At 35.0% G+C, this 60,948-nt stretch overlaps 1 long non-coding RNA gene and 2 pseudogenes across 2 annotated transcripts; 2 read left to right on the plus strand and 1 right to left on the minus strand.

The window, feature by feature from the left end:
• Positions 1–7,925: 7,925 nt before the first annotated feature.
• LOC146937769 (putative bark agglutinin LECRPA3 pseudogene) lies at positions 7,926–9,031 on the plus strand (annotated as a pseudogene). Its single transcript, XR_015031036.1, has one exon. The product of XR_015031036.1 is annotated as a putative bark agglutinin LECRPA3 pseudogene (transcript).
• A 22,926-nt stretch (positions 9,032–31,957) lies between these two features.
• On the minus strand, positions 31,958–32,923 carry LOC146937770 (uncharacterized). The gene is made up of 3 exons (XR_015033319.1): positions 32,343–32,923; positions 32,169–32,256; positions 31,958–32,086 (listed from the first exon to the last, which is right to left on the minus strand). It is a non-coding gene; the product is annotated as an uncharacterized LOC146937770 (long non-coding RNA).
• Positions 32,924–57,934: 25,011 nt separating this feature from the next.
• Positions 57,935–59,537, plus strand: LOC146937771 (uncharacterized; annotated as a pseudogene).
• The last annotated feature ends 1,411 nt before the right edge of the window (positions 59,538–60,948 follow it).

Below are 60,948 nucleotides of genomic sequence, written 5' to 3' on the forward strand. Positions count from 1 at the left end.
CTTCTAAAAATTTTGTGAACACTCTCACAATTATTTTTGACACTTGAAACTTGTTTCTTATGATATTTTGGCATGTTGAAAATTGACAAAAAAATATATGTGGAATTTTCTTGTGATTTTGTGTTACTTTTTGTTAATTTTTTTGTGAAATTTTTGCATGTTCTTGATCCTAAAATCTTGCTATGATATATTGATCCTTGATACGTGAATTTACAATGTGTATGCCTCTGGTTTGGTGCTATTCTCTACTGTTTTGAGATTGGATTTGTTAGTTTCTTGTTTTACAAGTTATGTGAGTATTTCTATGTGAAAATAAAGTGTGAAATGTGCTTAAAATGTGTCATAATTTTTGGCTTGATATTGCTTTATAATTTTCATGTCATAGCTGAAATAAAACTCTTTGAAAAACTGTCATGGCATGGAAATTATAGGCTTTATGTTTGTGTGAATTTCATGACAAAGTTTAGGCACATTTTACCACTTTTTGTGCTAAGTTTTTTGTTACTTTTTTGTCAAGTTTCATTACTTTACTATGCTATTTTACTTGCTTCTATTTCAATCCCTATTATTCCTTATGCCACTAACCATTTTATTTCATGCTTCATACATTCCATAAGCATCTCATCCTCCATCTTATATTCTTAGCTTTTTGCACTTTAAATTTTGCCAAGACTTAGCATGTAAAGACAGGGATTTTGTAATTTTCTCTATGCTTTTAATTTCTTGCAAGATCATAGCATGTAAACTAGGGCCTATGTAACGGACAATGGACTCTAATGATGTACACCGACACAAGCACCGACACATGCACACACATCACATGGATGCTTTAGATGTATGTTTAGGGAATGTATGCTTTAGATGTATGCTTAGGAGTCACGATACTTAGAAAAATTCTCTTTCCCAAAAAATATGAACAACTTCACTCAAATAATTTTCCAAAGAAACCTTGGGATCAAAATCCCATTGAATTTTCCCTTTTATTTTCTTAATAAATGATAAAACAATTGCTAAATACTTAGACCTTTTGCAAAATAACTAATCACACCTCACATTTTCCAAAATCCTATGCCCTTGAGGCCTCTCTCTCTTATTCTTTAAAAATCCCATTTTCAAAATTAAAATCAACCAACAAAAACAAAAACATTTTTTGGAAGAGAACTACATGGAGTTTGATCCCTTAAAAGGGTATGTAGGCAGAAGTCAAAACTTCTCCAAGTCCAATAAAACAAAAATCCAAACACATTCTTCTCCCCCCAATTCTTAACCTAGCGAACCCTTAGGTGTAAATAACATTTTCAAATAGCATTTAAAAATAAAGCGCGTGCGTAGGAAGTAAAGACGGTTCCAATAGAATACTATAGTCGTTATGGGTGCCTAACACCTTCCCATGACGAAAACAACTCCCGGACCTCGATTCTCAAGGGTTTTTCTTATTTTTCCCTTCCCAAGAAAAAATGAGATATCAAAGGTTGAAAAGGGTCAAACTTAATCAATGTTTGACACCCGAAAAACCAAGATAAAACATATGGGTCCTTTGAGGTTAGTACTGGAAGTTTTACTCTTCACTTCTTGTACCTTGTGCTGTATGTTTGACAGCTTCTGTGTAAACAACACCATGGGTTTACCACCTTTTAGTTTTGATTCACCAGAAGCAATAACTGTCTTGTTTTTCTGAAACTTAGACTTTAAGATACTAGACTCTGATTTCAACAGACACTGAGGAACAAGTTCTGATCTCATCAGAATCTTGATCTTTAAAGTCTTAGAATTAGAGTTTGTTATTGCCTTAGGCTTAGTGTACTTTGACTTTGCAATATTCTTAGTCTTAGAGCAAGAAACTTCAGGTTCTGACTGAACTATAGTTTCACACTTAGCACCTTCAGGTACAAAGAAGGTTTTCAATCCTTCCTTTATGCATTCACAACATGCTTTAAGATTGATTTCATTAGGTTTCCCTTCTGAAAATCTTTACCATTGTTTCTGTAAATGCTATAAATCATTGAAGCAACTTTGCTTCTGTCAATACCAGATATAATAAAATCCTCAAGAGCAATTTCATGTTTACTTAAAGATTTTCCATTACACTTTTCTTGTAGCTTCTGACAAAGAAACTTGAGCTTCTCTTCATAAGTTTTACAAATGAAGTCAAAGCCTCTAAGTCCTTCTTTAGAAGCTTAAATCAACATATCTTTCTTTCAAACCTTTCAACTCATTGGTTCTAAGTTCAAAGTGTGTAAAGAGTTCTTTAAGAGACTCAATAAGTACTTCTCTGGGAATTTTAGAGTATACCTCATTTTCATCATCAGATTCTGAGTCAGGTTCAGCTTCTGATGTCACTGTAGCCACTAACCCTCTAGCTACATTTGCTTCATCTTCTGCTTCTTCCTTTTCAGACCAATATTCACTATCTAAATCTTCACAGGTTGCCATTAAACTCTTCTTAATTTTCTTCCTGAATTTTCTTGAGTTGAAGCTTGATTTCTTTGACTTGTCCTTTGATTTCTCCTTCTGAAGATCAGGGCAATCAACAATGAAATGTCCAGGCTTCTTACAGTTGAAGCATCCCTTCTGATCTTCTTTCTTGGAGCTCTTGTAACCACCTCTCTTACTCAGAAACTTCCTATTCTTCCTTGCCAGATACTCAAGCTTGTTGGAAAGCATAGCCATCTTCTCAGTAGGATCTTCATCAGAATCTCCATCAGGTGATTATTTTTCAGATTCAACAACTTTAAGAGCTTTTGATGACTTCCCTTTAGATGGAAGAGCAATAGATTTACTCTTCTTAGCAGGCTCATGTTCATTTAGACTTATCTAATGAACTTTGAGAGAGCTGACAAGATCTTTAACACTTAAAGTGTTTAAATCATTAGCTTCCTCAATAGCAGTAACCTTAGGTCTCCATCTAGCAGGCAAGCTTCTTAGTATCTTGCTCACATGATCAGAAGGAACATAGCTTTTCTTCAGTATTTGTAGTCCAGAGACTAGGTTTGAAATCTTTAGTACATTTCCTCAATACTTTCATCATCCTTCATCTTGAACAACTCATACTGATGAACAAGTATGAGAGCCTTTGCTTCTCTTACTTTCTTGCTACCTTCATATCAATAGCAGCTCCTTCTTCATCAAGGACTAAGTCACCAACACCATCTTCTAGAATGTCCCATAGTTCTTCATCTAAACCCATGACATAGCTGTAGAAGTTGGTTTTCCACCAAGAGAATTCTTCAGGATCTCCATTAAACTTAGGAACTTTACTAGAATCAGATTTTTTGTTGTTACCATAATCATATGGAACAACATTGTTGTTGTTCTGACTGGAACCAGGTTCATCACCAGACATATTATTCTCAGATCTTTTCCTGTTACACTGTTAAGTGTTAAGACAACAGACCAAGGTTATAAATACCAATTGAAGGTGAGAAAAACAGAAGAAGGGGGGTTGAATTGTGTTGGTTTTTTCTTCGTTTTCTCCTAAGCTGAACTTACTGATCAAAAGCAAATAGAGTTCCACTTCTGAAGTAATGTTCAGAATCTAATTGCAGCGGATAAAACACAGAGAGAGAGAGAGAGAGAGAGAGAGAGAAGAAAGACACAAAGCAATTATATAGGTTTCTTCCACAAACCGGAAGTAGTCCTGTCCCCCTTGCACTTCCAAGGAGAGTTCACTAAAATGTAATATCTGATTACAACTTCTCACTGCTAAAACTAGCAAGAGACTTCAAACTACTCAAGCACAACTGCAAGAGATTTACTATACTCCTGAACACAATCAAGAGACTTCCTATGCTCAAGCACAACTGCAAGAGACTTCTATTCAAACAGAATTACAAAGAAAATGGTTTGAGGTTGAACACTTGATATACAATCAGTGGTGTTCACAATACAAATCAGATACAGACGCTTAAAACTCTAGAATTACTAAGATATGAACTTTGAAAAATAAATTCTAAGTGAACTTGTAAATTGTTGTATGAGTCTTGTCATTCTCTAAGTCTTCACTCCTTTCTATAGAGGTGTGAAAGAGACGTTTTGAATTGCCAGCACATAAAAAAAAAGAGTCGATTGAAGCTTTGATTAATCATCAATGATCTTTTGCTTGATATGGTTATTGTCCTATGAAGGATTAATTTCAAATCCATTCCAAGTATGAAGGAACATCGTTGCAGGCATAGTTGTTATTCTTGTAATGTAACAGAGAGAATAACAAAGTAGTGGAGGTAGTGGTTGTACACTTCGTACAATTGTACTTTGTCAACGCTCTTCAAAGAACAAGCATCCAATGCCTTCAAATTCATTTGAATTAGCTGTTGCTTCACTCTTCTGGTCTTCTGCAATGTTAGGCGTGATTAAATCCTTTGAGCAACCTTTGAGGCTTTAAGTCTCTCATCTTATGATGAACTTCAGCTTCTGGTGATTTGCTTCTGATGAGGTGCTTCTGATGACGTCATCACTTCAGGAGCACTTTGACTTCAGGAGCACCTTTCTTCAGATGCTTCAAGATTCATTTTTGTTGATTCCATTGCTCTCTTTTGTTCTTTCAGAACCTAATAAAGATACCAAATTTTTTGTCTATGGTCATGTGCACTTGAACAAATATTAGCATATCCAATTGACAATTTTTAATACCTTGTTATCATCAAAACTCTAAAGGGTAATGTTAAACACATTTTGTTCCAACAAACTCAATCTTTCACCATATTTTTTCCTGAAATTAAATAACAAACATATTGAAGTACCAAAGTTCTAAAAAGTAATTAAAAACAAATAAAATCTAAATAAAACAAACATTTAAAACCAACTAATTATTGACTTATCATATAACCCACATCCATTAAACCTACGCCCAAGATTCTCAGTTGTTCATGCAGTAGTAAGAGGTGAATCAAGATCACAGAAGCATTGAACATCATTTTTTCGTGATGCACAACTGTTACTGGACACAGTATATTGTGACATTCGATAGAAGAAGAAAGATTGGAATAAATTGAAGAAGAAAACGAGGAGTAAGAAGACAGAATTTAGCGAAAACAAGGAGGAAGACAAAATTGAGGAAGAAGATGATTTCTGAATGGATTGAAAACCAATTTGGGAATTAGGGTTTATGGCTTTTTTTCAAATTAAATTTCCTCTTTCTTTTAATTTTTATTTTGTTTTAATATTTGAAATGTTTAAATTGTATTTTGAAATTCAAAATAACTGTTTTATTGACATGTAAATGACATTTCCCATATTGGCAATGCCACATAGGCGTTCATTTGCCATCTATGCGTTTTTGGAGGTGAAAATAGGGGGTAAGACTAAAAACTGCAAAACACATTATAGTTTAGGGACGGTTTTGTTCAATTTGAAAGAGGCAGGACCGTTTTCGTAAGCTGGTCAAAATGCGAGGACCAAAAATGCAATTAAGCCTAAAAGAAACACAAAACAAAAGTAGTTATTTACACCCAAACATAAAAGAGAGTTAAGCCACCGCGTATGATAGGTAAAAAGCAAAATTTAGGTGATTTGCATGTAACCACCAGAAAGATTGAAGCGTTATTTTCTCATGAAAATGCTGAAGAGATTCCCCCTTTTGTTTGAAAACTCTTGAATTTTTAGTGTCAAATGGTCTAAATACAAGAAAGTCAAATTAAATGAAGAGCAGGGCAAATTTTCATTGAGAAGCTACCTATTGAGCCAAATTGAAGTAAATGATTGAAAACCAGTGCCGGATGAACCTTAGTTAAATCTAATCAATTATAGATACCAAACTAAACTTTGCCGAATAAGTCCCAAGACAAAAAGAGATGGTCGAGGTCCTCTTCCTTGCCACAGTTTCCAGTGCAGGATGTACATCTAATTAAATTATGGAAAATGTTATTTCTCTAGAAAAAGCATCAAGAATTTTTCAAGACATAGTTGGCAAGTTTTAATTGCATGATTTATTTGTTCACTTCCTATTTTTTCAGCCACACCTCCTTAAATTGTGGCAAATAGTGCATTGTGATTGACTGCTCTTTATTCTTGAAGAATTCTTGATATTATTTTTTTAGAGATATAGCATTGCTCATTATGGAAAATGTTATTATGCTAAGCATTTTTTAGGGGAATTAGTCACTTTAGTCCCTGAATGGGGAACGATTCGTCAATTTAGTCCCTGAATGCAGATAAATTGCAAAATAGTCCCTGAATGTAGACTTTGTTAGTCAATTTAGTCCCTGAATGCAGACTCCGTTAGTCAATTTAGTCCCTGAATGTAGACTTCGTTAGTCACTTTAGTCCCTGAAATTGACCATGCAGGGACTGTTTTGCATATTATCTGCATTCAGGGACTAAATTGACGAATCATTCCCCATTCAGGGACTAAAGTGACTAATTCCCCCATTTTTTACTAAGCTCAGTTACAAATATAAAAAACACTTAACCATGGGATGAATAAGACAACCACGTGAGTCCTGCTAAATTTGAAGTTTATCCTAACATTTTTTACTATGGTCAGTTACAAATATAAAAATCACTTAACCATAGCACAGATCTAATTAAATAAGAATTATTATCATAAATAATATTTTTTGAAAGAATCCTAAACATTTTTTTACTACCATGGCACGGATCTAATGTTAAGCATTATCCTTCTCGAGTCTTGCTAACCAATGTCTTCAGACCAATTATTAAAAAAACTATAAATAAAAACTTTGTCTTAAAAATAAAAGTTTTGATTTTTGATTAAGTAACAATTACAACATTTTTTTATAAAAAATTATTTATTTTAGTTACTTGAGCAATGCTCGAAGGCAATGTTTAGCATTATCCTTCTCTCTATTATACATAGTATAGATATAAATTATAGATTGTACCAAGAAAAATCTAAATTTATAGATTTTTTTTCTTCTCCAGCAGTTCTGCCATATAATAGGATCAAAATCATGGACACGAGGGACCACGTGGGGATCTCCGGTTGCACCGCTGTGTGCGTTTAAGGAATCTTGCTTAATTATTTTGGACGTCAATGTTTTTCACGTTTTTGTTTTACGTATAATAATAATTTAATTAGATCCATGCCATGCCCATTCTTTTCAAAGTTAATTGATTTTCATATTTGTAACTGGACTTGGTAAAAAATGTTTAGGATAAACTTGAACTTTAGTAGGGACTCACGTGCTCCTTTTTCCCCCAACGTCCCCACCCAAAGTTTAGTCTCTAGGGGAAATCTTCAATCTTTGCTTTGGGTAAATGAAAATAGGCATCCAAGGTAAACCCGGTTTAAGAAGTAAACTTTTTTTTTTCCGTTAAAAGACAATTTTATTAATGAAAGTCTGACAATAAATCAAATGCCAAGACTTCAGAAATACAAGACGGAGTTTCTTCGACGCATATGCAATCTAAATTTTAAGAGCATATTTAGCTAAATAATGAGCAGTTTGGTTGGCTTCATGTCTGACATGCAAAAAATTTAAACTACGAAAACTACCCTCAAAACTACTACAATCTTGAATAATAGAGTCAACATAGTTGGTAGATTTTTGGTGAACATTCAACGCTAAAACCACATTAGAAGCATCTGATTCTGCTATAACATTCAGAAAACACATGTCTTTTGCAAAAAGAAATCAAGTTGGAATCATAAGTTAAAGCAATCATTAATTATTTTTATTTATTTATTGATTGAACTTCTAATTATCAAATACTCTCTCAAAAGAAACTATACTTTATTTATCAAATCTTCTCATGAAACCCGGTGATTAAATAAACAATGCATTCCCTCAAAAAAAAAAAAAAAAAACAATTCATTATTTTCTTGATTATAACTTGTATCAAATACTCTCTCAAAAGAAAACTTCTATCTATTAAAAAATTTCGTGTTACATAAATGAGGCAAGTTGTCAAAAAATCTTACTCCACTATAATATAATTTGACACCTACCACCAAACCTAGCTAGCCCTAGCATGCGTGTATAAATACACGTGAAAAACTTACAATTCTCATTCACAACTAAGTAATCTAGTGTCAAAAGTAACTTCAATAGCATGGCTTTCTTTCCAACTAACCAGTTTCTGTTAGTCATCTTCACAACTTCCTTTCTCTTGCTAGTAACTGAGTTTGTGAACTCAGACGAAACAGTTTCCTTCGACTTAGCTGATTACATCTCTGGGGAAAAAACTTTAACCCTTCAAGGGAATGCTGTCATTCAGGAAACTCACTTGGAGCTTACTGGTGACATTAACCCTTATACGATTATAGGTCGTGCCTTATATTCAACACCCGTTCCCATTTGGGATAGTGCAACTGGCAATGTCGCTAGTTTTGTGACTACCTTCTCTTTTTCTCTTGTGCCGTTCGGTAGTTATCCACGAGCTGATGGTCTTATCTTCTTTCTTGCACCACCAAATAGTGTAATTCCAAATCTTAACAACACAGATGGTGGAGATCTGGGAGTAGTCGATGAAACAACTGCTTTCAATCGATTTGTTGGTGTAGAATTTGATAATTATCACAATGATTGGGATCCTAACAATGCACATATTGGGATCGATGTCAACTCTTTAATTTCATCCAAGACATCCCCATGGAATTCACAAAACGGGGTGTTGTACAATGTTAATATCATCTATGATTCTTCTTCTAAGACTTTGAGTGTTTCTCTCATTGACGAGAATGGTCAACTTTCTACCGTTGCTCAAGTCGTTGATTTGAAAGCTGTGCTCCCAGAAACAGTTAGCATTGGTCTATCTGGTTCCACGTCAGTTGAAAAACGTCAAATATATGTCATTGAAACATGGTCTTTCAAGTCAATTTTGAAGACAACTATAAGCAGCAGCACCTCAGAGAACATAAATCATACTGCAATCTAGCTATCCGTATGATTTGATATGATCAGCTGTATGCATGCATGGAGCTTAATAATAACAACTACTTTCGAATAAAAGACTATGCTTGTACCAAACTAAGACCGTGCTTTGTTCATCATCTTTGTGTAATGTTGTTAATCTTTTACGTTTTGTTACGACGTTTGTTCTGTTAAGATTTTGTCAAATCAGTTTCGATCAAGTTCATATTTAATATTTTTTTTGACAAGAAGTTCATATCTAATTAATGACTTTGTTCAAGATTATAATTCAATATAATACAGAAAATAGATTAATTAAGAGGGTTTGTCTAACATGTGCAACATTGCACGTGTTAAAAAACTAATAGTAGTAACTTTTTTATTGGAAGACAACAATTATTTATTCAAAAGTTTTATATTTAATATCCAAGTAAAAGATAAATTTACTATCAATATTACTCACACATGAATAGGAGTCAATCGGGCAACAGGCTGCGCCGCTAGACCCTTTTGGATGACAAAATCAATCATAATACAAGTTTCAATACAAAATTTCTATTTTAAACTTATATTTTTTGTCTTCCATCCACGTGCACTTCAACTTTCATGGCACATGTGATTCTCTCTTCAATTCATCCATTATTAAAAACAAATATTTCGACAAGTACCATGAATTACGTACACTCATGATATATATCTTCACATACTTGAGCAGTGATAGTGGTTACTTTGCTTTTTTAGTTACCGTTGCAAAATGATGGAGGTCCCATTTCTTTTAACATTTTTTATAGAAAAGGTAATTTGTATTCACGAAAAATTAGTAAGTACTATATTCTTTATACCAGCATTGCTATATCTCTAGAAAAATAACATCAATAATTCTTCAAAAATAAAGAGCAGCCAATTACAATGCACTATTTGCCCCAATTCTAGGAGGTGTTGTTGAAAAATAGGAAGTGAACAAATAAATCATGCAATTAAAACTTGTCAGCTGTGTCTTGAAAAATTCTTGATGCTATTTATTTAGATAAATTTCCTTCTTTACAGATAACGCCGCTCAATAAAAATATGACATGACATTAAATGATTTGATGATAGATATATACCCAACCAGATTTCATGGACACCTGTATTCATCTAATAAAATTTTGAAATTTAAATGGATGGACGTAGGTAGGGTACCATGAAATAAAGGGTTTCAAATAAATTTTTGGTTTCTAGCTGTGTGCGTTCAAGGAATGTATTATTTATTTTTTTAGGGGATAGGAAATGTTGGTTGAATTTTGCTCTCTATCCAGCACTTTTCGCTCGCGCCCTGCAACCATTCTGAAAATACCCCTGCGCTAGTTAACTAGCGCAAGTGTAAAAAAGTGTAAAAAAAGAGGGACTTAAATTTTACACTTGCGTGACTTAAGTCACACTGCATGAGTTAACTCACGCAGAAATTAACACTTACGTGAGTTAACTCACACAGCAATTAACACTTACGTGAGTTAACTCACGTAGGTATTGTTTTTCTTGCCTTCTTCTCTATTCCTCTTCTCTGTTCTCATCTTCTTCTCAAGTGAGTTAACTCATGTAGATCCAATGTTGCCATTTTTTCACTGTATAACTTGAGACATCTCTCAATGATACCTTTGTTGAAAACCTCCACAAGAAAACCTGATGATGGAATTTCTCCTTTGTTCAAGGCTTCAAGTATCTACATTTAAAATGTCAAAATCATATTAGTTTACCGGAGATGCACAAAACAATGTCAATGCAAAGTACTAACTAATTTTAATTGAATATTGTTAGCCTCAATTTGACTTTATAACCGTTGATGAAGAGTGAAACATTAACAGAGAAATATAGAAAAGTATTACGAATAAGTAAATTCTACTCTTATCCATAATTATAATTGCAGAAGGAATCAACAATCTGAAAAGATTTGTTGTTGTTTTTATGGTGTGTTGCACTTGAGAAGAAGATGAGGAACAGAGAAGAGGAATAGAGAAGAAGGCAAGAAAAACAATACCTACGTGAGTTAACTCACGTAAGTGTTAATTGCTGCGTGAGTTAACTCACGTAAGTGTTAATTTCCGCGTGAGTTAACTCATGCAGCGTGACTTAAGTCACGCAAGTGTAAAATTTAATTCCCTTTTTTTTTTTACACTTTTTACATTTGCGCTAGTTAACTAGCGCATGGGTATTTTCGGAATGGTTGCAGGGCGCGAGCGAAAAGTGCTGGGTGGAGAGCAAAATTCATGTTGGTTTACTCGCTTTTTACGTTTCTTTATTACCTCTATAATAATAATTTATTTCGATCCATGCCATGGTTAACTGTTTTTTATATTTGTCATTGAGCTTAGTAAAAAATGTTTAGGGTAATAACAATACTGTTCTTCTCAAAAAAAAAAACAATACTGTTATTAGATCCATGCCATGGTGATGTGTTTTTTATATCTGTAATTGAGCTTAGTACAAAATTTTAGGATAATAATAATACTTTAATTAGATCCGTGCCATGGTTAAGTAAAAAATGTTTAGGATAAACTTGGAATTTAGTAGGGACTCACGTGCTTGTCTTATTCATGCCATGGTTAAGTGTTTTTTTATATCTGTGTTTTTTTATATCTGTGATTGAGCTTATTAATACTTTAATTAGATCCATGTCATGGTTAAGTGCAATGGAATCACATATTATTGTAAACTAGAAGTTTACATATTATATTCAATTTATTGTTGAGAAGACTGGTTGGGTTATCCCAGATCTATTATGATGTAGAAACTAGTTGAAAAAAAAATTTATGGATATATATTGAATATTGAAGAGCCAGAAGATTCTTCAATCTAGTAACTTTTGTGTTATCAGTTCCTAAGGGAAGTTAACAATTTAAAGGAATTTGTGTCTCACTTATATAAGGTGATATTTGTAATTCAATACACCGATCATGTGAATCACCTGAATATTATATGACTTGAATCGATGCATCGACTAAAAATTATCACATGTATGGTTATTGTCAACTCAGAACTAGAAGTTTGTGAGATTATTTTGTCAACAAATTTGACTAAAAGTTTATTTTTTGAAATTTTCAGAAATCATTTGAGAAGTATCATTTGTCAATTGAAATTGATATTGAACAACTTGTAGCATATGCTCATAAAAATGGACTTGAAGATCCATTCTTTAGACGTCTAAAATTAATTGTATGATTGATACTTATCAGACCAATACATTATAAACTCTATTTTGGTTATGAGATCATGCCTAATAAACTTAATTCCCAGTAATCAATAATCTAGTATATTGAGATATTGATATGCATCAAATCAACACATTACTATATGTAAGTCCTCCCCTTAATTTATCATTGGTTTTAGGTTTATAACCTAACATTTCTCATCTAAATGAACTTTTGGATGTGTTGTGTATGTCACAGTTGCTCCAATATAATACACTAAGATAAATCTTGAAAGAATATTGGGAAAATATATTTGACATAGAATCTCCATCTATCATATTATATTGAGCCAATTTGTTTATGACCTAGTAGGCTAATTATCCTTTGATGGATTAGTTTTTCCAATATTAGGGGGAGATAATAAGCAGCTGAAAATGTGAATCTGAAGTTCAAATAAATTATTTAAAGGAAATATTATTGTATCGTCTTGATCCTCAAAATATAACTCATTTGCAAAGTTAAACAAATCAAATGTAGCTGCTAATGCTCCAAATGAAATGGATGTCCTTGTCGGATAATTTAATACTGCAAATAAGTCTCAACTGTGCCTGAAATATGGTAGATCAATCGGTTCCAAATATAAAAAGTCTCGAATAAGAAAAGGAGCTTAAATGACTGATAACCTAAATAAGGATATAGAAACTCTAAAGAGTTTTATGACATAATTGATTTTTTTAAGTTCCAGAAGAACTGACCAGGTACCCGAAACATATGAAATATTGATAAATTATGTCATGAATGAAAGATCTCAATGGAATGAGATGGAACCAAAATGAAGTAAACGTCGACATATTTTTGGATATAATATAGCGCTATATGTGATAAGTAATAATGAGGATCATGACTTAAAGTCTATTAAAGATTATAGATAAAGGAAATATCTACAAATGGAAAGAGATAATTCCAGTGAAATCAAACTCGTTTCTTAAAGCAGAATTTGTTTGAACTTGTAGTGCGCACACTTGAGGTGTGAAGTTAAATGGATATATATAATTTTTCGCGCGAAAAGGGAATTCGTATGGTAAAATACATATACATAGAGTTTGATATGTTCACTGGAAGTGAACTAGTAAATATGTACCATTTATTTTTAAGAGACATATATTGTTTAGAGAAATACTCACCGGAGTGAATTCAAGAACTTTTTCATACTTGATTAATTTCAGTATTACATGAAAGGCTCAAATTATATGAAAGATGTGTTACAATTTATTTGTATGGCTCACTTGATAGTGATGGTTATATGAAATTTCCTAAAGGATTTTATTTGCATAAGACATACTATCAAAACTATTGAAGATATGACATAGTTTGTCCATTTTAAGGATATGGAATTAAATTTCTTATAATCGACTTTATGATAATCATATAAATATTATTAGAACATCTGAAGAGATTCTAAAATTTGTTATATAAAGGTCGATATAGACAAATCTAGCTGATTATGTAATAGAATGATTGTGAAATCACGTGATGCGAGTAAAGATCACGTCATCAAGAAAATTATGAACAATTTGAATTGGTCAGGTGAGGACACAAACGAATTTTGCTTATTATATATATCGTAGTATTTTTTTTTTGTCAATATTAGTAAATACAAATATTGCAGCAAAGTCAAGTATACAATTTGTATCTTAGAAAAACAACAATATCATCCGATCATTTGGAAATGTTAGCACTACATCAAGGAAGATCCGATCATTTGAAAATGTTAGCACTACATCAAGGAAATGGAGAATGCTCTTTATTGAGGATTATATTTTACACATACAAGAAACTTGCGGTTTTCTAATTTTAAAATAAGGTTCTTTCAACAACTCAATATAAAGATATCTCAAGAGCTGCTAATTTGGAGAAAAGTATGGAGATAGATCATATCTTTCTACAAAGTCACCGCCAAGTAGAAATTTCGAGTAACTAGTATAATAGATTATTTAAACTTCTCCGTCTCATATATAATTGTCTTTATGAGGGGGAGACAATAATGTGTTCTGCACTCTTTTTCTCTTAACCATGGTTTTATCCCACTGAGTTTTCCTGGTAAGGTTTTTAATGAGGCAGATTATGAAAAAAAAAAGGATGTTGTACTCTTTTTCCTTCACTAAATTTTTTTCCCTTGAGTTTTTCTTTAGTAAGGTTTTAATGAGGCATATTCTCGATGAACATCATCGGGGGAGTGTTATGAATATTATAAGTGGATCTCCACAACCGTTGTGCTTATCTCTTAAGTGACACATTTGCTTAACTCCTAAGTCACACCTTTGTGTACTTATCCCTTAAGTACTCAACTCTTAAGTCATATATCATTATACTTCTCTATAAATAGAGATCACATGTAACATATTGTACAACACAGGATAATAATATAATCATCTATGTTTCTCTCTTGTTCTCTACTTCTCTTTATTCTTATTCTTATACTAATAGTTTTATAACACATATGAGCTTACAGCTTTACTTAGTCATAGGCACAGGCGGAGACAGCTTAGAGGGAGGGGGTTCACATGAATCCTCTAAAATCATAAATCTTGAACCAATTTTTTACTATTTTATGATTGTGAACCCCCTGAAAAACAATACTTGAACCCTTATTGCACTAGTGTAATTTGAAAAGCTGGCTGCACATGTGCATTTTACGGTGGCAAGTAACTAATTTATGCTATTGGAATTGGAATTCAAAGTAAATTTAGAGACTTTACCGATGCATCAGAGAACCCAACATGTTAATTATATAAGCAGAATTTTTTTTTTTTTTTTGAGATAAGCAGAATTTATTTATATTATACATGTATATTATACTCCGTATCGACATTAATTCCATAAGCACTTTCCCTAACAAAAAATTTATTTCCATAGGCACTTACCGTTAAAAAAAATTAAAATTCCCTAAGCACTTGATCGTACCTGATCAGAAGGTGACTACCGGTGCTTTGAATGCGGTGGTTTAGACGGTGGTGGAATACATCAGAATGCTTCTTGGAGCGGATGGGGGTGTGTACCTGCAGACACCCCAACGCTCAAGTCAGTAGAGATCAGAGAGTGAGGGTTTAGAGGGAGAGATAGATTCTACCTTGGGGACTGCGGTGAGTCCCCTATTTATAGAGGTGGAGGGCTGCAGAGCTGTTGTACTGGCACACCTGACTCTGACGGTTACGAAATCGTGGGAAGTGTAACCGCCAGAGAGTTTATTGCAGGAACGTGCAGAGAGACATTGTGGTTCGCTTGAACCGGTCTCGCTCGCTCCACGCACCCCCTCGCGGAGAGGGGGTGTGTCACAAGTAATATTGCCAAACGTAGAGTCTGGGCTTTGGTTTGTATTGGGCCTAAGCAAATGAGCCAAAGATCCTTTTGGTCAGTCCAGAATAGTAGCCCTCCAAGTCGTTGCTCTTGACAAAGAGTGATGACTTAAGTGTGGCCGTTTTGATCGTTCGTGGTCGGTCATGAAAGGAGGTTCGTTCTTATGTGCTCTCTTGTCTGAGAGTGAGATGAGTCCTGCTCGCCAAGTATGAAGGTGTCACCGAATTAGGGAACTGTTTGCAGGGATGGTTGAGAGCGTCATGAGGACTGGGCGAGCGAGTGTGTGAACGTGCTCTCTATCCTCAGAACCCCCTTTGTCCTCTGGCCGAGTAAGTTCACCCACGAGATGAGTTATGTTCGGTCTTCAAGTCTTCGACGAAGCAAGATCAGATAGAAAGATTCCCTCGCCAGGAAGTTTAGTCGAATGTCATTCTGTAATTAATGTCCACGTCTCGAGGGAAAAATTAGGAGACATGACCTTTGATTTATGCATGACACGTGTAAAGGCTATTGTAGTACTTGAGTACCTATAGTCTGCAGAGTGTTCTTGGTTTGTGTTTCCAAGGTGTCATCAGTACCGTTGATTTAATCTTGAAGTTTAGAGAACTGCTACGAGTGATCAGATTCGTTGGATGGATGATTGGATTTGATCAGGGCCGTAGGTAGGTCACTTGAGTGGAGAGTCGCATGTGAAGGGTGACACCGGATTGGGGCCTCAAGACCTTTGGGAAGTTTTGTGAAACGAGTATAAATAGTTCAAACGTTTGTTTGTAACTTCATTGCATTTTCATTTCTCAGAAACTTATAAGTTTTTTTCTAGAATTCCTTCAAAGGCGAAGCATTTTCGGACCTTCAACTTCTCGCTTTCAACTCCAGTTCATCCATCGTAACAGGTAATGTTCAGATGATTCTTTCTTTCTTTCTCTATTTTGATTTCTTTAGTTCCTGTTTTAGAAACTATAGAAATGCATGCTTTTAGGGTAGAAGTTACTCCGACTCGGTGGTTTCCGCCGTTTGTTACGGTGGTTTCCGCTGTGTGTGAGGAGTTCTTAGGATTTGCTGTCTGTTTTCTGTATGTATTTAGAAGAACATTGGCGACAGGCTTTAGTTTTCTAGGGTTACGCCTAGTATTCGTCCGCCTCCCTGTTTTAATTATTGTCATGTTGTCAAAGTCTTTTTGAAAACCCTTTTCCGTGATGATCAAACCCGTTGGTTTGAAGGAGAAATGAGTGTGATCTTTTGGGTTGATCCTCTCTTTGGTTTTTCACTTTCAGGTTTGATCATGGCAAGTAATTCAAGTAGGGACTGTGGAGCGGCGTGCAATAATTCCTGGGTGGGCAAGGAAGCCCTAGGAGTAGCATCTCACTTCTCGGCTGATGGTGCGGCGATGATCCCGCGTTGCTTGATAGGGAAGAAAGAAGATTGGGAAATTCTCCTTCCAAACGTCTCAGATAGGGTTTGTTTGTGCTTTTCAGCGAACCGTATCCCTATGTATGAGGCCATCTTTCGGGAAGTAGGATTTAGACTTCCTTTCTCTTCTTTTCAAGTGAGAGTTTTTGACTGGCTGGAGTTGTGCCCTTCTCAGTTGTGCCCGGATTCTTTTGCCTATATGATAGCCTTTGAACTGCTGTGTCGCTTTCTGCGTCTTCCGGATACTAAAGACTTGTTCTTCACCATCTTTGCCATTCAGCGAGGCTTGGACAAAGATGGCAGCTTTAACTGGGTGTCTTTTCGCCAGCGCAAGGCTTTGTTCGAGGTCTTTAATAGCGAGGCCTTGAAGTTCCAAGAGAGGTTCTTTAATAGCGAAGGCATTATTAATGTCCAGCTGCTAAATGTACCACTTGTTAGTCACAGCTAGAGTCAAAACAGTCCTGACAGTCACAGGTTTTACTACAGGAGAAAAGGTATCAGTGTAGTCAAAACCATGTTTTTGATGGAATCCTTTGGCCACAAGTCTGGCTTTATATTTGTTGATACTACCATCAGGGTTTTGTTTGAGTCTGAAAACCCATTTGCAACCAATAACATGTCTTCCTGGGGGTAAAGGTACTAAACTCCAAGTCTTGTTGTCAATGAGAGCACTATACTCTGCTTGCATAGCCTATAGCCATTCATTTGTGTTCATAGCTTGTTTATAGCCTGTTGGTTCAGTTTGTGTGATGAGGGCCACAATGGAATGGAGGGAGGGCTTGCTTGCTGCCCATTTTGATGTTTTTTATTTTTTGTTGTAATAAAAGTGTAAGGGACCAATTCTGGCCAAAAACACTTAAGTTTAAATTTCTAGTGTGTTTTATCCATTTTAAAGCTTTCATAAGCTTTAAATGGCGTACTTGCTTTACTTTAGAAAGAAAATAATATGCTGAATAAAGTATAGTGAAAAGAAATCAAGAACATTAATGGGAGGAAGAAAAATAGCACATGACATGAAAGGAAAGAAGGAAGTGGTGCTGCCACACATTAAAGCACAATGAATTGTTTTCTTTCAGGCCACTCATTGAGGAAATCAGATGGACACGTTTTGAGCATCTTGAGAGCCGCCCCACATCAATTATGGCTGCACAATTTTCATACAAAATCAATTTGTAACCATTTTTGCAATTATTCAGCACTAGGCATTAATGTTAGACTAATGGCTGAATTCTTAGAGTTTTCATGAGTTATATTCCTTGTATTACAGAATGTGACCTCTTTCATATATATAAGGGGCGAAAATCATGAATAAAACAAGACTATTTTGAGTGAAAAACTACACTATGTGTGTTTTTGAGCAATTGCTCTTTGGTTCTGGATTGGACCAATTTTGATCATATCAAGAATCCTTTCTTGTGGTGATCCTCAATCCCATAGACATATCACTTTCTTGGATTAGAGAGTGTGGCGTCCCTTTCTTTCCATTCCATTTCTCCATTTTATCCACAAAATCTGTCTGGGTCAAAATTCTGCCATTTATCCATTTTAGCCCAAATATCCATTTTTCATTCTGTTTTATTGCATTTTGAATCACAAGAATTTTAAAGTTCAAATTGTCAAAGCAATTTCGTGAGTTTGGAGGAAAAATGACCATTTTAGGAATATTGGACTCATCAAGTGGTAATCAGAGCAAGGTTCTAAAAAGGGCCAAACTTTGGTAAAGTGTCTTTCTTCTTGTTCCTTATTTTTTTTTCTTCTTTTTCTGTCCAATATTGATATTCTTACAAAAAAAAAACGAAAAAAAAAATTATATTAGAAAAAAAATTGCTCCTTTTTGTGTTTCTGCCGCACTCTAATTTTTTTTCTTTATTTCTTTCGTTTCTAGTCAACCTTTATCCTTTGTTTCTTGTTTTAGTGTCTTTCTTTGTGTTAAGTCTTTGGGATTGTTGATTGTTTTTGGTTTCTTTAAAGAACTAAAAGAGCAATTTGAGTGGTAAGGATCATTTTAAACACTTGTTACTAATTTCACAAAATTTCACAATCATGTCTGATCCACCTTCACCTAGAACAACAGCTATGACGATTCAAATGAGAGCAATGCGTGAGCATTTTGAGAGGCTGTTAAGAGAACAAGCTGAACAATTCCAACAAAGAGTTGATGAGTTAGAAAGAAGGTCTCAAAATTCTAATGATGGTAGTGGTGATGAGGATGAGAGGAGACCTAGAAGGAGACCAAGGGAAAATCATTTAAGAGGCATAAAAATCAAAGTCCCATCTTTTGTTGGAAAGAGTGACCCAGAAGCATACCTAGAATGGGAGACTAAAATTGAACAAATTTTTAATTGCCATAATTACTCTAATGTTGAAAAAGTGCAGGTTGCTTCCATTGAGTTCAAGGAGTATGCTTTAGTATGGTGGGATCAATTGATCAAAGAAAGAAGGAGGTATGGAGAACAACCGATTGATACTTTGGATGAGATGAAGAGAATCATGAGGAGACGGTTTGTGCCTTCCTATTACCATAGAGACTTGCATAACAAATTGCAAAGACTTACTCAAGGTTCGAAAAGTGTTCAAGAATATTTCAAGGAGATGGAGATTGCAAAAATTAGAGCTAATGTGGAGGAAGACAATGAAGCAACCATGGCCAGATTTCTTCATGGTCTAAATCATGACATTAGTGACATTGTTGAACTTCATCACTATGTTGAAATGGATGACTTGGTACATCAAGCTATCAAAGTGGAACAACAACTCAAAAGAAAAGGCCAAGTTAGAAGAAACATTTCTTCTTCTAACTCTTCAAGTTGGAAGGATAAAATGGAGAAGGAGGGAGCCTCGTCATCAATTCCAAAGGAGTCCATGGCTGATCCTAAAGGTATACAAACAAACCCTTCTCAAAGTACTTCTACTAACAAAAGTGTTAAGTGTTTAAAATGTCAAGGTCAAGGTCACATAGCTTCTCAATGTCCAACAAAGAGAACTATGATGATTGAGGAGAATGAACACGTTGAGGTAGAGAATCATGATGGGTATGTTGAAGAGGAGGCTGAAGAAATACCAAGTGGAGACTTTTTCATGATTAGGAGGTTTTTGGGAAATCAAGCTAAGGAGGAGGAATCAAATCAAAGGGAAACTCTTTTCCACACAAGATGCCTTGTTCAAGGGAAGGTATGCTCTTTAATTATTGATGGAGGTAGCTGTACTAATGTTGCTAGTACACGTTTGGTGTCTAAATTGGAATTAGAAACAAAACCTCACCCAAGGCCTTACAAACTTCAATGGCTTAATGAACATGTAGAAATGCTTTGTGATAAACAAGTAGAGGTTTATTTTAAAATTGGTAAGTATGAAGATGCTGTTTTGTGTGATGTAGTACCAATGGAGGCTAGTCATTTGTTGTTAGGGAGACCTTGGCAGTTTGATAGAAGTGTTCTTCACGATGGCCGAACCAACAAGTACTCTTTTATGCATTCTGGTCAAAAGATTATTCTTGCACCATTGAGTCCTAGTGAGGTTAGAGATGATCAAAAGAAAATGAAAGAAAAATATGAGCAAGAAAAAAGAGAAAAAGAAAAAGAAAAATCAAAAGAAAAGATAGTTTGTTTGAAAAAAAAGGAGAGTCTCAAGAAATAGTCATGAACAAACAGCCCCTATATTTACTACTTTGCAAAAAGGTGGCTTTGTTGACTAACACTCAAAATTTTCCAAGTTGTACTAAATTTCTCTTGCAGGAATGTGAAGATGTATTCCCAAAGAAGGTACCACAAAAATTTGAAAGAATTGTGTTTGAACCTGGAGGTTGTATAGCTTCCAAATTCGAGGAGAATTCTTTCGAAGAGGGGGAGTATGATGAGGGCCACAATGGAATGGAGGGAGGGCTTGCTTGCTGCCCATTTTGATGTTTTTTATTTTTTGTTGTAATAAAAGTGTAAGGGACCAATTCTGGCCAAAAACACTAAGTTTAAATTTCTAGTGTGTTTTATCCATTTTAAAGCTTTCATAAGCTTTAAATGGCGTACTTGCTTTACTTTAGAAAGAAAATAATATGCTGAATAAAGTATAGTGAAAAGAAATCAAGAACATTAATGGGAGGAAGAAAAATAGCACATGACATGAAAGGAAAGAAGGAAGTGGTGCTGCCACACATTAAACTACACTATGTGTGTTTTTGAGCAATTGCTCTTTGGTTCTGGATTGGACCAATTTTGATCATATCAAGAATCCTTTCTTGTGGTGATCCTTAATCCCATAGACATATCACTTTCTTGGATTAGAGAGTGTGGCGTCCCTTTCTTTCTATTCCATTTCTCCATTTTATCCACAAAATCTGTTTGGGTCAAAATTCTGCCATTTGCATATTTTAACCCAAATAACCACTTTCCATTCTGTTTAATGCATTTTTGAATCACATTATCAAGCAATTTCGTGAGTTTGGGGGAAAAATGAACATTTTTGGAATATTGGATCAAGCAATTTCGTGAGTTTGGGGGAAAAATGACCATTTTTGGAATATTGGACTCATCATTGTGTCAACAGAAGAGTGGGATGTAATCTCTTCTGTACAATCCCATGTTTTCCCCTGGTTGCCATGGAGTGATTATTGTGAGGATGTATACGGTGAGGAGGAGGTTGAGGAGGGACAGAGGAAGAGACAGAAGTAGGAGACTCTATAGCCTGAGTTGAGGCAGAAGGAGAAGGAGAGATGACAGTAATGGGAGTAGGATTATAAACAGGTGCAGAAGTGTCTGAACCTGAAGAGGGGTGATTGTGATGAGTTTCAGGAGTTTGTTGAGTGTGAGTTATAGGTGAAGAGTGAGACCTGATAGGTGAATTATTATTGTGACTGGAAGTAGAATCAAATGAGGGATGAGGAGTGTTAGAATGACTCAAATTAGGTGGTGTAGTAGAGGAAGATGAGACAGTAGAGGAAGTAAAAAGAGGAAAGGAGGTTGGTGAAGTGGAAACATCATGTGACAGAGAAGTAGTCTAATTAGTGGCAAACAACGTAGTATAGGGAAATTTTATCTCATTGAAAATAACATCTTTGGATATGAATATTTTTCCTGTGGAGTCCAGACATTTATAGCCTTTATGATTTAGTGAGTAACCTAGAAATAAACATTCTGTTGAGTGAAAATTCATTTTCTGTGAGTTGTAAGGTCTAGTGAAGGGAAAACAGGCACAACCAAAACTCTTAAGGGACTTGTAATCAGGGAATTGAAGATGTAATAGGAAAAAGGGTGATTTGTTGGCCAAAGTAGGAGAAGGCATTCTATTGATGAGATAGGTGGCAGTAAGAAAAGCATGGTCCCAAAAGTGTAAGGGTAGTTAAGCATGAGCTAGAAGGGTTAGACCAGTTTCCACAATGTGCCTATGCTTTCTTTCAACAAAACCATTTTGATGATGAGTGTGTGGATAGGTTAGTCTATGATTGATACCAAACTGAGACAAAATTTTTGTAAAAGGGCGAAATTCACCACCTCCATCAGTTTGGACAGACTTGATGGAGGAGTTGTATTGCAATTCAGCCATTCTTTTAAAGTTTACAAAGGTTTGTAAGGTGTGAGATTTGAGTTTGAGTGGAAAAATCCAAGTAAACCGAGAGTAGGCATCCACACATGTTAAAAAATAGGAGAAACCATCAAAGGATTCTACAGGGGCAGGTCCCCACAAATCACAGAAAATGAGTTCAAGAGGTTTAGTGTAAGATGCAGTTGAGGAAAAAGATGGTAATCTATGTGATTTACCCAAAAAACAAGATGGACAAAAATCAGACAAAGTTTTATTAGGCAATAGTTGATTACAAAGATTTAGAATAGTTCTAAGAACCTCATAACGAGGGTGGCCCAATCTATGATGCCAGATAAGGTACAATGAAGGTAAATTTGAAACTACTTTACTACTAGATGCAGTGTTAGAACCGTCATCATTATTACAATTAGAACTTAAACTAGCTGACTTGGAACTTGAAACATAGGTGCTTGGACTCCAAGCAGAGTAGACAGCAGGTTTGGAAGTGCTGTGAGCTGAAGAAGGAGACATATTGGAGTGATCAAACTGATACAAGCCATCAGCTCCAAGGTGCCCCCTTAAGAGAATCCTAGAAGAAACCTGATATTTCACTTAACAGACATTAGAGTGGAACTCAAAGTAGACATTATTGTCTTTGACAAACTGACTCACACTAACAAGATTTTTAGTTGTTGAAGGGACATGTAACAGGTTATGGAGGGTGAGAGTAATATTAGGATGATAGTTTGAGGAAAAACTCATAGTACCAATAGAGTTTATGGGCAAACCTTGACCATTACTAATGTAGACTTGGTCAGAACCTGAAAGTGATGCAGCATCCATAAAGTTATTAGCATCTGGTGTGACATGGTGAGTAGCTCCAGAGTTAGGGTACCAATTTTGAGGAAAAGAGTTGGAACTGGTTGATTCATTGCCAGTAATAAAGGCTTGAGGAGCTTGAGGCCTTTGATTTCCAAACTGAGATGGAAAGGATGGTCTAGGGAAGAAACCAGAAGGTTGCCTTTGAGCAGTGCCCTGCATCCATACATTTGGTGGAGTTCCATAGTTACTTTGAGCACCATAATTTCCATAGTTACTAAGACCACCATAGCCTTCAAAATTGGGAGGAACAACAAGACGGAAGTGGCAAATGCTTGCATCATGACCAGTCTTATAGCAAATCTTACACTGTAAGTATCCTTTGCCAGTGGCACATCCACCACCACGTCCTCTAGAACGACCTCCTCTGAAATTTCCTCTGCTTCTATTTTGACCAAATCTACCACCAAAATTAGGATTATATTGCTGATAAGGATTGTTTCCAGGTGGATTTTTAGAGAAATTAGGGTTCTAATTTTGATCAGAATAGGTACCAAACTGATTCTGATTGAAACCGTTCTTATCATCTGGATTAGAGGACTGAGTTAAATTGACTGATGCAAGATCAGAAAGCAAGGCTTTCTTGAATTTCTCATTTCTTGCTTCAAGAGTCAGAAGCTAAGATTCAAGCTCATCCAAAGAAATTAACACATCATGACTGTTTACACTAACAACAACAGGATTGACTTCTTCTGGTAAAGCCTCAAGAACAAGTTCAATCAAATCACGGTGAGAAACAGGATCACCAATAGACATTAGTGACTCAGAGATAGTGCGAACACGGGCGATAAACTCAGTAATAGTGCGCGAACCTTTAGAAATGTTGCGCAATTCAGAACGAAGCTGTGTGGATTTGGTCTTCATCTGCGTAGAGCAGTAGAGATGAACTTCTTCCCAAACCTGCCATGCTTGGCGCAATCGAACAAAGCGCGAGAGTAGTGACGGTGAGATCTTGGAGAGAATCCACGTACATAGCAGAGAATCTTGTTCTTCCCATTCGGTATACGCCGGATTCTCCGTTCTGGCTGCGCGAGCAGCGTCGGTGAGATACACCGGTGGAATCTGCGGTGAAACGACGTGTATTACCATCTTCGTACTGCGCAAAACTCCTTCGACTTGTTGTTTCCATCGAAGGTAATTCGAATCATCGAGTTGAACAGAGATTCGTTGTTTGAACGTTTTTGAAGCAGCAGCAGTTACGCGTTGCTCTTCGTTGTGAGAAGATGTAGGAGAAGACGTAGAAGAAACCATGCCTCAGGATCAGAAAAAGAGCTCTATGATACCATGTTAGAAACTGTGAGACTCCATTGATGGATCTTGAAACAGTTAGAAGAGAGAGAAAATAGAGAGAGAGAAGAGAGAGAAAGTGAAATCTAATTGGATTTGTTATTATCTGAATTGTATTGATTACACTGAAGAGTATAGTATATATAGTGGCTTACATTGATATGCCAGTTGTACATACTTAGCTCTAAGCTTAAACTAAGATCACTAACATTATAATGCTAAGCTAATCTCTTAAGCTAACCACTCTATATCTCTAATAGAGGTGCTCCACTTTGACCTGGAATTCGCCTGTGACCTGGGAAGCTACCAACTGAGAATCGGTAAATATTTTTACCTTTTTGGCTCCCAGGTCTTGAGTGGTTCGCAGACCAGCTATGAAGGCTTCGTACTCTGCAGTGTTATTGGTAACAGGAAAAGATAACCCAAGAGAGATTTCGACAATGATACCTTTGTTGTTTTCTATGATTATCCCGACCCTGGTTCCTTTGGAATTGGATGATCCGTCTACAAAGACGGTCCATTCTTATGCGTTATCCTTAATCGGGAAAGTCATTTTGGCAAGGAAGTCAGCGAACAGCTGCGCCTTTAGTGCCTTTCTGGATTCGTAGTGTATGTCGAACTCGGATAGCCCGAGTGACCACTTCATCATCCGACAGGCCACGTCGGGGCGACCCAAGATTTGTCTGATGGGTTGGTCTGTTCGAACTATTACGGTATGAGCTAAAAAGTACTGCCTCAATCTTCGGGCTGCTGTGGGGAGGGCGAGAGCCACCTTTTCGATTCTTTGGTACCTCGTCTCACGCCCTAGTAACGCCTTGCTGGTGAAGTAAACTGGTTTCTGTCCCTCCGTCGTTTCTCTGATGACGACGGCGCTTACCGCGTCAGAGGAAACATAAAGGTATAGGTACAGTATTTCACCTTGGTCGGGTCGTGAGAGCACTGGTTGTGCGGAGAGGGTTTCTTTGAGATGCTTTAAGGCGTTCTCGCACTCGTCTGTCCAATCAAACTTCGTTTCCTTTTGAAGAGTTTGAAGAAAGGAAGAGCGTGTTGAGCGGACTTAGCCACGAATCTTGATAGGGCAGTTAGCATCCCATTGAGTGTTTGGATGCACTTCTTGGAGTGGGGTGTTGGAAGCTCAGTAAATGCTCGGCATTTATCTGGGTTCGCTTCAATTCCTCTTTCTGTTAAGTAGAAACCAAGGAATTTACCCGCTTGAACTCCAAAGGTGCATTTCTCTGGGTTGAGCCGCATGTTGTACTTCCGAGTTTGTTCGAACACTCTCTTGAGATGAGCGGCATGATCCACCTCTTGTTGGGATTTTACAATCATGTCGTCCATGTAGACATCAAGAATGTCACCCAGAAGTGCCTTGTCATTGACTTTGTTCATCATACGTTGATAAGTGGCCCCGCATTTCGTACACCGAAGGGCATTACATTGTAGTAATAGTTCCCTGATTCGGTTATGAAGGCTGTTTTCATTTTATCTTCTTCAGCCATGGGTATCTGGTTGTATCTATAGTAGGCATCCATGAAGGATAAAAGTTTATAGCCGGAGGAATTATCTACGAGTTTATCGATGTTAGGAAGAGGATATGCGTCTTTAGGGCAGGCCTTATTAAGATCGGTATAGTTAACACACATACACCATTTTCCATTAGATTTCTTGACAAGTACAACATTGGAGAGCCATGTAGTGTATTTGGCCTCAGAAATGAAATTTGCCTCGAGGAGGTCTTTTACAGCTTTTTCTGCAGCCTCTGATTTTTCAGGAGACTGCTTCCTACGTCGCTGAGCTACAACGCTTACACCGGGATCTACTGTCAGCTGGAGACAAGCGACACTGGGGTCGATTCCAGGCATACCGGCCGCACTCTACGCGAATAGATCTGCGTTCTCCCTGACGCAGGCGATCAGTTGTGCTTTGACAAGTTCAGGAAGATCCTTGCCGATCTTGAAGTTTTTCGAGGGGTCGTTCCCGAAAGGGACCAGCTCGAATTCACCGTCAGGAATGGGTCTAAGAAGTTTCGCGTTTAGCGGATCCTTCTTTTCCCTCTTTTGTTCCTTAAGGTCTTCCTTGGTGAACCTGGGATCAAGTTCGACCAAGTTGGCATCCAGAATGCTCACAGCAGCTTTCCTTTTGTCCTCAGCAGGCTTGCTGGATTGGGAAACCGAGTTCTGGGATTTATTAGCCTGGAGGAAACATCTCCTTGCAGCTTGGATGTCTCCATTGAGAGAGGCGATGACGCCCTCCTTTGCATGGTATTTCAACTTCAGATGAGCGGTTGAACATGCAGCACCCAGTTAGGCGAGCCCGGTTCTCCCTATGATGCAATTATAGAGAGAAGGGCAGTCGATCACCAGGAACGGGATCTTTATTGTTTCTTGGCCTCCTTTTCGCCGAAGGTGACCAGTAGTTCTGCGTAGCCCCATGGCTGAGTAGACGAGCCGTTGAAGTCGTAGAGTTCATTTCCAACGTAAGGAGAAAGGCTTTTCTCCGTCAATTGAAGAGTTTTGAACAGGATGGTGTACATGATGTCGCACGAGGCCCCTGTGTCAATCAGGACTCGACGGACGTCTGCGTTGGCCAATGATGCTCGCACGAGCAAAGGAATGGCAGAATTTGAAGCTCCACCAGGAAAAGGTGGTCTTCCTCTGTGGTTGGAGGGGACCAGCAAGTTGACGCTCATGAGTTCTTCGAACTTTCTCTTCATGCTTTGATAGGGCCGCAAATGCTTGGCTGTGTCGTTTTAGTATAAAAAGGGATGTCGTATCCACAGAGACCAAAACGACGGTTTCCGTCGACTTCCGTAACTCAAGTAAATTATTGGGCTAGTTAAATGGTAACGAGAGAATTAAAGCTTCTTGTAGAATTTATTGAACAAGAGACAATGTTTGCTTTCGCAACACGTTGTCGAAATTTTTAGACGCGTAACAACCTACTTTCGTAGCGTATAATTCCAGGCCTAAAAATTCTATTTTTTTTTCTAAATTCAATAAACTCTTAATTAAAAGAAAAGAAATGCTTTCGCTTTAACCTTTTCTATTAAAAACTTGATATTTTTCTACGTTGGATATCGTTTTCGCTCTTTCGATGCGTAAATGATATCTCGGTATCTCTACTTTCGTAGTAGATTTTCAAAAATTATAAAACAGAATTTTTCAAAACAATTGTTTAAATTCTCGTTACACTAAAAAGGTGCGTAATTTACATGAGTTCCGTCGGTATGACGGTCCTTTCGTTTTGGTCTCAAGTTAGACTACTCAGACAAAAGTAAATTAGACACTAAATTTACTTCAGCTGAATTCATACTAAATAGAAAGCAAATAAATAATGAAGGAACCAAACGCGTTATCAGATGGCAACTTAAAAATAAGTGAAAGTGAAGCTGCGACAATGACCACTACAGCAATCTCCCATCCTTTAAATCGACATCAAAGAAATAACCTGCAAAAATAAAAGAAAGTAGTACAGCGTACCAAAGCAATTCAATCAAAGTTGATTGAATTGGTAGCAGCAGCACCTAACAGAAGCAACAACATGAACTTTAATTAAAGCAAATTAAACTAGCAATTCAAAGAGATTAGGATTGAAACAGAAGAGCCACATGCAACATGGTCTAATTATAGGTATGGAATACGGGACAAAACAATAAAACAGCAGCAACAATTGAATACGGCAGCCAGATGGATTTGGAATATATGTGTAGTAATAGCAGCCGGCAATGAAACTCAATTAGAATAGCACATGGCAGTAGCAATATGAAGTTGAATGAATTATAATGAATAGGTGCAGCAACAAGAAAACTTATGGAATTGAAACACGTATCAGAACAGATGTGCAAAACAGCAACTCAATTGGAATTAATAAAAATAATAGGTAGCAACACTTGAAATTAAGGGAATTGGGATAAAATTAAGAATTTAAAGGCACGGTGACTTTCATTGAAAAGAAGGGTATGCTAAAGAAAACTAAGCTTTCGATTTCAAAGAAAACATGCTTCAGAATAGAATTCTTATCTCTCTCTCTCGTAGCCAAAAGTTTCAAAAGAAATAATAAAACTGAAAAACTAGTGTTGAATCATAAAACTAAAACTAAAACAACGTCCAACCCTTCTCTGATGAGTAGAATCTCCTTTTATAGCTCTGAAATTGCAACCAAATCATCTTTGCTTGAGCCTAAAGTTGTGGAGTGAAGATTAGGATTCAATCTGATAATTCTGCAGAGAGACTCGGAAGCGTTGTTGCTGAACGCGTTCTTTCTTGGGGTGTGGTTATGGTGCATAAGGAGATCCTTATGCACCGTGCATAATTGCTTTCTACACCCAACATAATTGCTTTCTACACCTCAAGTGAAAGCTTAATTCTAATAAGTAGAGGTGTCAATAGAGCCCCAAATTTCAAAGCCCACTTAAAAAAGTTCCCACCAAGCCCACTAAATTAAAGTCCCATATTATAATTTTTTTCTTAACAATTTATTTATGCAAAATAGTTTATTCGAAATAGTTTATTTATGCAAAACAACTTATTAGAATGATTTTTTAAAAACCGCTTATTCAAAACAACTTATTTATGCAAAACAGCTTATTCCGATCTCATTTTAAAAAGCAACTTATTCAAAACAGCTTATTTATGCAAAACAGCTTATTCGAAACAACTTATTAGGATCACTTTTTTTAAAACCGCTTATTCAAAACAACTTATTTATGCAAAACAACTTATTTGTGCAAAACAGCTTGTTTATACAAAACAGCTTATTCCGATTTCATTTTAAAAAACAACTTATACAAAACAACTTATTTATGCAAAACAACATATTTATGCAAAACAACTTATTCAAAACAGCTTATTTATGCAAAACAGCTTATTCGAAACAACTTATTTATACAAAACAGCTTATTTGTGCAAAACAGCTTATTTATACAAAACAACTTATTCCGATTTCATTTTAAAAAAACAACTTATTCAAAACAACTTATTTATGCAAAATAACATATTTATGCAAAACAACTTATTCAAAACAGCTTATTTATGCAAAACAGCTTATTCGAAACAACTTATTTACACAATACAGCTTATTTGTGCAAAACAGCTTATTCAAAACAACTTATTTATACAAAACAACTTATTTGTGCGAAACAGCTTATTCAAAACAGCTTATTTATACAAAACAACTTATTCCGATTTCATTTTAAAAAACAACTTATTCAAAACAACTTATTTATGCAAAACAACAAATTTATGCAAAACAACTTATTCAAAACACCTTATTTATTTAAAACAGCTTATTCGAAACAACTTATTTATACAAAATAGCTTATTTGTGCAAAACAGCTTATTCAAAACAACTTATTTATACAAAACAGATTATTCCGATTTCATTTTAAAAAACAACTTATTCAAAACAACTTATATATGCAAAACAACATATTTATGCAAAACAACTTATTCAAAACAGCTTATTTATGCAAAACAGCTTAATCAAAACAACTTATTTATACAAAACAGCTTATTTGTGCAAAACAGCTTATTTATACAAAACAGCTTATTTTGATTTCATTTTAAAAAACAACTTATTCAAAACAACTTATATATGCAAAACAACATATTTACGCAAAACAACTTATTCAAAACAGCTTATTTATGCAAAACAGCTTATTCGAAACAACTTATTTATACAAAATAGCTTATTTGTGCAAAACAGCTTATTCAAAACAACTTATTTATACAAAACAGCTTATTTGTGGAAAACAGCTTATTTATACAAAACAGCTTATTCCGATTTCATTTTAAAAAACAACTTATTCAAAACAACTTATATATGCAAAACAACATATTTATGCAAAACAACTTATTCAAAACAGCTTATTTATGCAAAACAGCTTATTCGAAACAACTTATTTATACAAAATAGCTTATTTGTGCAAAACAGCTTATTCAAAACAACCTATTTATACAAAACAGCTTATTTGTGCAAAACAACTTATTCAAAACAGCTTATTTATACAAAACAGCTTATTCGAAACAACTTATTTATATAAAATAGCTTATTTGTGCAAAACAGCTTATTGAAAACAACTTATTTATACAAAACAGCTTGTTTGTGCAAAACAGCTATTTTGCACAAAATAAGCTGTTTTGAATAAGCTTTTTATGAGTTAGAGAGAGAAATGAGTATGGATTATGAGTTTCTTTACTGGAACGTTGTTTAACATGTTATACACTGAAATTATTACTGAAACCATAATTATGGTTTAATGGTTTTGATAATCATGTATGTGAAACCAAGATAAATGCGTAATGATATTTAATGAAATTATTATTGTTAGATGGTTTTGAATAATGATTAAGATGTTATACACTGAAATTATTCTTGAAACCATAATTATGGTTTAATGGTTTTGATAGTCTTCTATGAGAAACCAAAATAATTGTCTAATGGTTTTGCTATGGCTATGGTTTCTGTGAGTTGGTTTCAAAACCATTTTGCTGTGGAAATGGTTTCCGTGAGTTGTACTCCAAAACCATTTTGCAGTGAAAATGGTTTCCGTGAGTTAGACTCCAAAACCATTTTGCAGTGAAAATGGTTTCCGTGAGTAATGCTAACACCAGATCCGAACCGGATTGATCATAAACAACACAATTCATCACAACATTCTCAATAATTCATCAAATCCGAAATCCAGCTTATACCAACAGATTTCACATCGAATCATTTCCCAATTCCAGTGAAAATGGTTTTGTAATAAAAAAATTGTGATAAACATTTAAATCATTATTAAGTAACCACTTAATAGTACACACTTATAACCTAATGTGAATTAATCAATAAGTAACTTTTTTGTAAAGCCTCGTCATCTCTCTTTTATTTCTTACGTTGTAAAACGAATTTCTGACTTTGTCTAAATATAATCGCGCTTTAATGGTTTTAATAGACTTGTATGTGAAAGAAAAATAATTGTCAAATGCTAAATAAAATAAAAGAATAGTGAAAATTATTGTTGACAAATGATTTTAAATAAAAACTATTACTGAAACCATAAGTGTGGTTTAATGGTTTTGATAGTGTTCTACACGAAACCAAACTAATTGTTTAATGGTTTTGCTATGGGTATGGTTTCTGTGAGTTGTACTCCAAAACCATTTTGCTGTGGAAATGGTTTATGTGAGTTGTACTCCAAAACCATTAGATGTACTTAATGGTTTTCTTTGATCCAACATGGTGCATATCACAATCAAAAATAAAAAACATATGGAATTTTCTAACCATAACAGAACATTTTCAAAACCATCAGATTCAGGCACCAACTTTGAATTCTTAGCAACAGAGTCACAATTCTCAGAAAAATTCCAATTTGATTTCGACAATTTCTCAAACCAAGTCCATCATCAATTTTCCCAAATTCAAATCAATCCCTAATCCCTCCAACTCATTACTCCCAATTTTCCTCCTCTTCAACGTCGTCCTTTCACAATCAACGTTGTCCTTTTTCTTCCAAAAATCAAGAATGCAAAGGAACTTGAAAATCACCAGCAAACTTCATCACCAAACCAATCAAACCCATCATCTATATGTATCCAAAATTGAAAATCATAGCAAGATTCGAATTCAAACACAAAATCATCGGTAGTAACAGTTGACAAATTCCTGAAAGGATGGGACCTGAGAATTGAACCAAAACAAGTGAATGAAATAAAAGTGACGAAAATATGAATTTCAATCAAAACAGAACACAGTAACATACCTTTGATTTTCTCAATGCGTCTCTTGATTTCTTGTGAACAAGCTTCACAATACATGTGAACTTTCATAATCACTATCATAACCTTAGGCTGCAGCATATAATAAAATAAAAATGATAAAAATGATCCATCGCAGATTCAGATAAATTTAAAAAGAAAAAAAATAATTAATTAACCTCTTCAGCTTTCTTTTCTTCCTCTGGCTTAGGTTTCTCTTTCTCTTCAATTTTTTTCTCTTGTTCTGAAGGTGATTTTGGGATCGGAGAAAGAAGCTCAACTTGTCTATGACTCTTCCTCTGAACTCATTCAAGAACCTTCAATGGATCCGCTTTTTCTCCTTTAACAACAACCCTGTGAGATTTGCAATCAGTAACCACATCTTCATAATTATAAATCTACACGATTTCACGCATAGCGTTCCGCAATTCAAAATTGAAATCTCTACAAATTCACAATCACGCAAACTTGTCACGAATTACAATACACACATACCTCAGAAGAATAGGGATGATCTGCAATTCCGTTTGGGATCGGCGACCTAGGAATCGAATAAGCTGTTTGTGCAAAATAGCTTATTTTGTGCAAAATAGCTGTTTTGCACAAATAAGTTGTTTTGTATAAATAAGTTGTTTTGAATAAGCTGTTTTGCACAAATAAGCTATTTTGTATAAATAAGTTGTTTCGAATATGCAGTTTTGTATAAATAAGCTGTTTTGAATAAGCTGTTTTGCACAAATACGTTGTTTTGTATAAATAAGTTGTTTCGAATAAGCTGTTTTGCATAAATAAACTGTATTGAATAAGTTGTTTTGCATAAATATGTTGTTTTGCATAAATAAGTTGTTTTGAATAAGTTGTTTTTAAAATGAAATTGGAATAAGCTGTTTTGTATAAATAAGCTGTTTTGAATAAGCTGTTTTGCACAAATAAGCTGTTTTGTATAAATAAGTTGTTTTGAATAAGCTGTTTTGCACAAATAAGCTCTTTTGTATAAATAAGTTGTTTCGAATAAGCTGTTTTGCATAAATAAGCTGTTTTGAATAAGTTGTTTTGCATAAATAGGTTGTTTTGCATAAATAAGTTGTTTTGAATAAGTTGTTTTTTAAAATGAAATCGGAATAAGTTGTTTTGTATAAATAAGCTGTTTTGAATAAGCTGTTTTGCACAAATAAGCTGTTTTGTATAAATAAGTTGTTTTGAATTTGTTTTGCACAAATAAGCTATTTTGTATAAATAAGTTGTTTCGAATAAGCTGTTTTGCATAAATAAGCTGTTTTGAATAAGTTGTTTTGCATAAATATGTTTATTTGCAAAAATAAGTTGTTTTGAATAAGTTGTTTTTTAAAATGAAATCGGAATAAGCTGTTTTGTATAAATAAGCTCTTTTGATAAGGCTGTTTTGAACAAATAAGCTGTTTTGCATAAATAAGCTGTTTTGAATAAGCGGTTTTAAAAAAAATGATCCTAATAAGTTGTTTCGAATAAGCTGTTTTGCATAAATAAGCTATTTTGAATAAGTTGATTTTTAAAATTAATCAGAATAAGCTGTTTTGTATAAATAAGTTGTTTTGAATAAGCTGTTTTGCACAAATAAGCTGTTTTGTATAAATAAGCTGTTTTGAATAAGCTGTTTTGCACAAATACGCTGTTTTGTATAAATAAGTTGTTTCGAATAAGCTGTTTTGCATAAATAAACTGTATTGAATAAGTTGTTTTGCATAAATATGTTGTTTTGCATAAATAAGTTAATTTGAATAAGTTGTTTTTAAAATGAAATTGGAATAAGCTGTTTTGTATAAATAAGCTGTTTTGAATAAGCTGTTTTGCACAAATAAGCTGTTTTGTATAAATAGGTTGTTTTGAATAAGCTGTTTTGCATAAATAAGTTGTTTCGAATAAGCTGTTTTGCATAAATAAGCTGTTTTGAATAAGTTCTTTTTGCATAAATATGTTGATTTGCAAAAATAAGTTGTTTTGAATAAGTTGTTTTTTAAAATGAAATCGGAATAAGCTGTTTTGTATAAATAAGCTCTTTTGATAAGGCTGTTTTGAACAAATAAGCTGTTTTGCATAAATAAGCTGTTTTGAATAAGCGGTTTTAAAAAAAATGATCCTAATAAGTTGTTTCGAATAAGCTGTTTTGCATAAATAAGCTATTTTGAATAAGTTGATTTTTAAAATTAATCAGAATAAGTTGTTTTGTATAAATAAGTTGTTTTGAATAAGCTGTTTTGCACAAATAAGCTGTTTTGTATAAATAAGTTGTTTTGAATAAGCTGTTTAGCACAAATAAGCTCTTTTGTATAAATAAGTTGTTTCAAATAAGCTGTTTTGCATAAATAAGCTGTTTTGAATAAGTTGTTTTGCATAAATATGTTGTTTTGCATAAATAAGTTGTTTTGAATAAGTTGTTTCTTAAAATGAAATTGGAATAAGCTGTTTTGTATAAATAAGCTGTTTTGAATAAGCTGTTTTGCACAAATAAGCTATTTTGTATAAATAAGTTGTTTTGAATAAGTTGTTTTGCACAAATAAGCTATTTTGTATAAATAAGTTGTTTCGAATAAGCTGTTTTGCATAAATAAGCTGTTTTGAATACGTTGTTTTGCATAAATATGTTGTTTTGCATAAATAAGTTGTTTTGAATAAGTTGTTTTTTAAAATGAAATCGGAATAAGCTGTTTTGTATAAATAAGCTGTTTTGAATAAGCTGTTTTGAACAAATAAGCTGTTTTGCATAAATAAGCTGTTTTGAATAAGCGTTTTTAAAATAAGTGATCCTAATAAGTTGTTTCGAATAAGCTGTTTTGCATAAATAAGCTATTTTGAATAAGTTGGTTTTTAAAATTAATTGGAATAAGCTGTTTTTTATAAATAAGTTGTTTTGAATAAATTGTTTTGCACAAATAAGCTGTTTTGTATAAATAAGTTGTTTTGAATAAGCTGTTTTGCACAAATAAGCTCTTTTGTATAAATAAGTTGTTTCAAATAAGTTGTTTTGCATAAATAAGTTGTTTTGAATAAGTTGTTTTGCATAAATAAGTTGTTTTTCAAAATGAAATTGGAATAAGTTGTTTTGTATAAATAAGCTGTTTTGAATAAGCTGTTTTGCACAAATAAGCTATTTTGTATAAAGAAGTTGTTTTGCACAAATAAGCTGTTTTGTATAAATAAGTTGTTTCGACTAAGCTGTTTTGCATAAATAAGCTGTTTTGAATAAGTTGTTTTGCATAAATATGTTGTTTTGCATAAATAAGTTGTTTTGAATAAGTTGTTTTTTAAAATGAAATCGGAATAAGCTGTTTTGTATAAATAAGCTGTTTTGAATAAGCTGTTTTGAACAAATAAGCTGGTTTGCATAAAGAAGCTGTTTTGAATAAGCGGTTTTAAAAAAAGTGATCCTAATAAGTTGTTTCGAATAAGCTGTTTTGCATAAATAAGTTGTTTTGAATAAGCGGTTTTTAAAAAATCATTCTAATAAGTTGTTTTGCGTAAATAAACTATTTCGAATAAGCTATTTTGCATAAATAAATTGTTAAGAAAAAAATTATAATATGGGGCTTTATTAGGCCCACAAATAAATAGATTTTATAGTGGACCCAAATAATTCTTTTCACTTGGGGTGTAGAAAGCAATTATGTTGGGTGTAGAAAGCAATTATGCACGGTGCATAAGGATCTCCTTATGCATAATAACTTTTGCCTCTTTCTTGGCTTGATCTCAATTGGGTGTGACATCAGCATGATGTCATTAGCCATGGTGATGGGCTGACTGTACTAGCTTAAGTTGCTCTTTTCACCTCCTTCTTGATTCTTTTACTTTTGACACCCTCGTTACCTGAAACATAACAAAATACTAGCCAGAAGACATGCAAAACACAATGAACGACGCTAAAATAAATAAAAATTAAACTATTTATACAATGTATTTTGTGTGTTATCATGCTTCCCATGGAGATGTCCAGTGTTCCTCCCGTGATGACGTTCGCAGAGGGGAACTGCTCCCAGTGCATGAGTAGGGGGTGATTTCCACGTTGTCAGGGAAATCACCGAGATGTTCCACGGACATGGTAACTTTTCTGCCAGGTTCGGAGCCGTCATCGATGAGCTTGGCGGTCTTTCTTTCTGGCTTCGGGTTCTTTACGAACTGTTTGAGCCGGCCCCTTTGAATGAGGAGCTCGATAGCATCCTTCAGATGGACGCAGTCATCGATGGTGTGTCCGTGGCATTTGTGGAATCGACGGTACTTTGTTTTGTCGACCCCTTTTCATCCTGAGATGGAGCCTTTGGTGGCTTGACGCCAGCTTCTGTCAGATCGGCTACAGCGATCTCGGCGAAAATTTTCTCCATTGACATGGCCAAAGGAGTGTACTCGGTGAAGTGACCGTTGGCTCTTTTGCCTACATGAGCAGCTTTGCCTTCCTTCTTTTTCTCATGGAAAGGCTTTTTGGAGGATTCAGCAGCAGGCTCCTCCTTCCTGGATTTGTTGAAGCTGTCCGCATACAGCTCCTCCTCATAAGCTATGTAGATCTTGTGATCACTAGGAAAGCTGTCCTTGGGCGATCTAAGCGGACAGCTTTCTTCACGTCTGTGCCCTCGCGCAGACCTTTGGCGATGAGGTACTGCTTCATTGTTTCGTTGGCACCTCGTACTTGAACAGCTTCTTTGTTGAACCTCTCGATATAGTCTCGGAGAGGCTTGCTCTTTCCTTGGACAATGGCTTCAAGGGATCTCACCGTTTTTGGTTGCATCCTTGAAGCAGTGAAGTGGGTCGTGAACTCGTAACAGAGGTCGCTCCATGAGTCAATGGAGTTTCTCCTTAAGTTCTTGAACCAGGTGACAGCTCCTCGCCTTAGTGTAGTGACGAAAAGCTTGCATTTTACGGCGCCTTGCACCGATCTGTAAGTGAGAACTGCCTCAATATTCTCGATGTGCTCGTCTGGGTCGGTTGTCCCGTCGTATGAGTCCATCTGTGGAGGCTTCTCTAGCCTGCGGGGGATAGGAGCTTCTCGGATGCGCCGTGTGAATGGGCCGTAAGAGTTACGGTCATTCCGGACATCACGAGTGTCCTCAGAGCTAGAGGATGACCAATGTAACACCCTGTTTTCCCAACATAAAAATTTCATAATAAATCAGAGTATTTTTCATTCGTAAACGGAATGCTACACTTCTTAAAATCGCAAAATAGAATAGATAACAATTTATCCTTCAAAATTATTCAACTTAATTAGTTCAACATCATAAAAGTCTTGGGCGTGCAGGCCTCATCATAAAAATCTCACAAAGTCTTTGTTCAACATTTATTTCATGAAAATTCAAAAGCAATACGTAAGGAACAGAAAACAGTAGCATAATTCCCATCCCGTTACGTATCAGAGCACCTAAGACACACGTGTGAGGAGTCCACTCACGACCGCCTCTAATCTTGGTTACCTGCAAGTTACCCATACGAAGAGCAACATTTTCAAGCAGAAGGGGTGAGATTTCACAAATAACATATTAAGCATATAATTCATCAAAATATATTTAACAACTTAGAACATCATAAACATCAACAACAAAATCATTAGCATCTTATAATAATCATAAACAGCTTCTTAATCAAACTCATAACCGACTTCATAATCAAATCATAACAACTTCATAATCGACTCGACTCTTAACTCGACTATGCAACTCTTAACTCGACTATGCAACTCTTAACATCTTAAATCATCTTGAATATGCAAATGCATGTGGTACCAATACAGGGCATCAAGCCCCCAACATATATGAGCATAAAAAGGCTCCAGGGCATCAAGCCCCCAACATAATTGAGCATAAGCTCCAGGGCATGAAGCCCCCAACGTGGTTGAGCAATGGCTCCAGGGCATGAAGCCCCCAACTTTAATGAGTATGCAATGGACTCAACTTACTACAACTTGGACAACATCATGAACATCTCTTATGATTCCAATATTTCGGACAACATCTTATAACTTTGCAACTTAGACCGACACTCACAACTTAACGACATTAATGGTCAACAACAGAACAACAACAACATATAACAGTCATATATATCATATCATAATTGAAGAATGAATCACATCAACGTAAACATCATAATAATACATATAGTGCGTATAAAACAACACTTCATTACTAATAAATCTTAATCATCATAATTCATGCTCTCTGGTCAGCTCATAATATTCTAAATAATTTCATTCCTATTCCACAGACCAACTCTTAATACTTCGCGCCACAAAGATCTCAAACCCTAAACAAGGTTGACTGATACTGAGTAACTCGCGAGGCGAGCTACTCTACTCGCTATGGCGAGTTCAGGAAAAAGGTTACACCAACGGCAAGTAAGATACTCGCGAGGCGAGCAGAAAATTGGGTGCTCTCGGGAACTTGACATTTTTCACTCAAAAATCCCATTTTTAACTTCCTTAGATCCAATCTTGACCCCAAAACTTGCTTAATCATTCTTATACATGTTAAGGCTCTCAAAGCCATATAAAACTCGACCCAAAACATCAATTTCAGAAATCATGATTTTTCTACTGGGTTGCTCGCGGTTGCGAGCGATTATGCTCGCGAGGCGAGCGATGAAGTTCATCACTCGCGAGGCGAGTGTTGCTGCTCGCGGTAGCGAGCGATGAATGTTAGGCTTAGGCAGAATTCCAATTTTCTCAAATTTTCACCTAATCTCATGGTTCTAGCTTTAAAACAGCATCTAATTAACACCCTATGGAATATCTAAGGTCTGTACACAAGTTTTACATCAATTCAGCAAGTTTTCACGGTTCAATCATCAAAATCGCTCACAAACCCTAGTTATTAATTCTCACAAAACTCAACCTACATCATGCTAAATCTATTTTTCAGAATCATAGAATTAATAATATTGAAAGTTAGTCTCACCCTTACCTTATAACAGATGAATCGGCACCCTCCAGGTCTTCTCCTCTTCTCTGACTTTTTCTCCCTTTTTCACCAAAAATGTACGTACTATGTCTTTCTACCTAAGTCCTTCTATTTATAACCCCTCATCTAACTTATCATATTTCTTCTTTCTACCACAAACTCTCTAAATTCACAAAATAACCCACAACTTAATATTTTATTTTATTTTCAAATCTTATTTTATTAAATAATAAAGTAAGTCATAATATCTCATAACATCTCAAAAAATCATATAATTCACATAAATCTAAAAAATCACATAAATCACATAATTCATATAAATATATGCTAAAACTCATTAAAATAATTAAATAATTATGACGGGCGTTACAACCAAGAACGCCTGTTACGTCTTGGTTGAGATCCCCTTGGAGGAGACCGTCGAGGACGAGGAGGAGATCTCCTCGGGGGAGTTCGTCTGGGAGGAGATCGCCTGGGTGGAGATCGTATGGGTGACCTCCTTCTCGTCGATCTCCTGGTGTAACTCGGAGACCTGACGCTTACTGAGTGTCGCGGGGATCTGGAACGTGACTGGCAAGGGCTCCTTCCTCTTCTGCTACGTGCTAGGGAAGGAGTCCGTCTGGTTCGGACTAGTTAGGGTGTTTGCTCCAGATCCATCAGGCGTCGGTTCTGTTCCTCGATTAATGACGTTTGTCGTTGAACCGTGTAGAGCAGATTGCTAACGAGGGCACCAGTTGGCATGGTATCTTCAGGTGTCTCTGTAGGTCGTGGAGGACCCTGCATATGTCTTTGCTGGAGAGGAACTATTTGTGCTGGTTCCTCTCTGGGCGTGACCACAGGTGAAGGTGAGGATGTCATACCAACCCGTTGAGGGATGCGTATCTCACTTCGTATCTGGGAGCTGGCACCGTTGGCAGCCATGGTAGTTTTTTGGAAAGCTTTGGTTTCTAGGAGTATAAAAACGGGGAGAGCTTATATATCTCCCACGGATGGCGCCACTAATCGTACCTGATCAGAAGGTGACTGCCGGTGTTTTGAATGCGGTGGTTTAGACGGTGGTGGAATACGTCAGAATGCTTCTTGGAGCGGATGGGGGGTGTGTACCTGCAGGCACTCCGATGCTCAAGTCAGTAGAGATCAGAGAGTGAGGGTTTAGAGGGAGAAATAGATTCTACCTTGAGGACTGCGGTGAGTCCCTGTCGCGTCATTTTTCGGACTGGTCAAAGGCCATTTGATTTGGCGTTCGACCCGCTTTTGATTTCACGACTGAACATTTAATTCTTTTCAAAAGAAAGTGGAAAAAGGTTCAAATACCACATTTTTTAGGGATTAAGGGTTCGGGGGTTGGTTATATTTAGGGAAGGTGTTAAGCACCCTAAATATTCGTAGTATTCTACGAGAACCTCTTGATTTTATTTAACTTTTGTGCTATAAACTTGCTTGCTTTAAAAAATGGAATTAGCAATGATAAAAGAAAATTAGAGACCTAAATTACCTACGTTTTATTGATTTGGAAGGACGCATGTCCTTTGCCTACGTACCCGTGAAGGATCAAAACCTCGTAGTTCGGGGTAGAAATTGACGTTTGATGGGTTTTGTGTTTTTTATGAGTTTTGAAAAAGGTTTGAAATAAAAAGCCAAGTGGCAAATTGGAATTTGTTTGTATTTTTGATATTGAAAGGAAATAGACTCGAAATGAAGTTAAATTGATTGATGTTTGATTAAGAAAGAAAGTAAAAAGAACGATCACTTGATTTTAGATCAAGGTTTGTTTATGAAAATATTTTTTGTGATTTTTGATATATTTGCATGTTTTTGTTGTTTTTTGAATATTAAATGAGAGTTATATAAGCAGAATGAGAAAAATAATATTAAGCTGAAATATGAAATTATTTTAACACGGACCAGAATACTCTGGAGAAAGATTATATAAGCAGAAATATTAACAGTTGATTTAGGACCAGAGCACTCTGGATTAATTTAATTAACAAGGACCAGATCGTTCTGGAGAATAATTAAATTAAACAAAAATATAATATTAACAGTTAATTTAGGACCAGAGCACTCTGGATTAATTTAATTAACAAGGATCAGATTGTTCTGGAGAATAATATAATATGAACAAAAAATATAATATTATTCAGTTAATTAGGACCAGAGCACTCTGGATTAATTTAATTAACAAGGACCAGATTGTTCTGGAGAATAATTAAATTAAACAAAAAATATAATATTAACTGTTAATTAGGACCAGAGCACTCTGGATTAAGATGTGTGTATTTAGTAAAAAATAAAATGAAAAAAAGATAAAAGGAGAAGAAAAGAGGAAAGAAAAAAAGGAAGATGATATACCTTTTATAGGGAGAATAAGAGAAAGACAAAAAGATGAGGGTTGTTTTGTTTTTGGTAGTGATGGTGTTTTTTTTGTGTTGATTTATGGTGGTTTTGTGTTGATTTGTAGTGATGATTGAGTGATTTTTTTGTGGTTTTATGTGGTGGTTTATGTGGTAATTTTTTGTTTTAATGGATGTTTGATTGGTGGTTTTGTTGTTGATGGTGAAGAAAAGAAACATGCTAAGACTAAAAAAATGTGTAGTGGTGTGTTGCTATTTTTTGTTCTCTATCTCAAAGCTTCTTTTCCTCCTTTTTCTCTCCAAAACTCTCTTTATTTATAGATGTTAAGACACTTGGGGATCAAGCTAAAACGGAAGTTTAGAGATTAAGTTTTTGAGCTATTGGGAGCAAGTTGTCATGTGATGTCATCATAGTGATGTCACTTGATGATGTCACTTTGATGATGTCACTTTATTTCATTTGTAGTATGACTAGAATGTTCTGGAGAATGTTCTAGAGAATGTTCTGGTGTATGCTCTAGATCTTGATAAAGCAAATCTCATTTTATGTTTCTTTTATTTTCCTCTTTTTTGGGGGAAATTAATAACGATAAAAGAAATAAAATTAAACAAATTATCTATTTTTGTGATTTTGAAATTTGTCCTTGAATGAAAAAAAAACGAGGTATTTTAAAGAAAAAACAGTAGAAAAACATTATTGATAAATTTTGGATCAGAGAACTCTCGATTAAAATACCTCTGCCAAAATTTTTCCTAAAAAGGCAAAATAATATTCCGGGCCAAAAGAAAAAGAAAAAAAAGGGGGGTCTTAGGTCAAAAATTGGGGTATGACAGATGCCCCTATTTAAGTTTTCTTCGTCCGGAGATTTGAAGATGGAATCGTTGTTTTGACGGGCCGAAGAGACTTAAATACAAAAGTGCACCAATTTTGACCTAAGATGTTATGAATGCAAGGCTCATGAATATAATGGTATGCATGTATGCGATGCAATTATGAATGCAACAATGATAAACATATGCCGACTGAGGGACAAAACTGATAATGATTGCTGGGGAGGAAAGAATGCCAATTACCTTTGAAGTGATAATAGCGAACATGATAAAGAAAAATTCGTCTATTACTTTTTGAAGTAGTAAAGATGTGTCTGTTACCTTTGTTGTGGTAAAGACGAACATAACAAGAAATGAAAGTTGCTATTACTTTTGAAATAGTAAAGACGTGTCTGTCACCGTGAATTAGGTGAAGACAAACATTAAGAAATAAAACCGTCTATTCCTTTTGAATTAGTAAAGACGTGTCTGTCACCGTGAATTAGGTGAAAACAAAGAAAGCAAGAGAGGAAACACATGTCCATTATCGTGAATTAGGTAAAGACAAACAAGCAACAGATAAAACACATGTCTATTACCGTGAACTAGGTAAAGAGCAACAAGCAAGAGATAAAAACATGTCTATTACCGTGAATTAGGGAAAGACAAACATGCAAGAAATGAAATCATGTCTATTACCGTGAATTAGTTAAAGACAGCAATGCAAAAGATAAAACAATGTCTATTACCGTGAATTAGGTAAAGACCTGTCTGTCACCCTGAATTAGGTGAAGACAAATAATGTAAGAAGGAAAACACATGTCTATTACCGTGAATTAGGTAAAGACCTGTCTGTCACCGTGAATTAGGTGAAGACAAACAATGCAAGAAAGAAAATGCATGTATATCACCGTGAATTAGGTAAAGACCTGTCTGTCACCGTGAATTAGGTGAAGACAAACAATGCAAGAAGGAAACGCATGTCTATTACCGTGAATTAGGTAAAGACAAACACGCAAGAATTTAACAAAGGACACTTGAGATAAGGTTTGAACAAATACTGGGGAAATCTGGATAGACATTGGTAAAGATGAATATTTGGTGGGACTTGCCACTTGAAACAAATTTGACTGGTGACAAACTCTGAAACAGACACATTGGGGATGACTTTGTTATGTATTGGAGTAAGACATAGGAAATACAACCATGTATGAATGATATTTGTATGCATGCTATGTATGCATGAATGAATGAATGTATGAATATGCACGAGACTCATATGACAGTTTAATGGTAAGACATTGAGACAAGGTCGGGCAAGTCCAAAGAAAGTGGCCCGACATCATGTTACGAGCATTTAGTAATCTTCAACGGGGGATAACATCTCTTGGGGATGAGTCAAACACTGTCGGGGTACAACCCTTTAAACAAACTACTGGAAGAAGTCGCTATTTCTCGGGATAAAACCCATGAATCAATCATTAAGGTAGAAGTCGCCATTAATCAAGCCAACATAAAGTGCATTCTTCCATTTTGCCCACTCGAAATGTGATGCCCCTGGTCTATTTATCTTGCAGAGGTTCAACCGTCATTGGGACGAACGTTGATGTATCAACCATCCACTCATAAGCTCAAAGAAAAATGTACCGGTTGTTTATGCATTCCGAAAAACATAAAAAAGTTTCAAGATAAATATTTTTTGCTTTAAGTATAATCATCAAAAATGGAAGAAAATTTTGCGAGCAGGATAAATGAGAATTTCAAATAAATGGGCACAAGCTCAGATTAGATGTAATGGAATAGTAACCTGCCAAAGGCGTTGCTCCACAGATTTTAAAAAGTTTGGAAAATGGTAATTATAAAGGGAAAGGTACATTGAACACAGTAACCACTATTCTCCCTGACAACTTTGAATTCCACTGTTCCGAATCATTGATTTTCAGATGCTTCATATCGGAGGTTCTTTGATAGCCAGTATGCCCCATGCTTCAAATTGGAGGTTTTTTTGATAGCAGGTATGCCCCAAGTGAGTCATGTCTGACCCGATGCAGTTACTTTGTCATGATCCTTAACTTTTGCATAGATCGCCCTTGCGGGTTTCAACCTATCAGGATAATCGTTTTTTGTTCATGTCTCTAACTTTTGCATGGACCGCCCTTTCAGGTTTTCAATCCATCGAGACGCTCATTTTTTCCTAAGTCTCTTTTATGACTCATCGAGCTTTTATTTTTTTAACAAAGTATTTCTTGACTGCATCAGTGTTCACAGGACATGCAAGCTCTTTACCATTCATTGTAATTTGACATCCATTTGCCCCTGGAATCGGGTAATATATATTTTTTGCGCACAAAGACATTTTCTTGACATTCGCGGGGACAAGCCTTCTTTGTCGCATACTTGCTTTATCGTTTTGATATAACCGTCCACGACATGCGGCAGTAACACTTTTAAATTCCATCCAGTTTAACCTTTATTGGAACTCCCGTTGACGGGACTTTGATTTCCACGAGAAGTATTGCCTTTATATTGTATACTGAGGGATGGAAGGGGATTGCCCCTGTTGAAGTGTGTACTGAAGCACGATACTCATGTAAAGTAATGGTAACATCTCACACCAGTCTTTGTAAATGAAAATCTTCTTGATTTTTGTTTGCAGCTTTGACGGCTATGATGCCCCAATATGCGAGAGATCTCCTCGGGAGTATCTTCACTTTCCTCTTCTTCATATTCGGACACAGAGAACTCAAAGTTGGAAGATAGTACATGGTTATTGTATTCAACGGGTTTATTAATGCATGATTTGAATATTGATTTTGACAAGTATAAGTTATGATTATGCAGATATTTGAGAAATTTTTTTTTGTTTTTTTTGTATTACCATTTTTCTAGAAAAAAAGCACAAAATAAAAGCAAAGTCGGGATCGAAGCGACTTTTTAATTAATGATGAAAATACATAAAGCAAAAAGGCCCTAAACAAAGTTCGCTTTCGTCTTGGGTGGGACGAGAGGATTTTTTTTTTTGAAAAACATAAAGCAACAAACAAAACATATTATTTGAACAAATGAGTAGTAGAAATAAACATCAGCAAAGACCCAATTGCATCTAAATATTCCATGTACCACCCGAAGCTCATGGACCTCTTGCTCAAGCTGATCCATCTTTTTGTGTTTGTACGAGTGTTTGCATATGCGAGCCGAACTGGGATAAAGACATCGGACCACTTTACTGATGGATTGACCGTTTGTAGATAGAGACAAAGTATGAGACACAGACTAGAAACCAATGAATGCACATGATGTATGAAATGCATATGCAAAAAAAATGTACAATTTTTTTTGTTATCGAAGGATTTGTCAAGGTGAATTGCAAACATCGCAGATGAACATGATTTTATTTGAAAATTCGTAAAGATATTGCAATCAGTTCTATTTTCAAAAGGTAAGAACGAAACCAAGGAAGAAATTCTAAACAAAAGCCAAAAGCTTAGTTAAGATTTTTAAAGTTTGTATTTCTTGGTGTTCATCTTTACAAGGTGGAGTATATCTGATGTATACAAAAATTTATCTAAATCATTCGATGTTTTGATGAGAAAAGTTTTTACGCATGTATGCATGATTATGCTACACAAACAGCGAAAACGTGGTGACGTTTAAGTCCATATGTTGGAGTCAAGGATAACAACGCCATTTGGTAAGGACTATGGTTTCATTTGTACCTGTATCATGGGTTCTACCAAGTTCTCAGAGTTTTTAACCGCTTCCGAATGTCGTCGGGTTGCGGAAATACTTCCGGTCCAACAATGTTCGTAAGAAAGTCTCGTCTGAGTGTAGTATCGCGTATCAACTAAACCAAGATTACTCATGATTAGCCACCGCACTACGTCCTAAAAAGCCAAGATGGGTTAAAGGTAACTAAAGGTTCTCAACTTTTAGCGGTCACTTGAAAATAACATGTCAAACACGAATACTCATGCCAACATAGTATGTTTCCAAGATCCCTGAGTTGAGTGGGGTTATCACATGTGCTATAACCAAAATTCACTCTTGGTAAAGCACTATGATTATACCACCGTCCTATCTTAATTTTCCCTCAAGCCCGGGTATAGAGCTTATCTCACCACTCACGTTAAAAAGAAAAGAAGAAAGAAGAACAAATATACATGGATTTCCATCTTTTATTAAAACATGTTTTTTTTAGCAAGTGTATAGTACAAAGTTTGAATAATGCTAAGTTAGGCTCAACCCTCTTACTTTCATTCCCCAGTGAAGTCGCCATTTCTGTCGCGTCATTTTTCGGACTGGTCAAAGGCCATTTGATTTGGCGTTCGACCCGCTTTTGATTTCACGACTGAACATTTAATTCTTTTCAAAAGAAAGTGGAAAAAGGTTCAAATACCACATTCTTTAGGGATTAAGGGTTCGGGAGTTGGTTATATTTAGGGAAGGTGTTAAGCACCCTAAATATTCGTAGTATTCTATGAGAACCTCTTGATTTTATTTAACTTTTGTGCTATAAACTTGCTTGCTTTAAAAAATGGAATTAGCAATGATAAAAGAAAATTAGAGACCTAAATTACCTACGTTTTAATGATTTGGAAGGACGCATGTCCTTTGCCTACGTACCCGTGAAGGATCAAAACCTCGTAGTTCGGGGTAGAAACTGACGTTTGATGGGTTTTGAGTTTTTTATGAGTTTTGAAAAAGGTTTGAAATAAAAAGCCAAGTGGCAAATTGGAATTTGTTTGTATTTTTGATATTGAAAGAAAATAGACTCGAAATGAAGTTAAATTGATTGATGTTTGATTAAGAAAGAAAGTAAAAAGAACGATCACTTGATTTTAGATCAAGGTTTGTTTATGAAAATATTTTTTGTGATTTTTGATATATTTGCATGTTTTTGTTGTTTTTTGAATATTAAATGAAAGTTATATAAGCAGAATGAGAAAAATAATATTAAGCTGAAATATGAAATTATTTTAACACGGACCAGAATACTCTGGAGAAAGATTATATAAGCAGAAATATTAACAGTTGATTTAGGACCAGAGCACTCTAGATTAATTTAATTAACAAGGACCAGATCGTTCTGGAGAATAATTAAATTAAACAAAAATATAATATTAACAGTTAATTTAGGACCAGAGCACTCTGGATTAATTTAATTAACAAGGATCAGATTGTTCTGGAGAATAATATAATATGAACAAAAAATATAATATTATTCAGTTAATTAGGACCAGAGCACTCTGGATTAATTTAATTAACAAGGACCAGATTGTTCTGGAGAATAATTAAATTAAAAAAAATATATAATATTAACAGTTAATTAGGACCAGAGCACTCTGGATTAAGATGTGTGTATTTAGTGTAAAATAAAATGAAAAAAAGATAAAAGGAGAAGAAAAGAGGAAAGAAAAAAAGGAAGATGATATACCTTTTATAGGGAGAATAAGAGAAAGACAAAAAGATGAGGGTTGTTTTGTTTTTGGTAGTGATGGTGTTTTTTTTGTGTTGATTTATGGTGGTTTTGTGTTGATTTGTAGTGACGATTGTGTGATTTTTTTTTGTGGTTTTATGTGGTGGTTTATGTGGTAATTTTTTGTTTTAATGGTGGTTTGAGTGGTGGTTTTGTTGTTGATGGTGAAGAAAAGAAACATGCTAAGACTAAAAAAATGTGTAGTGGTGTGTTGCTATTTTTTGTTCTCTATCTCAAAGCTTCTTTTCCTCCTTTTTCTCTCCAAAACTCTCTTTATTTATAGATGTTAAGACACTTGGGGATCAAGCTAAAATGGAAGTTTAGAGATTAAGTTTTTGAGCTATTGGGAGCAAGTTGTCATGTGATGTCATCATAGTGATGTCACTTGATGATTTCACTTTGATGATGTCACTTTATTTCATTTGTAGTATGACTAGAATGTTCTGGAGAATGTTCTAGAGAATGTTCTGGTGTATGCTCTAGATCTTGATAAAGCAAATCTCATTTTATGTTTCTTTTATTTTCCTCTTTTTTTGGGGGAAATTAATAACGATAAAAAAATAAAATTAAACAAATTATCTATTTTTGTGATTTTGAAATTTGTCCTTGAATGAAAAAAAAACGAGGTATTTTAAAGAAAAAACAGTAGAAAAACATTAATGATAAATTTAGGATCAGAGAACTCTGGATTAAAATACCTCTGCCAAAATTTTTCGTAAAAAGGCAAAATAATATTCCGGGCCAAAAGAAAAAGAAAAAAAAAGGGGTCTTAGGTCAAAAATTGGGGTATGACAGTCCCCTATTTATAGAGGTGGAGGGCTGCAGAGCCGTTGTAATGGCACACCTGGCTCTGGCGGTTACGAAATCGTGGGAAGTGTAACCGCCAGAGAGTTTATTGCGGGAACGTGCAAAGAGACGTTGTGGTTTGTTTGAACCGGTCTCGCTCGCTCCTTGCACCCCCGCTCGCGGAGAGGGGGTGTGTCACTAGTGATGACATGCTGTCATTACGTAATTTTTAGGACTTATTGTGACATTTTGATAGAGTTCTCATGCAATTTATACTGTTCTGGAGTGCAAAAAGCTTAAAAATTGAAGTCTGTTCGAAGGAAATCGCGCCACGCCAATTTCGAGCCGTGCTGCGATTTTTGAAGCAAAATTACATCCTCCCTGCTTGAGGGAAATCGCGGCACGCCTATATACATGGCGTGGCGCGATTTTGATGGGTCAGGCCCATGACTTCTATAAATACTGCACTCTTTGGTGAGAACAAGGGTTACGATTTTGGAGAGCAAAGTGCGATTTTGAGACATCGGAGACGGCTAGAAGGGCGATTTCTTCAACCTTTTACCAATTCATGTATGTTTTAATTATTTCATTGATTATGCTATTTGTAAACTCGATTATGAGTAGCTAAATCTCTTAGAGATTAGATCCGAGATGAATCTTTGTAACCCTAATTGACACATGTTGCTGTGAAACTCTATTTTGTTTATGAATTCAATTCTAGTTTATTCAATTCAATTGTTCTTAATGCTTTTTATATCTTGATCACATATAACTTGATTTTGTGAGAACGAATGACCACTGACCATGGCTTTCGACTTAGACCTAATTGAATTGTTCTAATAAACAGGGTTAATCTAGGAATAGATAATCGTTTGTTAGTGATAATAGGTTAACGTTCGGTAAAACCTTCAAGAATTATTAGACCACCTAAGGAATTAGGGGCTGTAGTTTAAGAAGAGGGTCCTAACTCAAGGGATTGATTAGGGCTATTTTGTTAATCATCGTAAATTAGAAGAGGATTCATAACAAATAGGTGCAGTAGACCAATTAGGGGAACTTAGAGGATTCGAAGGATCTGATCTCATCTCTCTCCATATTTTCTTAATCAAATCTTTATTTTCTGTTACTTCATTTAATTAAAATCAAACCAAATCTTCTGCCTAGTGGCAAACTAAAAATAACTTTTATACATCCTATTTTTATAACGCAATTGAATTATTGAAGTTAAAAACAGTCCTCGTGGGATCGATATTTTTACTACTTCGATAGTATTTGGTGCACTTGCCAAACGTCTATCAAGTTTTTGGCGCCGCTGCCGGGGACTGTTGATTTATTTCAACAAGGCAATTACGTTATAATTTAGAATTTCTGTCTTTTATATTTTTGTATATATATATTAAAAAGAAAAAAAATTATGCTCTTTGTTTTCTTCTCATTGTACTGTGCTACTGAAATGTTTATCCAAGTTTTGCAGCTATGATAGACAGGGTACTCCTCTATGACACAGAAGAGATTGCTAAGTTGCAGTATGAAAAATATATGCTATCTTTTAAGATCAAAATTTTGGACAACAAAATCTCGAGTTGTGGTCATTATAAGGCGAATCAACCAGGTAGTGATAGTGAAGGGAAGAAAGAGGTGATCAACATCGATTACAATACTCAACTTCAGAATATTTTAGATGATTTCTTGGTGTCAAATCAAGTTTTATTTGAAAAGTATGATGTTCAGTGTGGTGATCTTGTTGAGAAAGCACATAAGTCTCAGAGGAAGCTGGTTCAGATGGAGATTGAGTGTCACAAGGTTGTGGTGGAAGAAAATCCAAAAGTGAGGAGTGCTGACATTTTCCCGAAGTCTGAACAAACAGGGGTTAAGGAAATCACTCGTGTGCAAATGGATGCATGTCCTTCTCTAAGGTGGGAGAGCTTAACTTCCAAAGGTTTAACTGTGAGCACATGGGAGCATCTACTTCTTTATGCCAAGTTCATGGATTTCCTGCCTAACAAGAGGAAGAAGAAGGGTGATGTGTTCTTTCTGACATATTTGCCACCCTAACAGTGGTTGAAGCGTCAAGCTCAATGACGTAAAAGAAAGCGCTTGGTGGGAGGCAACCCACTAGATTTAATTTCAGGTAGTATTTATTTTTATTGTTTTCAATATAAAAAAAAAATATTTTCAACAACGAAACACAAAACAGGCAGGAATTTTTCTTTCAAAGTTTTAGTGTGCAAGCCCTGCCAAGAAGATTGTGATACAATACTGATGTTGTGTCACAATCTCCTCTACAAAAACTCTTGTTTTTTTAAAAGTGGAAGTCCAGGAAAAAATTGCAAACTTTAAAATGTTTTATTATGTCTTCAAAGTCGCGTTACGATTGTCAAATCATAATACGATTTTGAAGTAAAACTGCCTGGACTTGACCGCTTAAATTGTATTACGATTGGGGGATCGTGGTACGATTTCCAAAAAATTTTGCACCCCTTTCTGCCTCAGCCAAATTGCGTCACGGTGGTGACAATCGTGATACGATCCTTGTGATAATTTGAAAAAGGTAACCGTTACAAACTGCCATTGCACCACGATTTCCCAATCGTAACGCGATTTTGCAAGAGCCTATTAAAGAACCAGCAGTTTCAGCATAAACCTCTTTCCATTTTCCTAGTTACTCTGCCCAATTTTCTCTAGGAACCCTAACCCACGAAAATCAACCCTTTTTCATCAATTTTTCATCTCCTTAGCATATCCCAACACCAATTCATCCAACATTCCTCATCTTCATCCATTTCAATTAACCAAAACAACCTACCCTTTTTCACACACTCTCAAACTTTCACACAAATGGCACCCAAACCATAAAATGTTTTAAAACCGAAAACTAGACAACAAACCAAGCCTAAGACAACTACCACCCAACCTTCATCTGGCCAAAACAAATGCAAAAGAAACGTTGTCCCACCATCAAATGTTAACCGGTTTATTTCTGATGACGCAAGAGAATGGTTCGATTATTGCAAGAGTTTGAGGGTGATTTGCATACTCCTACTGTTCAGCCTATCACCGACAAGTATGAGAAGTTTATGAGAAGTATGAGAAGTTTATGAGGAAGAGAGGTGGTCCACCTGAATCACCCCCACAGCAGCATCCACATCAAATGGAGAGAGGAGAAGGTTTTCCACTGAGTTTGCTGCAGAGGCACAAATGCATAGGAGGCCGATCACTGGCTCTTTTGAGAGATTTGACAAATCCCGCCAGCCTTCTTTGATGGGTTACCTGAGACTGGTGGTGATGTGGACATGGGACTGGACCACTGAGGGTTCAGCTTTGCTTGTTTTAGTGTTTTCGTTGTACTTTTATTTTTAGTACTTTGTTTCTGTTTCGTATTGATTTTATATTCTTGTATTGTCAAAGTCCGTTGAACTTGTTATTCCCCGTATTGTGATGAATCTGCACTTGTTTATTATTGACAAATTTGTTTGTTAGTTGACTCTTTACAGTTTAGTAACAATTGTTTGATGAAACGGTATTCCAAAAGTTCTAAAGGAGGGGTGACTTGATTCAAAGGCGAAGTGTACGGCGTTGCTAGGTAGTCATATACTCCCAGAAATCTCAGCCATAAGGTTCATTGCCAAATTTTGTTTTTCAATTTACTTATATTTATATTAGTTTTCCATGCAACTACATTTCTAGAACTTGCATTGTTTCTCTATTATTGATTGGTCTTTGTTAATTACACACTGAGGCAAAAGTGCTTGGTCATGTGAGCCTTTTTGAAGCCTACCCTATTTTAATTTGTTGAATTTATCCTTTCTTAACAAATTGTGAGCCGGTAGGATTAGAACTTTTTGTTCGGTGACAAACTACATTACAAGCCTAGAGACTTTTAGGACTTGTCCCTTAATGTATTTTCTGAGTTAAGGCATTGTAGAATGTTGCTAAAGATTAAGTTTGGGGTTGCTATTGGAATTTGCAACCAACTAAGTTTGGGGTGGGGGTACTAGAGAATAAGAGAACAAAGAATGAACTTTATCATGAAAAATACACACAAAAAATGGTGTATCAAAAAAAATGAATGAAATTGAATACTGAAAAAGGGACAAAACATTGAAAATCCGAGTAACTTCAAACTCGATTGTCCCTAAATGTTAAAAATATTCTCTAGTACCTTTGCATTGATTGTATTTCCACAAGGTGAATGATTGAAGGATTGAATTTTGTGCTTTAACTTTCGTAGGAATGCCTAACTCAAATTTTGTGTAGCCTACTTATCCAAATATATCCCACCTTTCACCTAAGCCCCGTTATAACCCTAAAGACCTCAAAAGTGTGTAATGATATTGACTTTGATTGATGTTTAGAAACTTTTCAAGCGTATGGTAATATGTAGACCTGCATGTCGACTGGTAGAACCCTGTTTCAATTTGATGCGAGGAGTTGTGAATTGGTGGATGCGAACAAGTCAAACTAGCTCATCTTTAGCTAGAAGGAGAATGAACTTTTGGGTCCTATCGTTTTGTCAGGTAACTGTTATTTTACTGTCGTTTGTCACTGTTGCAAGCAAATTCCTTGAGGACAAGGAATGGTTTAAGTTTGGGGTTGTGATGACATGCTGTCATTACGTAATTTTTAGGACTTATTGTGACATTTTGATAGAGTTCTCATGCAATTTATACTGTTCTGGAGTGCAAAAAGCTTAAAAATTGAAGTCTGTTCGAAGGAAATCGCGCCACGCCAATTTCGAGCCGTGCTGCGATTTTTTAAGCAAAATTACATCCTCCCTGTTTGAGGGAAATCGCGGCATGCCTATATACATGGCGCGGCGTGATTTCGATGGGTCAGGCCCATGACTTCTATAAATACTGCACTCTTTGGTGAGAACAAGGGTTACGATTTTGGAGAGCAAAGTGCGATTTTGAGACATCGGAGACGACTAGAAGGACGATTTCTTCAACCTTTTACCAATTCATGTATGTTTTAATTATTTCATTGATTATGCTATTTGTAAACTCGATTATGAGTAGCTAAATCTCTTAGAGATTAGATCCGAGATGAATCTTTGTAACCCTAATTGACACATGTTGCTGTGAAACTCTATTTTGTTTATGAATTCAATTCTAGTTTATTCAATTCAATTGTTCTTAATGCTTTTATATCTTGATCACATATAACTTGATTTTGTGAGAACGAATGACCACTGACTATGGCTTTCAACTTAGACCTAATTGAATTGTTCTAATAAACAGGGTTAGTCTAGGAATAGATAATCGTTTGTTAGTGATAATAGGTTAACGCTCGGTAAAACCTTCAAGAATTATTAGACCACCTAAGGAATTAGGGGCTGTAGTTTAAGAAGAGGGTCCTAACTCAAGGGATTGATTAGGGCTATTTTGTTAATCATCGTAAATTAGAAGAGGATTCATAACAAATAGGTGCAGTAGACCAATTAGGGGAACTTAGAGGATTCGAAGGATCAGATCTCATCTCTCCATATTTTCTTAATCAAATCTTTATTTTCTGTTACTTGATTTAATTAAAATCAAACCAAATCTTCTGCCTAGTGGCAAACTAAAAATAACTTTTATACATCCTATTTTTATAACGCAATTGAATTATTGAAGTTAAAAACAGTCCTCGTGGGATCGATATTTTTACTACTTCGATAGTATTTGGTGCACTTGCCAAACGTCTATCAACTAGTAATATTGCCAAACGTAGAGTCTGGGCTTTGGTTTGTATTGGGCCTAAGCAAATGGGCCAAAGATCCTTTTGGTCGGTCCAGAACAGACCTTATAAATATAGTAATTTGTTTACATTTACTAATATTAATTTCATTTAATAGTTGAACTCCATTACCTAAATTATCCTCCATCTCATTGAATTGAAGAAACAAAAGTGGGGGTATGGAAAAGATAAATTAAATCAGTAAAATGCTAACTGGTGTCCCCAGACATTAGTTAAGGACACTAAAAAAAGAAATTATATAATAGTTATTGCGTTGAAAATTGTGTAATCAATTTATAGAAGTAAAAAAATAAATCTTTTTTTAGTAATAACTTCTTTTTTTACTATCCTTAATTAGTACGTCGGGGACACCGTTTTTTTTTGTGGCGGCCGGTGTTCGAACCCCGGACCTTGCATATTTTATGCATTGTCCATATCAACTGAGCTATGCTCACGAGGACACCGGGGGCACCGCTTAGATAACCCATTAAATAATTGAAAGAAGAGAGAGGTTAATAATCAAGAGTATAATATGAAAACTAACATTAATAATAATTCACTGATACAATAATAATAATTCATTGATACAGTAAAATGACTTGTAATTTAAGATAATTTGCGACTTATTATTTGGTACTGAGGAAATATTACTTTTATACATATTATTATAAATATTAATTAAAAATTAATAGCTTGAACCCCTTGCTCACAGGGTTCTGGCAACGCCACTAATCATAGGTGTAATATTAACACACACCGAACACACCTTTGATAAGAAGTTTTGTTGCTATTAAAATTTTATTACTTGATTTTGATTACCTACAATTGTAATTTTACTTATATACTAGGTATAGAACCCGTGCGTTGCACGGGTTGGATTATAGCTTGTACTTAAGAAAATAAAAGTTGTGATAGGTATAATCATATATTTATAATATTAGTCATATGATTTTTTTTTAATATTAATTCATACTTAAATAGGAGTATTGTTTAAAACATGAAGATTTTATATTGATTTATATCGTAGATTCGTGTAAATATTATATGGATAAATAATATAGTTTTTGCTGGATCCTATAATATTTAGTAAGTTTAAAGACATGTATCATAGTTTATCTTAATGCAATCATATAAGAAAATTCATTTATGATATCGTAGTGGTGTAATAATATGTTACTTTTTTTTTTATCTTGGAATCTCACATTCTTTTCTATTAGAGTTAGAGTCATTCATGCTTGATGTGAATATTATTCATAAGAAAGGTTGCAATAAATTCAAGTTAGGATATGTCTTTTTCATCTTCTGACCATGTTCTTTGAAATTACGCAACATGACCTAACTATTTATTTTTACGTTCCTATTTCTTTGTTAAAGTGTCCTATATTCATTGAAAAAATTATCCTTATGGTGATAAATTAACTTATTTTAAACTTTCCTATCAAACCTCTATTTCTGAAATTTTATTCTAACTTTTATTGGTCCAAATTATTTTAGACAACGGTTTGATTTACCTTCTTGTCACATTGCTCAATTCATATTTTTGTTTGTCTATTTTTTCCAATTAATGTTTATGTTCCCAGGTTTATTTAATCATATATAGACATTATGGAATAATAAAGGGTGATATTTTTTTCTAACTTATGCTAAATTAGATTAATATTAGTGATTATTAGATAGAATAAGAGTGGAAAGTTTTTCTAAGAGTTGCCCAATTCTAACTTAAAATTAGATAGTATAAAAGAGAGTGAGACTTTTTCAACCCAAGACACTAACTTAAATGAATGCTTTTTAGTAACATTTCAATAAAAAGCAAAGAATCAAATTAACATATTGTTTCGTTTTATTTTTTGTTTTTAGTAATATTGATTTACGTTTATATTGCGAAACAAAAGTTGAATTTATAAATGCTTGCGATAAGAAATTCTTGTCTTTGTAATCAAATTAATTTTTTTAATTTATTGAAAAAAAAAACAAATTTGGTAGATCTTTTGAATTATTCTTTGATTAATAATACCACTATAAATATATTTTTAAACTTATATCCTCGTCAAGTGAATATAGAAAATAAAATACATATGAAATATGTTTAAGCACAATCTCTACATCAGCCAGGACAATAATAAGTGTGAATGAGACCTTATTTTGCATTCAACCACCTATATAGATATAAAAAAAATAAAGAAAGTTAGAAAAGTAAACTTATACACAATATATCAATTAAAAAAGGGCTAAAATACATGAGAAAGTATTGACGAACAAAACCTAACATATACTACAAACATTTAACACTCTTTCTCAAAAATCACATAATACAACATGAGTGAGTAACTGATCATGGTTATGGAATAAGAGTCAAGGAATAGAGAAAAATAATATTTAAGATAGGTGTGACAAAGTTATTTTAAAAAAAATAATAGAAAAGTAGTAGGTAATAAAAAAATGTAACTAATGAATTTATTAATGTAATTTATTTTAATTTGTAATTTACAACCTTTCATTAACCTTCTGTCAAAACAAAAGTCCTTGTGAGCTTAGCTCAGTTGGTAGAGACAACACATAATATATGCAAGGTTTTTGGTTCAAACCCCGACCACCACCCAAAAAAAAAAAACCTTTCATTAACCTTTAATCAACTGTTTTTACCATTTCCAGAAATATAATTTTAGTGATCATTTTATTTTCTCGTTTGTAACATTTTTTTACTAAAATCATTTTGTCATTCTATACAATACTCTACATAATATTATTACATCATGACAAAATTATGATTACACCAACTTTAACAGTTTAGTGTTTCATATTTTTCAAATGTATATAAACTTGATAAAAGATATGGAAATTATAAGTGTGAAAATAAATATAGTTTTTTTTAACAAAAAGAAAATAAATATATATAAAAAGGGGTTAAAGATACACACTTACATGAGTTGCCATTTCATATACTTTGTGAGCACCAAGGATGCAATGAAAGCAAATATAGAAGTCTCTTTTATCCTCTTTTCCTCATTAACATGAAAAATAGTAATATTCACGTTAATCAATGAAATAAATTAAGATTATGAAATATTATATCAATAAAAAATGAGTGCTTAAATATTTTACCACTATATATAATAATAAAGTAACTTGAGTCTTTAACATGCTATAAAAATCAACAAATTGTCAAGACATATGCAAAGAGCACGGATGAAAACAAAATTCACCATATAAAATTTATAAGTATCATCTAATTTTTTTTGTGGAGAAAATGGTGATGACCCAAAATCAAAACTTATGCCAGAAACATAATGTACAAAACACACATTTATACACACAAAGATGATGGATTGGAGAGTTGTAATCAATACAAATTATAACTTATGAGTTATGGAATAGTAAAAAAAAATAGTAGTTTAAAGGTTAATGAGTTAAAGTTGGACTTAACATAATATAGTTAATTAATATTTCAAAAAAATATATAGTTAATTAATGTGTAACTTTTATTCTTGGTAAAATTTTCTAGATGTTTAAAAAGAAAAATTGTATAACGTGTGCCTTTGAAGTGACGTTTTTTTTTCTTTTCTTCTTGAGTAACATGCATAGCCGTCTTAGAAAATACATATATTTATTTATTTATTGATGAATTTTCAAACCTAGGGTTTCTGCCGTTTTTGCTCTTTGATTCCGTTTTGCCTGTGCCCTTGCTCCGGTGTGGTTCTCCTGCCCCAGCCATGTTTGATTGGCAGCAGGAGCTTGCACCTTTGCCCATCAAACTTGGGATTTCTGCAACTCCCGTGCCTCCACCTGTGATGCTCACCGCCGCTCCTACTGCTCCGAAGATAGCAGCTGCACCGAAACCTTCTTTTGCTCAGGCCCTTTAGGGTAAATCAGCTCTCTCGGAACCTCTCCCGGTACCCTCAATTCGTGGTGATATGCTGTCAGTGAAAATTACTGACGATGTCTATGCTCGTGGACTGGATTTTTGTAAAAACCAACCTCAGAGGTAGGTTAGTTTTCAATAAAGGAGATAAGCCTCTGTCCTCTAAGGATCTCGCTGACAGATTACAGAAAGTGTGGAAAGTGAAAGGGCCATGGCACCTAACATCCCTTGGCCGTGGGTTTTATGAATTTTTCTTTAATTCACAGGATGATATGAAAACCGTTTGGGCAGCCGGCACTGTTAGGTTGAAGCCAGGACTTCTACGCTTATTTGAATGGAAAAAAGACTTTAACATGCATACACACCGACAAACTCACACTCAGGTTTGGGTTCGATTATGGGAATTACCGCAAGAATATTGGATGGAGAGGACTTTGTATGAGATCACCGGGGCGGTTGGTACTCCGTTACTCATCGACAATGTGACTCGTAACAGACTTTATGGCCATTATGCCCGCATTCTTGTTGACCTGGATCTCTCGAAAGATTTGTTTTATGAAATTATGGTGGAACGTGAAGGCTTTGCGTTTCCATTGTCTATAGAGTATGAGGGACTGCCCGATTTTTGCAAACATTGTTTAAGCATTGGTCATGATGTCTCTAAGTGTCGTTGGTTGTACCCTAGAAAGGATGATTCTAGCAATAAAGACAAGGAGAAAGATATTGTTCGCAAAGGGAAAGAGCAAGTTCAGACGAATACATCTGCTTGGATGCCGTTGAAGGACAACTCCTCGGGCACTGGTTCTTCCAAAGCCTTTGAAGCCCCCCCTCCGGTGCAGCAGTTGGTGAATCAATGTTTAGCTGAAAATTCGTTCAGTTTTGCTTTGCAAAACGTTACAAACTAGGTACCACATAGATTGCCTTCAGTGGAGCCTATATTGACGTTTGTGACAGTTGAATGACAGGATCCTGATTTATTTACTGCAAGGAACAGCACTGCACCGGTTGGTGCTGTTACTAAATCTCCGGTTGCTACTGGTTCCTCTTTGCACGAGGAGCATGTTGCGGTGGAGGAGGTGCCGGTGGATGATCTAGGTGACAATCTTGCAGCGAATGACACACAAGCCACTCACGCTGCCACTGAAGGTGCAGATTCTACGGACAGGGAATTTTCAACAACTGAACAACTTGTAGATGCAAATGATGCGGAGATGGAGGATGTAAATATGCCTGTAATTGTCCGAGAGGAGGGAATGACACATTCTAATTCTCGTATCCAACGTGATCTAGATCTTTGGCAGAAAATTAAGGAGTATGATAGGCGAGCAGCAGAGAATCCCTTCGTGCCCGTATTATCCAAAAAACAGCAGCAAATGTTAAAGAAACATAAGTTTGATGGCAAGGCACCTTACAAAACCCGCTCCACGGGGCAGTCCTCTCAACCTTCTCAATGAATATATTCTTCTAGAATTTACGCGACCTCACTCGAGTTGTTGAAGACATTTCAGTGTTGGTTAAAGCTATGGCCTCAAAACTTAAAATTTATAAACTGGTTGCAATATCTGGATGTGGCCCCATGAAGAGTTTGCTTGCATCTATTATTTTTATATAGCGTATCATAAACTTCCCATCTGACAGTAGGCCAAGAGAGAAGGAGCTATTCAATTGATAAATTATTAGGCATGGAATAAGTGTATTTACCATTACTAGCTTATGCCTGAGGTGCTACTTGCAGTGGTTTTCAAGTCTGAAGTGGTCAATGACCAGGAATGGATGTTATAAGCTTAGTCCATTGTTTTTCTTTCCTTTCTTTCTTGTTTCGAGGGTTTTGGTTTAGTCCCCCCTCTTGTATATTTTTTTCCCCCTTTTTTTAATAAAATTTTGAGATTGACGGCATAGGATGGAGGTTCTTCGGGATGTCAACCTAGTTGGGATGTCGTTGCTTCCTCTTGATGCTTGTCTTTTCTCCTGGCTTATCTAAAAAAAAGTCAAAAGAATGGCAATGGGTTTTATAATAAAAGTTGAGAGCATTGATCAAAATCCCATATATGATTACATTAAATTGATTTAGTGGAAAATAAATAATAGTGAATAAGGGTGATATTTGGGTAGCAAGGTTTCAATAGAAAATGAGAAATTGAAGCTCATATAGGTATGCCACATCATCACAACTCTTGCATAAGAATAGCTCAAGCTTCAAATTCAAAGATATATAGATAGATTGGTTGAACTTGTAATCATTAACCCTCTTTTATTGAAATTAGAGAATTAAATAAATATATATTAGATATTTGATTTCTTAATTAATTTATTTGTTTTCTTTTAGTCTTATAACTATTATACTGTTTATGATAATAATTTAGGGTCCGTTTGTTTTGGATTTTTTTGAAAAAAAATCTATTTTTTTAACTAAAAAATCACTTTTTTTTGTTTTTGTAGTGTTTGTTTTAGATTTTGAAAAAATCCATTTTGTTAAAAAAATCATTTTTAGGCTCAAAATGAAAATCTATTCCAAGTAGCTTTTCCAAAATCTATTTTTTTCTAAATACAAGGAGCTCAAGTGTAAGGGTTTCAAATCTTCAAAAAATGATTTTTAGGATAGTAAACAAACACAAATAGAATAGATTTTTTTTAAAAATCTCTACAAAAAAAATCTCTAGATTCTTTTACCTCAAAATCTATTTTTTTTAAAGCTGAAACAAACGCACCCTTAATCAGATTCCTTAAGTGTTTTTTAAGTGTTTTTTATATTTGTACCTGGGCTTAGTAAAAACTAGACTTTTCACCCCGTGCTGCCGCACAGGTCATATAGAATGTAAATGTATTAGTGAAAAGCAAAAATAAATCGTAATATTATTGATAAGT

Source organism: Medicago sativa, chromosome 3 (assembly GCF_051527215.1).
Source record: "Medicago sativa cultivar Bolivia chromosome 3, Bolivia_mono, whole genome shotgun sequence".
NCBI lineage: Eukaryota > Viridiplantae > Streptophyta > Magnoliopsida > Fabales > Fabaceae > Medicago > Medicago sativa.